Genomic DNA, 72,089 nt, shown 5'->3' with positions numbered 1-72,089 from the left:
ATATTATTTGTTAAAGAGGAAACAGGAAAAATAGTGTAAATTGACTTATATTACAGATTATGTCTCTCTATATTTGTCATTTATACTGAATAACGTAAATCGACACATGTCTTCTCTCATCTGTGAAAGGACTTATTACCTTGTCCTTTCTAGACTCACTATAAATTTTACTTATAGATAGTGAGGAAAATTTATAGGCGAGGTTTGCAAGTACAATATGCAATTATTTTGAGAGCTATATCTATTACCAAGTTGGTGATGGAGAGGATACTAATAAAGTTTCTGATTCTTTCCAATGACTTTTAAATAAATATTGAGATGTGCCTAATTAATCATGACAATGTTATTTACTTGGGCAGTTAGTTTTCAGGGTACCGGTAGGATGCATATTCTGTGAAGAAAAAATATGTTAATTTCATTTAAAATGAGGAATGTCTGGAATGGAAAATATTGTTCATGATTTCATATTAATCAGCCTAAGTATGACTTTGGAATAATGGCAGTTCAGAAGTAAAAAAAAAATGGTTTCACTAACTCCAAGCTTCTATAAGGGCTCCACAGAATTGAATTTTTTTAAAAAGAAAAATTATATGCGATGGTATACTTTAAAGCTTGCCTTTAGTTTGTTGTTATACTCATTAGTAAAATTTCTGAGAATTATCTGTATTTAGCAATTTGACATGGAACTCCAGAAATATGGGATATTTTGCAATGTGTTGGGCCAGTGTGAGGTACAGAAGTAGAGAAAAGAAAAATAATGTCAGGTCCCTAGAACCCATTATAATGTTATATATAAGTCTCCCCAGTAGACCCAATTTGAAACATGGCATTATTTTTTTTTGATCTACTACAATACTCTAAGTACTTACCTAGCACTTAGTTATTAGTAATTGAAAAGTTTTATTTCCATGATCTGTTTTGTAGGCTAAAAATTCTAACCATCCTTATTTGAATATTTGCATTTAAAAGAAATGTGAAAAAATTAGACAAGAGCATTTTTGTGTTATGTTGTACAAGACCAATGTAGAAAACATTATTATTATAGTCCACATAATCTCTTGTTAAGACTTCAACAAGCCATAGGATAATTCAATTCTGATTTATTTCACAGTCATGTGTACCCTTCTCTCCCCTATTTCAGTGGTTGATATCTAATATAAATAAGTACTTCTCAGTCTGTAAGCTAAGTTCAGCAAAACAAATTATGTGAAGGACATTTAACACATATTTACTCTAATTCTATTTGGAATTCTGAAGAACAGTAAGTTGGTTATAAAAAGTGATATATCAGTGTCTTCATGTGTCAATATAAAAGATGCTAATTGACTTATAATCATCAGAAGAAATTAGAAAAAATATGCTGCCATGATATAAATGCAAATGTATTATCAATTAGTTCAGATATAGTACTTGACATTTAAATATAGTTTATCCTAATTCAAAAATGTAATGTTCAATTATGTTTTTTAAGTTTGTTCATATAAGGAAACTGACATGCATTCAGTTGTATGGAATGAAGACAGTTTAGAATAAAGTCTTGTAAGAACTCTAAAGTAAAAACATAGCCAGCCCTCTATATCTATTTGTTCTACGTCTGGGGATTCAATCACCACAGCTTACAAATATTTTTAAATACAAAAATAGTTTCAAAAAGCCAATTTTGAATTTGCCAGCCTCAGGCAACTATTTACATTGTATTTAAATGATATACATAGCATTTCCATGGCATTAGTTATTTAAGTAATCTATAGATGATTTAAAGTATAAGAAACGATGAAAATAGGTTATATACAAATATTATGCCATTTTATAAGGGATTTGAACATGGATTTTGGTATCCACAGGTGTTTCTGGAACCAGTTCCCCTCAATACCAAGGGATGACTATGTAAACAGTGATTAACTCCAGAGAGGCTCTTTAGTTCTTCCATAAACATGGTGTCATCTGTGAATCTTTATTTTTGGGGGCTCCAAAATGACTGCAGATGGTGACTGTAGCCATGAAATTAAGACACTTGCTCCTTGGAAGAAAAGCTATGATCAACCTAGACAGCATATAAAAAGCAGAGACATTCCTTTGTCAATAAAGGTTCGTCTAGTCAAAGCTATGGTTTTTCCAGTAGTCATGTATGGATGTGAGAGTTGGATTATAAAGACAGCTGAGCACTGAAGATATGATGCTTTTGAACTGTGGTGTTGGAGAAGACTCTTGAGAATCCCTTGGACTGCAAGGAGATCCAACTAGTCCTTCTGAAAGGAGATCATACCTGAGTATTCATTGGAAGGACTGATGCTGAAGCTGAAACTCCAATATTTTGGCCACCTGAGGCAAAGAACTGACTTATTGGAAAAGACCCTGATGCTGGGAAAGATTGAAGGTGGGAGGAGAAGGGGATGACAGAGTTTGAGATGACTGGATGTCATCACTGACTTAATGGGCATGAGTTTGAGCAAGCTCCGGGAATTGGTGATGGACAAGGAAGCCTGGAATGCTGCAGTCCATGGGGTCGCAGAGTTGGACACGACCTAGTGACTCAACTGAACTGAACTGAACTCCAGAGAAGGGTTGAAGAGTCAGAATGATGTGAAGGAAAGAGGTGAGACAGTAAAAACATGAAATTCAAATTTTACAGCCTTTACAATATATTAAATATATGCCTATTTACATGTGTGCTTTTCATATAAAATGTTTGTTAGAATTATTTTAATATATTTATTTTATAGTAATAGCTAAAATGTTATTAAATGCAAATACATTTTCCATTCAAGACATCAAAATTGAGGTAATTTTAAATGCATAATTGTACTCCATCTATTTTATGGACAAAGGAGCCTGGTGAGTTACAGTCCATAGAGTTGTAAACAGTCAGATACAACTTAGTGACTAAACCACCATCCTTCCATCAATCATATATAAAGGTTATTCATATTTGGTGATATACATAGCTATATCCAACTAATAGCTCTTTTGGCTTATTCTTCTTGTATTCTACTCAATTTTCAAGTTCTATTTGAATTCTTTCAGGAAAAAAAAAGGATTCTTATTCTCCATAGTATCTCCCAACTATAACTTGAGGTCTTCAACTACCTGATGACAGGAATTTTAAGCAGCAAAAAGATTTCTTATTATCAAACTGATTTGGTGCATATCAGCAAACAGTCTTTCTTTTTTGTGAGCAAATGTTTTTTCTTCAAAGGTAGGAACAGTGCCCTAACCTCCTTTTCATCTTACACAAAGCTGGGTATTCTTGGTGTTTGTTGAATAAATACATATTTAATAATTATGGCACTAGAATTTTTTATTCAGTTGTGTCTATTTTTACTAGAGATTAGCTTATAAAATGAGCTATTTGTTTTAGGATCTTGTAAAATGATCTTACTCTGGCAGCTTTTACAGACTTTTAACAGTCATCATTTCTTTAGATAGAAAGGAGTTAGCTTTCCTCCCTGAGGATGAAAATTGAAGGAAACCCAGGGAAATCACCTTGTCCGGCAAAAGTTAGCAGTAAAAGTGCATTATAATGTGGAGAAAGCAAATGTATTCTGTGACATCTATTAACTTTGCAACAATTTTCTTCACTCTTCTGTAGTTAGTTTTATGTATAAAATAAGAATTTTTAGACATAAATTATTAAAATAAACATATTTAGAATAGTTTAAGATTTATAGGAAAGTTGAAAAGATAGATAAAATAAAATAAAGCAAAATTGTTACCAACTGTAAATATATTTTAAAATGATGAAAGAAAATATAAATGCATATTCATCTAACAACAGAGCTTATAAATAGATTAATAAAAATTTATAAAACTGAAGGAAGAAATATACAATTAAACAGTAATAGAGACTTCAATACCTGTGTGTGGCCTTCCTAAAGAAGCAGTATGGATCTTGACTTATAAATCGGTATGGATGTTAAGACTGATGTTCCCACATATATACCATGAAGGTATACACTGTTACTCACATAATAAGGCTTGCTAAGGGGAGCAAGAAATATTTACCAAGACCAGCCCAAAATGGTTTGAGAGTATAGAGAAAGAAGATTGGCTTGTTTTTAGGGTGGTTAAAGGATAGAGCAGGGGTGGAGGTTCACCTATGAGATGTACACTATTTGTCAATACCAACTGAAGGAGAACTTAAGTAAGAGAAGAAGGAAAATATAGGGATATGGTTTAAAAACTGTCAGTAGTGGAACATTAAAAAACAGAGTTAGACTCCTTATTACATTCCCACTTAATAATGGATATAAAACTGAGCAGAAGATAAACAAGGAAACAAAAGATCTGAATCAACTATATATGAAAGACATGTAAAATTCCACAAAAGAAGTGATAATACATTCTTTACAAGTTCACATGAAACATTCGCTAGAAGAGATCACATGCTAGATTGTACAAAATTCAGTAAATTTTAAATGATTTAAATCTAAGTATATATGACCAATGGAATGAAATCAGACATAACAAACAAAAAAATGGTAAAACTGTAACAAATATATGGAAATTAAAGGCTACACTCCTAAATAACCAATTGGTCAAAGAAGAAATAACAAGGGAAATTATAAATACAATGATGTGAATTAAAAAATTACATATCAAAACTCACAGGATGCAGCTAAAATAGTGCTTGGAAGAAAATGTATATAGCTTCAGATGCATATTTTATAAAAGAAGAAATATATTCAATAAAAAATCGAACGTTCCACCTAAAGGGAATAGGAAAAGGAGAGAAAACAAAACAAAGAAATAGAAAAAAGAAAATAACAAAGCTTAGAATGGAAATTAATAGAGAATAGAAAAGCCATAAATAAAATGAACAAAAGAGATACCAGGTTCTTTGCAAAGTCCAGCCAAACTGATAAACCTTTATTTAGACAAACAAAGGAAAAGTGAGGGAAAACTCCAACTGCTAAAATAAGAAAGTGGATATCACTACTGTTTTTATAAAAATAAAAAGGATTATGAGAGATCACCACAAACATCTGTGCCAAGAAATTTAGGTAACTTCAACAATGTGGATAAAATCCTAGAAACTACCAAAATTGGCTTTGGAATAAATGAAACATCTGAATAGGCCTATAACAAGGAAAGATATTCAATTACCAATTTAAAAACTTTCCCAAAAGAAAAGCCCAAACCTAGATGTCAGTTACCATGTTGAGTTCAACCAAACATTCAAAAATAAATTATTACAATTTTTCACAATTAAAATAAATAAAAAGGAAGATTATTTTGGCAATGCAATCAATGAGGCCAGTAGCACTCTGATACTAAAACCTGACCAAACATCACAAGAAAATAGAACTGCACTCCAAAATCTCTTACAAATATAGATGTGAAATTCCATATAATTTAGTCATTCAAATTCATCAATATTCAAAACAAATATATGATATTTATATGATAACCAAGTGGTATTTCTGTTAGGAATGCAAGGTTGGTTTAACTCAAGAAGTATGTCTTATCAATAGAATAAAGCACATTTTATACAAACCAATACAATATTGTAAAGTAATTAACCTCCAATTAAAATAAATAAGTTTATATTTTTTAAAAAAGAACATTTTATGATATCCAAAACATTTTCAAGATAAAACATTCAACACTTAATAAACTAGGAATAGAATGGAACCTGAAAAATGATAAAATAGCACTGAGGGAAAAAGCCACAGTTTACCTAATACTAATTGTGAAAGACTGAATGTGTCCCCATTTAGATTAAAATTAACTAATAGAGGTAATAAGATATTACTTATATTTCTTGCTTGTTAGAGGTTCCAAGAAGAGCAATTAGACAAGAATAAATTCAGCCAGGCAGGAAAAAAGGAAGTAAGACTATCTCTTTTGTGGATAGCTTAATCTTATACACAGACAATTCTAAGGAATTTACACACACATACACACACATGCACATGTACAAATCTATGAAATAAACATGTTTAGCAAAGTTATAGGATAAAATATCAACATATAATAATCTATTATATTTCTATACTGTACAATGAAAATTTCAAAAATAAATTAGGAATACAATTCCATTTATAGTGGCATTAAAGAAATAAAATTTTTAGGAATAAATTTAATGAAAAAAAGTATAAATTTGTGCTCCAAAAACTACAAAACACTGTTTAAAAATTTAAAGGAGATCTAAACAAATGAAAAGATGCCCCATTATAACTGATGTGAAGAGTTAATCAGTTCAGTTCAGTCACTCAGTCGTGTCCGACTTTTGGCGACCCCATGAATCGCAGCATGCCAGGCCTCCCTGTCCATCACCAACTCTCGGAGTTCACTCAGACTCACGTCCATTGAGTCAGTGGTGCCATCCAGCCATCTCATCCTCTGTCATCCCCTTCTCCTCCTGCCCCCAATCCCTCCCAGCATCAGGGTCTTTTCCAATGAGTCAACACTTTGCATGAGGTGGCCAAAGTACTGGAGTTTCAGCTTTAGCATCATTCCTTCCAAAGAAATCCCATGGCTCATCTCCTTCAGAATGGACTGGTTGGATCTCCTTGTAGTCCAAGGGACTCTCAAGAGTCTTCTCCAACACCACATTTCAAAAGCATCAATTCTTCGGTGCTCAGCTTTCTTCACAGTCCAACTCTCACATCCATACATGACCACAGGAAAAACCATAGCCTTGATTAGACAGACCTTAGTTGGCAAAGTAATGTCTCTGCTTTCAAATATGCTATCTAGGTTGGTCATAACTTTTCTTCTAAGGGTCAAGCGTCTTTTAATTTCATGGCTGCAGTCACCATCTGCAGTGATTTTGGAGCCCCCCAAAATAAAGTCTGACACTGTTTCCACTGTTTCTCCCTCTATTTCCCATGAAGTGATGGGACCGGATGCCATGATCTTCGTTTTCCGAATGTTGAGCTTTAAGCCAACTTTTTTACTCCCCACTTTCACTTTCATCAAGAGGCTTTTTATTGCTAAGATATTGCAGTGTGCATGTGTGTGCTTAGTCGCTCAGTCACTCCTCATATTAATTTTCAATTCATACTAATCCATATCTAATTTGCTGCTGCTTTAAAAAAATAAAATGAAAAGCTGATTCTAAGATTCATGTGGAAATACAAGGGACCCAGAATAGTCAAAATAATCTTAGGGAAGAAAAACAAAGTTGAATTGCACATATTTCCATATTTCAAAACTTACTACAAAGCTAATATAACTTATTATAGTACATATAGTGTGTACTGGCATGAGAAGAGACATACAGGTATACACAATATAATTCAGTTCAGTCGCTCAGTCATGTCTGACTCTTAGTGACCCCATCGACTGCAGCATGTCAGGGTTCCATGTCCATCACCAATTCCCAGGGCTTCAGAATGTAATTGAGAGCCCCTAAATTGTCTCATATTTAGGTTCAGCTGATAGCATATTCAAAAGCAGAGACATTACTTTGCCGATTTGTCTAGTCAAGGCTATGGTTTTTCCAGTAGTCATATATGGATATGAGAGTTGGACTGTGAAGAAGGCTAAGCGCTGAAGAATTGACGCTTTTGAAATGTGGTGTTGGAGAAGACTCTTGAGAGTCCCTTGGACTGCAAGGAGATCCAACCAGTCCATTCTGAAGGAGATCAGCCCTGGGATTTCTTTGGAAGGAATGATGCTAAAGCTGAAACTCCAGTACTTTGGCCACCTCATGCAAAGTGTTGACTCATTGGAAAAGACTCTGATGCTGGGAGGGATTGGGGGCAGGAGGAGAAGGGGACGACAGAGGATGAGATGGCTGGATGGCATTACTGACTCGATGGACGTGAGTCTGAGTGAACTCCAGGAGTTGGTGATGGACAGAGAGGCCTGGCGTGCTGTGATTCATGGGTTTGCAAAGAGTCGGACACAACTGAGCAACTGAGCTGAATTGAACTGAACTGAACTGATTTTTGACAAGGGTGCCAAGAGGATTCAAAGGTAGTAGCTTATCTTTTCAACAAACGGTGCTGGGATAACTTGACATCTACATGTAAAAGAGTGAAATTGGACCCCTTTCTCACACCAGACACAAAGAATAACTTAAAATGAATCAGAGACTTAAATGTAACAGCTAAAATTATGAAATTTTAGAAGAAAATATAAAGATAATTATTCATATCATTGGAATTAGTAAATAATTTCTTAGATAAAGAAAGCTCAAGTAACTAAGGGAAAAATAGATAAATTGGTTTAATCAAAATTTTAAGCAAGGGACACAATGAAGAGCGTAGACAAGATGCAGAGTAGAAGAAATTATCTGCAAATCATAATTGATGAGGGAATGGTATGAAGATCATATATTTTTAAAAAACCTGGTACAAATGTAAAATAAAAAGAGACAGAACTCAAATAAAAATGGGCAGAGAATCTGAATAGACATTCCTCCAAGGAAAAAAGTATACATAAGACAGTTGAATAGTTCTTCAGGAAATTAAAATTAACATCACAATGAAATAGCACTTCCTATTTACTAGGATGACTATAATCCTGAAAACAACGTGTTGGTGAGGATGTGGAGACACTGAAACCCTGAAACACTTTTGGTGAGATTCTAAAATAGTTCAGTTATTTGGAAAACAATCAATCAGTTTCTCAAAATGTTAAACATAGAGTTCCTACATGACCCAGTAACTCCACTTCTAAGTATGCGTGTATGCTAAGTCGCTTCAGCCATATCCAACTCTTTGTGACCCTGTGAACTGTAGCCCACCAGGCTTCTCTGTCTGTGAGATTCTCCAAGCAAGAATATAGGAGTGGGTGGCCATTTCCTTCTCCAGGGTATCTTCCTGACCCAGAGATGGAAGCTCTGTCTCTTGCATCTCCTGCATTGGCAGGCAGGTTCTTTATCAGTAGTGCCACCTGGGAAGCCTGTATGTACCCTGCAAAATAATGACAGATGTCCAACAAAAACTTGTGCACAAATATTTTGAGCAGTATTATTCCTAACAGTCAAAAAATGGAAAAACACAAAATTCCATCAATCAGTTCAGTTCAGTTGCTCAATCATGTCAGACTGTTGCGACTCCATGGACTGCAGCAAGCCAAGCCTCCCTGTCCATCACCAACTCCCGGAATTTACTCAAACTCTTATTCATTGAGTAGGTAATGCTATTCAGACATCTCATCCTCTGTCATTCCCTTCTCCTCCCGCCTTCAATCTTTCCCAGCATCAGGGTCTTTTCCAATGAGTCAGTTATTCACATCATGTGGACAAAGCATTGAAGTATCAGCTTCAGCATTAGTCCTTCCAATGAATATTCAGGACTGATTTCCTTTAGGATGAATTAATTGGATCTCCTTGCAGTCCAAGGGACTCTCAAGAGTCTTCTCCAACATAAAGTTCAAAATCATCAATTCTTTGGGGCTCAGTTTTCTTTATAGTTCAACTCTCACATCCATACATGACTCCTGGAAAAACAAAAGCTTTGATTAGCCAGACTGTTGTTGGCAAAGCAATGTCTCTGCTTTTTAATATGCTGTCTAGGTTGGTCATAACTTTTCTTCCAAGGAGCAAGCATCTTAATTTCGTGGCTGCAGGCACCATCTGCAGTGATTTTGGAGTCCCCCCAAATAAAGTCTGTCACTGTTTCCACAGTTTCCCCATCTATTTGCTATGAAGTGATGGGACCAGAAATAGAGGAAAATAACAGAATGGGAAAGACTAGAGATCTCTTCAAGAAAATTAGAGATACAAAGGGAAAATTTCATGAAAAAATGGGCACAATAAAGGACAGAAATGATATGGACCTAACAGAAGCAGACGATATTAAGAAGAGGTGGCAAGAATACACAGAAGAACTGTACAAAAAAGATGTTCATGACCAAGATAATCACGATGGTATGATCACTCACCTAGAGCGATACATCCTGGAATGTGAAGTGAAGTGGGCCTTAGAAAGCATCACTATGAACAAAGCTAGTGGTGGTGATGGAATTCCAGATGAACTATTTCAAATCCTGGAAGATGATGCTGTGAAAGTGCTACACTCAATATGCCAGCAAATTTGGAAAACTCAGCAGTGGCAATAGGACTGGAAAAGGTCAGTTTCATTCCAATCCCAAAGAAAGGCAATGCCAAAGAATGCTCCAACTACTGCACAACTGCACTCATCTCACATGCTAGTAAAGTAGTGCTCAAAATTCTCCAAGCCAGGCTTCAGCAGAACATGAACCGTGAACTTCCAGATATTCAAGCTGGTTTTAGAAAAGGCAGAGGAACCAGAGATCAAATTGCCATCATCCACTGGATCATCTAAAAAGCAAGAGAGCTCCAGAAATACAGATATGTATTTCTGCTTTATTGACTATGCCAAAGCCTGTAACTGTGTGGAATACAATAAACTGTGGGAAATTCTGAAAGAGATGGGAATACCAGACCACCTGACCTGCCTCTTGAGAAACCTATATGCAGGTCAGGAAGCAACAGCTAGAATTGGACATGGAACAACAGACCGGTTTCAAATAGGAAAAGGAGTATGTCAAGGATGTATATTGTCACCCTGCTTATTTAACTTCTATGCAGAGTACATCATGAGAGACGCTGGGCTGTAAGAAGCACAAGCTGGAATCAAGATTGCTCAAAGAAATATCAATAACCTCAGATATGTAGATGACACCACCCTTATGACAGAAAGTGAAGAAGAACTAAAAAGCCTCTTGATGAAAGTGAAAAGAAGAGAGTGAAGAAGTTGGCTTACAGCTCAACATTCAGAAAACGAAGATCATGGCATCCGGTCCCATCACTTCATGGGAAATAGATGGGGAAACAGTGGAAACAGTGTCAGACTTTATTTTTGGGGGCTCCAAAATCACTGCAGATGGTGATTGCAGCCATGAAATTAAAAGACGCTTACTCCTTGGAAGAAAAGTTATGACCAAGCTGGACAGCATATTCAAAAGCAAGACATTACTTTGCCAACAAATGTCCGTCTAGTCAAGGCTATGGTTTTTCCAGTAGTCATGTATGGATGTGAGAGTTGGACTGTGAAGAAAGCTGAGCACCGAAGAATTGATGCTTTTGAACTGTGGTGTTGGAGAAGACTCTTGAGGGTCCCTTGGACTGCAAGGAGATCCAACCAGGCCATTCTGAAGGAGATCAGCCCTGGGATTTCTTTGGAAGGAATGATGCTAAAGCTGAAACTCCAGTACTTTGGCCACCTCATGCAAAGAGTTGACTCACTGGAAAAGACCCTGATGTTGGGAGGGATTGAGAGCAGGAGGAGAAGGGGATGACAGAGGATGAGCTGGCTGGATGCCATCACTTACTCAATGGGCATGAGTTTGAGTGAACTCCGGGAGTTGGTGATGGACAGGGAGGGCTGGCGTGCTGCGATTCATGAGGTCGCAAAGAGTCGGAGACAACTGAGCGACTGAACTGTACTGATGGGATCAGATGCCATGATCTTAGTTTTCTGAATGTTGAGATTTAAATCAACTTTTTCACTCTCCCCTTTTATTTTCATCAAGAACCTCTTTAGTTCTTCTTCACTTTCTGCAATAAGGGTGGTGTCATCTGCATATCTGAGATTATTGATATTTCTCCCGGCAAACTTGATTCCACCTTGTGCTTTATCCAGCCCAGCATTTCTCATGAGGTACTCTGAATAGAAGTTAAATAAGCAGGGAGACAATATACAGCCTTGATGTGCTCCTTTCCGTTTTTAGAACCAGTCTGTCGTTCCATGTCCAATTCTAACTGTTGCTTTCTGACCTGTATACAAGTTTCTCAACAGGCAGGTTGGGTGGCCAGGTATTCCCCTCTCTTTCAGAATTTCCTAGAGTTTGCTGTTGCCCACACAGTCAAAGGCTTTGGCCTAGTCAATAAAGCAGAAGTAAATGTTTTTTCTGGAACTTTCTTGATTTTTTGATGATCCAACGGATGTTGGCAATTTGATCTCTGGTTCCTGTGCCTTTTATAAATCCAGCTTGAACATCTGAAAGTTCACGGTTTATGTACTGTTGAAGCCTGGCTTGGAGAATTTTGAGCATTACTTTATTAGCATGTGAGATAAGTACAATTGTGCAGTAGTTTGAGCATACTTTGGAATTGCCTTTCTCTGGGATTGGAATGAAAACTGACCTTTTCCAGTCCTATTGCCACTACTGAGTTTTCCAAATTTCTGGCATATTGAGTGTAGCACTTTCACAGCATCATCTTCCAGGATTTGAAATAGCTCAACTGGAATTCCATCACCTCCACTAGCTTTTTTGTTCATAATGATGCTTCCCATGGCCCACTTGAATTAGCATTTCAGGATGTCTGGCTCTAGGTGAATGATCACACCATCTTGATTATCTTGGTCATGAAGATCTTTTTTGTACAGTTCTTCTGTGTATTCTTGTCACCTCTTCTTAATATCTTCTGCTTCTGTTAGGTCCATATCATTTCTGTCCTTTATTGTGCTCATCTTTGCATGAAATGTTCCCTTGGTATCTCTAATTTTCTTAAAGAGATCTCTAGACTTTTCCATTCTATTGTTTTCCTCTATTTCTTTGCACTGATCACTGAGGAAGGCTTTCTTATCTCTCCTTGCTATTCTTTGGAACTCTGCATTCAAATGGGTATATCTTTTCTTTTCTCCTTTGCTTCTCTTCTATTCATAGCTATTTGTAAGACCTCCTCCAACACCATTTGCCTTTTTGCATTTTTTTTCCTTTGGGATGGTCTTTATCCCTGCCTTCTGTACAATATCACAAACCTCCCTCCATAGTTCCATAGGCACTCTATCAGATCTAATCCCTTGAATCTATTTCTCACTTCCACTGTATAAGCATAAGGGATTTGACTTAGGTCATACCTGAATGGCCAAGTGGTTTTCCCTACTTTCTTCAATTTAAATCTGAATTTGGCATTAAAGAGTTCATGGTCTGTACCACAGTCAGCTCCCAGACTTGTTATTGCTGACTGTATAGAACGTCTCTGTCTTTGGCCGCAAAGAATATAATCAATATGATTTCGGTATTGACCTCTGGTGACGTCCACGTGTAGAGTCTTCTCTTATATTGTTGGAAGAGGGTGTTTGCTATGACCAGTGTGTTCTCTTTGCAAAATTATATTAGTCTTTGCCCTGCTTCATTCTGTACTTGAAGGCCAAATTTGCCTGTTACTCCAGGTGTTTCTTGACTTCCTTCTTTTGCATTTCAGTCCCCTATAATGAAAAGGACATTTTTGGGGGGTGTTAGTTCTAGAAGGTCTTGTCAATTTCAGCTTCTTCAGCATTACTGGTTGGGGCATAGACTTGGATTACTGTGATATTGAATGGTTTGCCTTGAAAATGAACAGAGATCATTCTGTCATTTTTAAGGTTGCATCCAAGTACTGCATTTCAGACTCTTTGGTTGATTATGACGGCTACTGTATTTCTTCTAAGGGATTTTGCCCACAGTAGTAGATACAATGGTCATCTGAGTTAATTTCATCCATTCCTGTCCATTTTAGTTAGCTGATTCCTAAAATTTCGATGTTTACTCTTACTATCTCATGCTTGACCACTTCTAATTTGCCTTGATCATGGACCTAACACACAGGTTCTTATGCAATATTGCTCTTTATAGCCTCAGACTTTACTTCCATTGCCAGTCACATCCACAACTGGATCTTGTTTTTGCTGTGGCTCTGTCTCTTCATTCTTTCTGGAGTTATTTCTTACTGATCTCCAGTAGCATATTGGGCACCTACCGACCTCGGGTGTTCATCTTCCAGTGTTCTTCTATCTTTTTGCCTTTTCATACTGTTCATGGGGTTCTCAATGCAAGAATACTGAAGTGGTTTGCCATTGCCTTCCCCAGTGGACCATGTTTTGTCAGAACTCTCCACCATGACCCATTTATCTTGGGTTTTCCATCAATGGTGAATGGGTAAACAAAATGTACATTAAACTTTCTATTATCTATTCAACAGAATATTATTCTGCTTATAAAAACAAATGAAATGCTGATATATTCCACAACATGGATGGACTTTGAAAACATTAGGTCACATATAAAGAATCCTGTCACAAGAGAATTGGAAGTATGTGATTCCACTTACATGAACTGTGCCAAATAGGCAATTCTATAGAGATAGATAGTAGATTAGTATTTGCCTAGGGCTGGGTGGGTCAGAGAGAAACAGGAAGTGAACTGCTAAAGGGTACACAGAAATAACAGGAAGATTATTAAACTTAAAAAGAAAAATAGGAGCAAATCTGTATGACTTTATGTTAGGTAATTACTGCATAGATATGACACTATATTAGATATGATACTCTAGAAATGACAGAGTTTCTTTTTGGTATATTGAAGTGTTCTAAAATTGATTCTGATGGTTGTAGTCCAATTATGGATATACTATAGAGCATCAACTTGTACAATATAAATTAGCAAATTGTATGGCATGCAAAATATATCTCAAGAAGGGCATTAAAATTAACATTTTAAAAGATGACTTTATAGCATAAGCCATCAGATACATAAAATTGTACCTAGCAAATATTGGGACATGGGGACAAATGGGGCAAATAGGTAAAATATTCTGCTTATATAAGAAGTAAATGCCTGAATATGTTTAGAGCACAGTGTATTTTAAGTAAAAAATGCCAAATAAATCAGCTACATTTTCAATGTTATCATTTTTTAATATAAATTCGTTTATTTTAATTGGAGGTTAATTACTTTACAATATTGTATTGGTTTTGCAATACATCAACATGTAACCACAACAGGTATACACGTGTTCCCCATCTTGAACTCCCCTCCCTCCTCCCTCCCGGTACCATCCCTCTGGGTCGTCCCAGTGCACCAGCCCCAAGCATCAAGTATCATGCATTGAACGTGGGCTGGCGACTCGTTTCATATATGATATTATACATGTTTCAATGCCATTCTCGCAAATCATCCCACCCTCTCCCTCTCCCTCAGAGTCCAAAAGGCTGTTCTATACATCTGTGTCTCTTTTGCTGTCTCGCATACAGGGTTATCGTTACCATCTTTCTAAATTCCATATATATGTGTTAGTATACTGTATTGGTGTTTTTCTTTCTGGCTTACTTCACTCTGTATAATAGGTTCCAGTTTCATCCACCTCATTAGAACTGATTCCAATGTATTCTTTTTAATGGCTGCGTAATACTCCATTGTGTATATGTACCACTGATTTCTTATCCATTCATCTGTTGATGGACATCTAGGTTGCTCCCATGTCCTGGCTATTATAATCAGTGCTGCGATGAACACTGGGGTACATGTGTCTCTTTCAATTCTGGTTTCCTCCATGTGTATGCCCAGCAGTGGGATTACTGGGTCATAAGGCAGTTCTATTTGCAGTTTTCTAAGGAATCTCCACACTGTTCTCCATAGTGGCTGTACTACTTTGCATTCCCACCAACAGTGTAAGAGGGTTGTTTTTTTTCTTTTTTAATTCTACATCTATGATGTGGTAAGATTTATATAACTTATTCCCTTTAAATTTTTTCATTGTCTTACTGTATACTAAGCTGAGCTTTACCTATTTAGTGACGATATAAACACAGAGCTTCAGAAACTTCACTTAAGCAAGTAAATCTGATTTCATTTTTCTAGTGGTAACAATGCCTTTTGATTTACAAGTTAATCTGAACTGCTCCTATAAGAGTAACCTCTTGTGATTATGTGTGTCTACTGGGCCAGTTTTGTTAGCATACCACGTCTACCCACAGAAAATGAAGAAGAATGAATAAAAAGGGACAGAAGATTTCAAATTATCACCCATGCTGCATTGCATGCCTTCACATCTGTTTTAAAGTTAAGTGTTGTATTTTTTCCCTTTGGTTTAAGAACTCAAAGCAATTTCAAAGAGTATATGGTCGTAATTTAGTGGCAGAAATGCCTTCTACCTTTGCAAATTAAACCCTTTTGGAATATATTCTCTGTTTTGGTTATGAATCTACTCATATTATTGAAGGCATGATGCTAATCTCACAATTTTTTAATTATTTGATTCTGCTATTTTCCACAATCATTTTATACAGAACATAGTTTTCTTAAAGTTTACATAATTTGTCAATAACTGTTGAAATTCTAAATTCATTCTCTGAGAGTTTGCAAATTTATTAATCAGTTCAGTTCATTTCAGTCAGTCATGTCTGACTCTTTGTGACCCCATGGACTGCAGCATGCCAGGCCTCCCTGTCCCATCACCAGCTCCTGGAGCTTATTCAAACTCATGTCCTTTGAGTTAGTGACGCCATCCAACCATCTCATCCTCTGTCATCCCCTTCTCCTCCTGCCTTCAATCTTTCCTAGCATCAAGGTCTTTACTAATGAGTCAGTTCTTTGCAGCAGGTGGCCAAAGTATTAGAGTTTCAGCTTCAGCATGAGTCCTTCCAAAGAAATCCCAGGGCTGATCTCCTTCAGAATGGACTGGTTGGATCTTCTTGCAGTCCAAGGGACTCTCAAGAGTCTTCTCCAACACCACAGTTCAAAAGCATTAATTCTTCGGCGCTCAGCTTTCTTTATAGTCCAACTGTCACATCCATACATGACTCCTGGAAAAACCATAGCCTTGACTAGATGGACCTTTGTTGTCAGGAATACACATATTTGATATACTATCTCAAAATATTTGGACCTGTAACCTTCCTCTACCACTGTGAACCTGAATTAATACAAAAAAATTACCAAAAATCTACAAGAAGCTCTTTGTTTCAGTATATAGAATGGAGATATTATAACTCAAGGAGGTAGCTTTTTGTGAAAATCAAAATTAAGTCAGAATCTGCCTGCAATGCAGGAGTCCTAGGTTTGATCCCTGGATCGGGAAGATCCCCTTGCAGAAAGGAATGGCAACCCACTCCAGTATTCTTGCCTGCAGAATCCCATGAACAGAGGAGCCTGGTGGGCTACAGTCCATGAGCTCACAAAGAGGCAGACACGACTGAGCAACTAACACACACACACAATTTATCGGGCTTCCCTGGTGGCTCAGATGGTAAAGAATCTGCCTGCAATGCAGGAGACTCAAGTTTGATTCCTGGGTTGGGATGAATTTGGGGTCCATGTTTGGTATCTCTTAAGAGCAGAAATATTCTGAGCCTTTTAAGAACACACACATTCTTTTTCTTTTCTGGATAAGTCTACAGTATTTGCAACTGCTAATATGTCAAGTAAGTTACCAGTATTTAAATGTCTGTTTTCAGTGGAGTAATTTTCAACTAAACTGTTTGGAAAACTCTATCATCATTATATGCAAGGGGGAGTTAAACATCCCTCTGGTAGGCTATAGGATTCTTTTTAACCCTTGAAAGTGTTATGTCTAGTTTTAGGCACCCAGAGCATTACAAAAATAGTTTCTGCCAACCAAATGCCCATGTCCTCCAGCACCCCTTTTAGTTTGGCATTTTCTCATTAGGAAAAAAAAAAAAAGTTCCTCAAATTGTTAAACAAGATAATTAGAACTAGCTAGAACTGGGCTGCTAATAGGCATGGGAATTTTTCAAGGGCATCCATGTCAAAAACTTTTTTTTTTAATACAGGTCCAGGGTTTGTGAAAACTTGTACAAAGGGAAATGTTGCCACTTTGGATCCCTGAGGAGTTCAGTCCTTCCCCAACATGAATGAACTGCATTGTGCACAAGCCATCGCTCCATTTCTAAGCAAAACATTGAAGTGGTTAGTGTCAGTCTGTTTCTTCTATCTTCAGAGTTAACAACTTAAAAAAGAGAAAGAAATGAATTGCAAGCCTTTTAATGTTACACATTCAGAACTCCAGCATGGGAATTTTCTATCTAAAAGAAAAAAAAAGAAGTATGATAGTTGAAACATTATGTAAATCAGAACTTCTCAAGGGGAAAAAGAAAACATTCTACAATTATAGTAGGTCATATCAGATAATTTTTTGTTGTTAGAAGAAATACTCTGATTTTAATTGATAATTAACTCATTACTATTATTTTCTTGAAACTATTAAATAGGTGAATCAAAAAGGAATGGAAAACCTTTAAGAAACTTGTTGCTTTTACCACTGTACTCACTGGTAATAAAAGAATGATTCTGCATTTGCCAATATCTTGGTCAATCTATATGCTGATGGGTACATTTAATAGCAAAATCAATAACAACAAAAAAAGTGTCCTATAGAAACAGATTGTTGGGCAACAAAAAGTCTAGGAAAACTTCAGTAGTTTTTCTTCATCAGTGATTAGAGAGTTGAAGTGTAACTAATTCTTTTAACCATCTCAGAGAGAAGGAAAAAAATGTGTGAAATGAAATATATTCAGATTAAATCCTCGACACTGGCATTCTTTAATGACTTCACCTCATGCTATTTCCCATTACTCCTCAGCTTTAAATCCAGCCCAGAAGACTAAGACTTCAAGAGTGAGCTGCGGAAGTCCAACCTTTAACCTCAGATCTGTTTCTCACCTACGCGACGTGTCCTGTGAACCTGGACAAGTCGTTTAGCAATATAGGAAGTCTCATCTTGCCAAGTCTAATGAGCCTTTGCACTTTCTTGTCGTACAAATATTCAAAACCTGCTGTCACTGAAGCTTAGAAAATTTATCCATCTTGGCCAAAAAATCAGTTCTTTTATAGACAAAGAGAGATTCCCTAAATGAAAACTACTACTTTAGGGGTGCTGAACAAAATTTAATGAGACATAAATAAAATTAAAATGGATTTACAATTCTAATGAACACAGGAGTTATGGGTAGCCTACACATGACCAACCACAAAATATTGTACCAATGTATAAAATTAATAAAGTATAAATTATGCTATTTGTAGGCCTCAGACAAGATAAAGAATGGACATACTTGATTTTAGATTCATTTTTACCTAAGTTTCTAACAGTATGGAGGCATTTTCCAAATTTTATTACATGAGAGCAGTGACCAAAAAGAAACAATAGTTTTCATTGGTCAGAAGTAACAGAGATCAGAGTTTGGGTTTGCTAAATAATTAAAAATGTGGGGTAAGAGAAAAAGAGCCATAGATATGTAGAGAGTGCTTTCCTTGAGTCTTTGGCTGAATATTAACTTTATACTTGCAAGTTGAGACTCTGTGCAGGCTGGCAGGGAAAAGCTTAATTTATGGAAGTCAAACAGTACTTGGAATGCTTAGAGTTGTCATCAATCATATAAAGAGAGATCACTGAAAACCCAGTGAAAATATTAGTCAGTTTTGTCCAACCCTTTGTGACCCAATAGACTGTAGCCCACCAGGCTCTTCTGTCCATGGGATTCTACAGGAAAGAATACCAGAGTGGGTAGCCATTCCCTTCTCCAGGGGATCTTCCTGACCCAAAGATTGAACCTGGATCTAATGCGTTGTTCAATTAAAATCCAAGAAAAGCTTTTCCTTATCAATAGAGCAGATATAATCTTACAGTAAGAGTTACTCCAGGACATTCCTGCTGCTGCTGCTGCTGCTAAGTCGCTTCAGTCATGTCTGACTCTGTGCAACCCCATAGATGGCAGCCCACCAGGCTCCCCCATCCCTGGGATTCTCCAGGCAAGAGCACTGGAGTGGGTTGCCATTTCCTTCTCCAATGCATTAAAGTGAAAAGTGAAAGTGAAGTCACTCAGTCGTGTCCAACTCTTAGCGACCCCATGGACTGCAGCTCACCAGGCTCCTCGTCCATGGGATTTTCCAGACAGGAGTACTGGAATGGGGTGCCATTGCCTTCTCTGCCAGGACATTCCTAACAAAACCTAAAACTAGCTTCAGTGTAACAAAGCATATCTAACAGCAACTTAAGTGATTGACAGAACAGATCTGAAAGTTCTTGAACATTAAATCCAGATTCTCATATACATGGTTGAACTAAAACATTTGTAACACACACCCAGAGAAAACAGTCAGTAGAAACAGAGATGATACTCTGGCAGAAATGAGCAGAATAGTGATTTAGAGCAGCCATGTAAATATATTTAATGAGTGAGGAAAAAATGAATATAACCTGAAAAGGTATACATAATCAAAGTCCAAAGTGAAAGTGAAGAAAGATCGAAAAGGAAAATTCTTTAAATTTGACAAATAACTTGCAATTTTAGGAAGCAAATCAAATTCTGAACAATCTAAAAAAAAAAAAAAAGGACAAATCTAAACACATTGGAGCTTAAATTGCTGAAAATCAAAGAAAAAGAAAATCTTATAAGCCCCCAGTTGGAAAAAGATAAAAACATATATAGGATCACTAATAAGAATGGGTGTTGAGTTTCATCAGAACAATACAGTGAAGAAGCCAAGATAACTTTAAATTACTAAAAATAAAAAGTCACTTTTGAATTCTATGTCCAGAGAAAAATGTCACTTAAAATATAGGCAACATTAAGATATTTTCAGTATAGGAGCTGAATTTAACACCAGCAAACTAGAAATAAAAGAAATATTAAAGTAAGTTGAGCTAAGAGAATATGGTGTCTGATACTACATTGAGTTCACAAAAATGAGTGAAGAGAAAGTAACTGGTAAATAGTTTTGTAAGTACAAAAGACTGTGTTTTTTTTTCCTATAAAATTTTCTTTAAAGGATAACTGTTCAAAGCAAAATAATAGCTATGTATTGGGAATGATAAAAAGTGAAGGAGAATAAAAACAACTGAAACAAAGATGAAGATGGTAGGAAACTAAAGTATTTATTTATTATTGGAAAGGTCTCACAATTACATGTGAAGTGGTAAGTTCACATCAAGATACACTTTAGACATTGATGTTGAATATTAAAATCTTTAGCATGAGAGCTGAAGGTAAAACAGATAAAACTTAAGGATAGAAGAGAATAAAAGATTAGTACAAATAAATGGTTAATTCAAAAATAGTCAGAAAAGGGTGAAATTAGGAAAAGGGGCAGAAATAATATTTAAAACTTGTATAATGATAGACATAAACCAAAGCATATCAATAATTATATTACATAAAAAACTCAAAGTTCAACAAGAAAACAGATTCTCAAATGAAAAAACAATGAAAGACTCAACTATATGCTATTTTAATGAGACTGTTTATTTATAAAGACATAGAGTTCAAAGAAATCAATGGAAATAGTAAGAGAAAGCATGGACACCTATGTTAATATCAAATGAAGTAGACCTCAAGAGGAAAGTCTTATTAGCAAAGACAAAAAGAATATTTTATAATGATAAAGGGCAAGTTTATCAAGAAGACATCCACTGCATGCTCACTGGATGATAGGAAAAGTACATAGAAATTCAGTAAGGCTACAGAAGATGTGACTATAACCAAGAACCTAGTTGATATTTATAGACCACTAAGCACAAAAATCTGGTCCCATCACTTCATGGCAAATAGATGGGGAAACAGTAGAAACAGTGACAGACTTTATTTTGGGGGGCTCCAAAATCACTGCAGATGGTGACTGCAGCCATGAAATTAAAAGACACTTGCTCCTTGGAAGAAACGTTATAACCAACCTAGACAGCATATTAAAAAGCAGAGACATTACTTTGCCAACAAAGGTCCATCTAGTCAAAGTTATGGTTTTTCCATTCGTCATGTATGGATGTGAGAGTTGGACTATAAAGAAAACTGAGTGCTGAAGAATTGATGCTTTTGAACTGTGGTGTTGGAGAAGACTCTTGAGAGCCCCTTAGACAGCTAGGAGATCCAACCAGTCCATCCTAAAGGAAATCAGTCCTCAGTATTCATTGGAAGGAGTGATGCTGAAGCTGAAACTCCAATACTTTGGCCACCTCATGTGAACTGACTCACGTGAACTGACTCATTGGAAAAGACCCTGATGCTGGGAAAGATTGAAGGTGGGAGGAGAAGGGGATGACAGAGGATGAAATGGTTGGATGGCATCACTAACTCAAAGGACATGAGTTGTAGTAAACTCCAGGAGTTGGTGATGGACAGGAAGGCATGGTGTGCTGCAGTCCATGGGGTCACAAAGAATCGGATATGACTGAGTGACTGAACTGACTGAAACTTCATGTGCACACACACACACACACACACACACACACACAATGTCTAAAAGGCATTCTGCAAAGGCACATAGAGCATCCAAAACAATAGACTGTATTTTGAACCACAGAACAAGTCTTAATACATATCAGACATTGAAATCATAGTATATACTCTGTCAGAATTAAAATAGGCAACAAAACAGAGATATGGAAAATCTCAAAACATTGGGAAATTCAATAACACTTGTGGTGACAATAAGAGCAAATAAAATAAGAACATATTTAGAACTGAAGAGGATCTATGGGATACCACTATAGCAGTGTTTAGAGGGTGACTATAGCTTCAGTTTGGAGAAGGCAATGGCAACCCACTCCAGTACTCTTGCCTGGAAAATCCCATGGATGGAGGAGCCTGGTAGGCTGCAGTCCATGGTGTCACTAAGAGTCGGGCACAACTGAGCGACTTCACTTTCACTTTTCACTTTAATGCATTGGAGAAGGAAATGGCAACCCACTCCAGTGCTCTTGCCTGGAGAATCCCAGGGACGGGGAGCCTGGTGGGCTGCCGTCTATGGAGTCTCACAGAGTCAGACACGACTGAAGCGACTTAGCAGTAGCATAGCTTCAGTTGTGTATATTAGAGAAGGAAGACAGAAGAGAGTTATTCAAACGTTAATTATTTAAAAAGCTGGTAAAAATGAATTAACTATTAAAGTTTAACTCAGAACAAAAGCAAACCATAAAGGTTAAAAGAAACAAGAAAGAAAATAGAAACAGACAAATAGAGAATAATCATTACTGGCATGGAAATATTATCCCCAAAATAAAAAATAAACAACCTTAATAAGCACATAACTAGACTAAGGAAAAAAAGAGAAAAACACAGCATCAGAAAAGGAGGAGGTGGCATTGAAACAGAAACTGTAAATGTGAACAACCCAATCCCCCAAAATTTGACAACTCACATAAAGATGCATTCATTGAAAATTCAAATTAACAGATGCAAAAAAATACATGAATAATTCTGCATTTGTTAAAATATTGAACTTTTATTTAATTTTTAAATTAATAGTCTTCCCATGAAGAAATCTTCATGTGCAGATGGCTTCCCTGTTGAATTCTAGATAACACTGTTAGAAGAAATATTATCAGTCTTAAACAAACAGAAAACAGTGGAGAAGGGAACTCATTCTAACTGATTTTATGAGGTCACCGTAACCTTGATAGGAAAACCAGACAAGGACATAAGAAGTAAATAAAACTCCAAACTAATAATGGCAGATGCAACTAACAAAATATTAGCAAATTCAATCCAACAATATACAAAAAGAAATATATAATATTATAAGACCAAGTTGGTTTATCCCTGAATAGTTTATGCTTTCCTTTAATATTTGAACATCAATTTAATTCACCACACTAACAGGATAAAGGAAAAAAATAGGATTAAATCAATAAATGCAGAAAAAGCATTGGCAAAATTTAATGCACATTTGTGAGGGAAAAAAAAAATCTTATAGCAAAGTAGCAACAACAATGTTGGGTGAGAGAGGAGGGAAAACTTTTTCAGCCAGATAAGGACACCTGTGAAAATGCTACTGGGAACCGCATACATAATATTAAAAGAGTAATGATTTCCTTCTAATATGTCAGGAGTAAGATAAGATTGGCTACCCCAACCCTGCATTTCAATATTATCCTAGAAGTCCTACCCAGGGCAATAATGCAAGGAAAATCGAGAAAAAGTATAAAGATGGACATGAAGATGTAAAATGTCCTTTATAATGTTCTTAGACAGAATAAAGACATTTCAAGTATCTATTAGAACTCATAAATAAATTAATTACTACAGAGTACAATGGAAACAATAAAATATCAGTTCCATTCATATAAACTGATGATAAACAATGGACAAATTAAATTTAAAATGCCATTTAAAATAGCATCTGAAGTCATAAATTGTAGGATTAGGTTTTATGTAAGATTACTATACAAAAAACTACAAAAGACTGGAGACATTTTTTGAAGACTTTAAATATTGATGAGATATACAATGTTAATAGAATGAAGACACACACAGTGTTATTAATATGTCAGTGCAGTTTCTAACAAAATTCCATGAAGAATTCCTGAAATTTAAAACCTGATTCTAAAATTCATACAAAATGCAATGAAATTATAATAGCCAAAACAATCTTGAAAAAGAAGAAAAGTAGACTACTTACACGATCTTCTATTCAAGATTAGTCATAAACTTACAGTAAGCAAGATAATTGGTATCAGCCCAAGAACAGACAAATAGACCAATAGAACTAGGTAGTAAATCCAAAAATAGACACATACTTCTCTGATCTAAAGTATTAAATATTGAGACACAATTGGAACATAACATTGTGTAAGCTTAAGGTGTAAACTTGTTGATTTCATAAGCTTTTATATATTGCAAAATGATTACCACTGATACGCTAGCTTACATTTTCATCAAGTCATATAATGGATCTTTGTGTGAGGATGGAACTTAGGATCTCCTACAATGCTGTTTTGGTGATGCCACCTCTATGGCCAACTGACCTTTGAAAAAGGTGACAAAGTAACTCAATGGGGAAAGAGTCTTCTTCAAAAAGTAGTGCTGGAAAACTTGACATTTGTATGAAAAAAATTTACTTCAATCTATCATCACAATAGATACAAAAAGTAACTCAAAAATTACTATAGATCTTTATGTAAATGCTAAAAGTATTAAACTTCTAGAAGAAAACAAATGAGAGACTCTTTATTGACATTGAGTCAGACAAAGATTTGTTTTATATAGCAAAAACTATAAAAGAAAATATTGATTAAGAGTACATTTCTACCAAGTTTTAAATGATTTGCTGTCTAGAAGAATATAGTTAAAAACCAAAAGGCAAAACAATCTGGATAAGTTTTTTGATAATCACATATCTAATAAAGGGCTTGTATCCAGAGTATAAGGAACTCTTATAACTCAATAACAAAAAGATTTAAATGGTGATCATTAAATTGGTAAGAGATTTGAAGACTTCTACATTTAAATAGCCAATAACCATTGTTTATGAACAATGGCAGCATCATTAGCCATCATAGAAATGCAAGTTAAAACTATAATGTGTTTTCATTATCCACACTTGTCCACTACAATCCTAAAATTAGGAAGACTGACAATATGATGTGTTGGTCAGGATGTAAGGACTTAGAAAGTTTAGACATAGCTGGCAGAAATGCAAAATTGTGCAGTCAACTGGGAAATCAGTATGATAGTATCTTATAAAGTTAATATATCTGACTTTGATTTGCATAGTGTGTATGACTATAAACATGACCATGAAATTGGAATGGGGCAAAAAAATCTTACTAATCAAAGATGAATCGTAATTGTGACTTTTTAAGATTCTGTGAACTATCACAAACTCGCTTTCAGTTATATATGTCTAGAGAGATTAAAAAATCTTATAAGGCTAATATTTTGTAGACTAAAATACTGAAAACAGGATTAAAAAGTTATTTCTTCGTAAAAAAAAAATTCAAGGGTAATTTGAACAGTGCTTGCTTCTTATTTTACAATTCACACTGTGGAATGAACATTTTGTTTTTTCCCCTCCCTATGCCTTGGCAAGCTGTCATACTTCTTTTTTAGTTGGGACCAACTTCCAACATTTCATCCTTTGCAATTTCAGTGTCATATGAAGGCTTTCTGCATCAGTCACTTCCTCTGGGACACTCTCGCCCATTTCGTCGCAGCACTATGTCATTTATGTCGGTAAGTTTGCTGTCACTAAGTTCCTGTGACTACAGATCTCAAATCTTTTGAATGGCAGCAACAGTGTGAAGTATCCAAAGCAGCTGCTTCTCCTACCATGTCACTTATATTTCATTTGAACTTCACTTTCAGCTTTACGACTTTTTCTTTCTTGGCTGCCCTTTCATCTTCACTGGTCATTTCTCACTTTCAATTATCCGTTTCTGTAAAATACACCATGACTATCATGGAGGACAAGACACAACACAATGGCAAACTTGCTGTCTGGGTATGTACAGATGCACAGATTTTGAAAGAAATGGTGTAACTGATTACTAATAAGGCTCATCTGGTATTTATACGATGATTAGTACATTAAAGAGGTACCAGCGAAGTTTGTGTTTCATGCAGTTATCACAATTAATATAAAACTGCAACTGAAATTAGAACTATGTTGTTGGGGGAATGGTTTGAATTAACTAAAACATGATGTCTTTGTTAATTTAGTTGGCTATAACAAAAATACTATAGAGTGGGAAGATTAAAAAACAAATATTTGTTTCTAACAGATCTGGGGGCTAGGAAGTTCACAGTCAAGGAACGGGTAGATTCAGTGCCTGATGTGGGCCCACTTCCTGGTTGATAAACAGCCCTCTTCTCACTGTGTCCTAACATGATGGAAAGAAGGCTGGCTAACTCTCTGGTCTCCTCTTATAAGAGTATAAATGCCACTTAAGAGGGCTCTAGCTCCATGACTTAACTACTTCCTAAAGGCTCTGATCCAAATAGCATCGTACTGGGGCTAGGTTTCAACATATCAATTCAGGGGAAGTGTGCAGGCACAAATTTCAGTACACCACACACGGTAAAAAAAAATGGGTGCATATCAGAATCCTAGAGTGACGACTGTCTGCGTGTACTTATCAACTGACTGAGATTTTCCACTTCAATGTGTTTTCCCAAGAGAAATGAAAATGCAAATCCACTTAGATTTGTGTACATATGTCATCACAGCAGCACTTTATTCATAATAGATAAAAAGTGCCAGTAACCCAAATGTTCATCAGCTCCTGCATAAACATGCAAATCATTGCATATCCATACTATACAACACTACTCAGCAATAAAATGTAACAAAATATTACTATATGCAACAATATAAGTGGATTTTAAAATATTAAAATGCCTCAAAAAGGTACAACACAGACACTATATATTATATGGTCCCACTGATAAGAAGTTATAAAAACAAATATAGTAACAGAAAACTTATCAATAGTTCCTTGGAATGAGGGGAAGTTATCAAATGCAAAAAAAGCACAAAGAATATTTAAGATGAAGGAATTTTCTTACATCTTCAATGTGAATGTGTTTACATATAATTACTCAAATTCAAACTGTATACTTTGAATATAGTGAATTTTACTGCATATAAACTATACTTCAATAAAAAGTGCTTTAAAAAATAAAAAACTAGAGTAAAGTGATTTTTGTCTGAAACTCAAAAGGTAAGAGGATTTGTCACTAGGAGAACTGCACTAAAACAAATGTTAAAGTCTTTCAGTTTGAGGGACTAAAATCACAGATGGGAATTTGAGTTTATACAAAGAAAAGAAAGGCAAAGGAAATGGTAAATATAATTAGCTTTCTCAAATCAGTTTTATTTTTTCAGAGATAATTGACTATTTACAAAACCAGTGTATTTTCAAGTTATACACACACACACAAACATACTCACACGCTGGTGAAATATGTTACAACATAACAGACAAGGAGAAATGGAGGTACACAGCTGTTAAGTTTCTGTCATATGAAATGGCATACTATTACTTTGGTGTAGACTACAATAAGTCAAAGATACATAGTTTGACATATTTTATTTTAATTTTATTTTCAGAAAATTTAGATTTAAGAGTTGTAAAAATAATAACCAACCAACTTTCACCTAGATTACTAAAAGAGCATTTACATTACCTTTATTTTCTTCCTTTTCTCTCTCCTCCCTTCCCCCTCTATCTAACTACACACACAAAAACAACTCTGTGTACAACACAGAGATGTGATACCCCTGCACATATAACATTTTATTCCAATGTGTACTTCTCAAAACTAAGGACTTTTCTTACATAATAGAACAAGAGCATTGAATTTTTAAATAATATCTAATCTACAAACTTGAGATTTTATCAGTTATTCCAGTAATTTTTATAGCAAAAGTAAATTCAAACAATGTTTACATTCAGTTGTCATTTCTCTTTAGTAAGATATATATATATGAACCTAGCACAGTCTCTACAATATGGAAAAATACCAGATGTAAAGTAAATGAGAGTGGAGATAAAATTAAAAACTAAAATTACCTGAAAAATCCAAAAGGACACTGAGAAAAAGGGGTGAGGGAAGGAAGAGAGAACAAATGGAACAAATAGAAAATAATTAGGTAGATAGTGGATTTAAATCTTGTTGTATTGATAATTATATTAAATATAAATGGTCTAAACATGGAAATTAAAAAGCAGAAATTCTCAGAATGGGTAAAAAAGAAAAAGACCCAACAATATGCTTGAAAGAAATCTTCACATATATATAGGGACAAAATAAAAGGAATAGGATGCCAAACAATTTCATTATGCAAACACAAAGTATTAAACACTGAAGTGTTCACTTTAATATCAGACAATGTAGACTTCAGGACATAAATAAGTGATGAAGGATATTTCATAATGTAAACGGATCAATTCATCATCAAGGGATAACCATTCTAAATGTATATGAACCTAATAACAGAGCTTTAAAATGCATGAAGCAATAACTGTCAGAACTTAAAGAAGGAATCCACAATTACAGTTAAAGTGTTAGTCGCTCAGTCGGACTCTTTGTGACCCCACAGACTCTAGTCCACCAGATCCCTCTGTCCATGGGATTTCCCAGGCAAGAATATTGGAGTGGGCTGCTTTTCCCTTCTCCAGGGGATCTTCCCAACCCAGGAATTGAACCCAGGTCTCCCACATTGCAGGGAGAAGAAGTCCTGACATTCTCATTAATAGAAGACCAAAAATAAAGAATGAAATAGAAGAATTGCATAACACCATTGACCAATTTTGACACTTATTGAACACTTGCCCAAACATCTGTAAAAGATACATGTACAGCAATCAATCACCAAGGTAGACCAGATGGGTCCTAAAACCAGGTCACCATAAATATAAAAAGACAGGAGTTAGAGAATACTCTCTGACATTATCAGTGCTAAATTAGAGGTCAATAAAAAAGTTATTTGGAAAATCCTCAAGTATGCATATAATGTTAAATGATATTCAACAATGGGTCAAAAATAATTCAACTGAGAAATGAAATTCTTTTCCACAAATAATGCTGTAGTAACCATATTGCCACATGTAAAAGAAATGAACCTCAATCCTTACTTCACAAGATACACAGAAGTTATTGTAAATGGATCACAGACTTAAACATAGAATTTAAAGAGCTAAATTTGTAGAGCTTTTAGAAGGAGACACAAGAGATACTAGGCAATAATTTAGTAGACAGAGTGGGGAAAAAACCCAATAATTTACAAATTTTTTCAACTATACTATATAGAAATTATAAACTTCTTCTTCAGAAAAATGAGATAAATAAAATATACATTTACATGGTTAAAACAAGATTTGATATTACTACACTACCTCAAGTTGGCTTCCCTGGTGGCTAATACTGTAAAGAATCCGCCTGACAATGCAGGAGACCCAGGTTTGATCCTTGGGTCAGAAAGATCCCCTGGAGAAGTGAATGGCAACCCAATCTTGTTCTTGTCTGCAGAATTCCATGGATGGAGGAGCCCTGCAGGCTACCATCCATGGAGTCACAAGGAGCTGGACACTACTGAGTGACTTTCACTTTCACTTCATAATGATCAGTTAAGAAAGCCACAGAATGAAAGAACAAAATTCCAAAATGTATTTCTAACCAAAGACTTATAACCAGATTATATAAATTCAAAGACCATAATTCTTAACAATGAAAAGACTAACAAGCCAATTTTAAAAAGAAATGTCAAAAGACTAGAAAAGAAAATTCCACAAGAGAAAATATGTGAAAGGCAAATGAGCACATGGAACAATTATTGACATCATGAGTCTTCATGGAACTGCAAGTTCATACCACAATGACACACCACTGTATCTTTAGTATAATGGTATACTGAAGAAACTGATGACATCAAAGCTTGGCAAGGAGCTGAAGTAACTGAGACTCTTAAAACATGTCTGCAAGCATGTAAAATAATAAAGCCAAACTGGAAAACATTTTGCACTTTCTAAGTCAAACACACCCAAAAAAGATGTCCTTTTTATTATAGGGGACTGGAATGCAAAAGTAGGAAGTCAAAAAACACCTGGAGTAACAGGCAAATTTGGCCTTCACATACAGAATGAAGCAGGGCAAAGGCTAATAGAGTTCTGCTAAGAGAACGCACTGGTCATAGCAAACACCCTCTTCCAACAAAACAAGGGAACACTCTACACATGGACATCACCAGATGGTCAACACCGAAATCAGATTGATTATATTCTTTGCAGCCAAAGATGGAGAAGCTCTATACAGTCAGCAAAAACAATACTGGGAGCTGACTAAGGGACTAGGCCTGATAGACAGAGTGCCTGATGAACTATGGATGTAGGTTCATCACATTGTACAGGAGACAGGAATCAAGACCATCCCCAAGAAAAGAAATGCAAAAAAGCAAAATGGCTGTCTGAGGAGGCCTTACAGATAGCTGTGAAAAGAAGAGAAGCCAAAGCAAAGGAGAAAAGGAAAGATATAAGCATCTGAATGCAGAGTTCCAAAGACTAGCAAGGAGAGATAAGAAAGCCTTCCTCAGTGATCAATGCAAAGAAATAGAGGAAAATAATAGAATGGGAAAGACTAGAGATCTCTTCAAGAAAATTAGAGATACCAAGGGAACATTTCATGCAAAGATGGGCTCGATAAAGGACAGAAATGGTATGGACCTAACAGAAGCGGAAGATATTAAGAAGAGGTGGCAAGAATACACAGAAGAACTGTACAAAAAAAGATCTTCATGGCCCAGATAATCATGATGGTGTGATCACTCACCTAGAGCTAGACATCCTGGAATGTGAAGTCAAGTGGGCCTTAGAAAGCATCACTACGAACAAAGCTAGTGGAGGTGATGGAATTCCAGATGAACTATTTCAAATCCTGAAAGATGATTCTGTGAAAGCGCTGCACTCAATATGCCAGCAAATTTGGAAAACTCAGCAGTGGCCACAGGACTGGAAAAGGTCAGTTTTCATTCCAATTCCGAAGAAAGGCAATGCCAAAGAATGCTCAAATTACCACACAATTGCATTCATCTCACACACTAATAAAGTCCAAGCCAGGCTTCAGCAATACGTGAATATTGTGTAATGAAGCCTTCATAAAAACCCAAAAGGTCAGGTTCTGAGGGCTTCCAGGTTGGTGAACATTTGGAGATTGGGGAAGAGTGATGCCCTCAAAGGGTGCATGATAGCTCCAAACACTTTCCCCATAACTTGCCCTATGCATCTCTTCCACCTGGTGGTTCCTGAGTTACTTCCTTAGTTTAGTAAACTGGTTATCTAGTAAGTAAAATGTTTGAGTTCTGTCAGCTACCGAAGCAAATCAATCAAACCCAAGGAGGGGCTTGTCAGACTCTCTGATTTATAGCCTGTAGGTGAGAAGTATGAGTAACCACTTAGACATAAGACTGGCATCTGAAACCTCAAGTGGCTCCAGTATACATGAGGTTGGTCAGAAGCACAGATCTGACCAGAAACCTTGGCTTGCGACTGGTGTCTGAAGTCAGGAGTTGAGGGTAGACTCGTAGAACTGACATCTGTGGGACCTAATGCCATTTCTAGCAGACAGTCAGAATTGAGTTAAATTGTAGAAGACCCAGCTGGTGTCCCAGCATTGTTTGGTACTGGGGGTGAGGGTGGGTGGGTGTGTGGGGTGGATCCTACGCTCTAGTGGAATTGGGTCCAGGAACTCAAAATAGCCTTAAACCATTTATTGCTGTTCCTCAGTTTAGATTTTCTGTTTCAGCAGATATGAGTGAAGCCCAGTAATTTACATTTCTATGGAGATCCTGGTGACACTGATGCTGCTCATCTGAGGAAAACAATTTGAGAATGAATGATGTAGTTCATATGGGTCAGGCTTCCAGTGTGGACAATATGGTGGGAAAGTGGCTAGTGGCTCTGGAGTTGGGATAAATATATAACCAGCTAAGAGGATGAACCCTCCTACACTGTTTATGGGAATGTAAATTGGTACACTCACTATGGATAACAGTATGGAGGTTCCGTAAGAAACTAGAGTTACCATAAGATTCAGCAATCCCACTCCTGGGCATATATCCAGACATAGCTCTAATTCAAACAGATGCACACATCCCTATGTTCACAACACCACTACTCACAGTAGTCAAGACATGGAAACAACCTAAGTGTCCATCGACCAGATGAGTGGCTGAAGAAGACATGGCATATGTGATGTATACACACACACGTACACAATAGAACACAACTTATCCATAAAGAAGAATGAAATAACACCATTTGCAGCAATATGGATGGATCCAGGGCTTCCCCAGTGGCTCAGATGGTAAAGAATTTGCCTGCAATGTGGGAGACCTGGGTTTGATCCCTGAGTTGGAAAGATCCCCTGGAGGAGGGCTTGGCAACCCACTCCAGTATTCTTGCCTGGAAAATTGCCATGGACAAAGGAACCTGGCAGCCTATAGTCCATAGGGTCACCAAGAGTCTGACATAACTGAGCAACTAGGCACAGGGCACACAGATTGTCATACTAAGTGAAGTAAGTCAGAAAGAGAAAGACAACTCTTCATATGGTGTCACATATGTGTAAAACCTAAAATATGACACAAAAGAACTCTTCTAGGAAACAGAAATAAATTCACAGACATAGAGAAGAGACTTGTGGTTGCCAAGGAGGAGAGGTGTAGGGTAGGGATGGATTGAGAATTGGGGATTAGCAGATGCAAACTATTATTATAATTTATAAATAGTAATATTCTACTGTATAGCAGAGAGAACTATATTCAATATCCTGTGATAAGCCATAATGGAAAAGAATATGAAAAAAAATGTATAACTGAATTATACTATACAGTAGAAATTAGCACATCATAAATTAACTATGCTTCAATAAGATAAATTGAATAAAAGAAGATATTCAGCAAAAGTTGACATACACTTGACCCTTGAACAAGAAGTGTTACAACTGTGTGGATCCACTTATACAAGGACTTTTTTTTTCCCAGTAATTGTGTACATGACCCTGGGTTGGCTAAATACATGGATACAGAACTACAAATTTGAAGGGAAAATGAAAGCTACCAACTCTTTGCGACCCCATGGACTATACAGTCATGGAATTCTCCAGGCCGGAATACTGGAGTGGGTATCCTTTCCCCTCTCCAGGGGATCTTCCCAACCCAGGGATCAAACCCAGGTCTCCCGCATTGCAGGTGGATTCTTTACCAGCGGAGCCACCAGGGAAGCACAAGAATACTGGAGTGGGTTCCTTATCCCTTCTCCAGTGGATCTTCCCAACCCAGGAATGGAACAAGGGTCTCCCACATTGCAGGTGGACTCTTTACCAACTGAGCTATCAGGGAAGCCCATGAATTTGAAGGGCCTACTATAAAATTACACTCTGATTTCTGACTTCTCAACGGTCAGTGCCCCTAGCACCCTGGTTGCTCAAGGTCAACTGTATGAACACAAGCAGACACATGTGAACATTACAATATCTATTGATCAATTAACAACCACTTTTGCCCTATCAATAAATCTGTGAACAAATTTATCTGTTCTAGAGTAACTGCTCTACTTCTATAGAAATAAACTCTTTCAGCCATGAATAAGTAGAATCTACATATATGTTATTGGCTAGAAGGATGGCCTCTTAATATCTCAGTGTTGTTTAAGGTAAGCTAAGACTGTCCTAAAGAGATAAATATTGTCCAAAAAAATTCTTGATGACTCAAGGATAAGATAAGGAAGAAAATCACATAAAAACACTGCATAATGCACACGTGTAGTTTTCGAATACCTGTTATGTTTGCAGAAATTTACATATACGAATTCATTTAATCTTTCTAACAGTCTCAGAGTAGATATACTGAAATTATTATTATTTTTTCATTTTACAGTTTGCTAAATGTACAAAAGGAAAAAAGTTCTCTATAGAAGAGAATAGAGTATCGCATTGGTATAAATTATCTTGTTCAATGTATTCTGTGAAATTAGTTTACAAAATGTATTTTTAATATGCCACTGAAAGCTAAACTGAATTACTTCCACCTTTTCCTTTAATGGTTGAGTAGCTACATTTAAAATGTTTTGAAGTTGTTTTACTATAAGTGGCTCCGCCAATAATTTGTTCATTTGTATTATGAACTTTTTAATCTTTTTTTTTCCTATTTTGAGGGAGAACAGTTAATAATAAAATATACTTGATGCTTATTCCTTAATTAATAGGTTCCAAGCACCATGTAAAAGAGTCTCCCAGTTATTCTTTCTAAAATTACCTTTTTCTTTCCTTCCTTCCTTCTGTATTTATCATTTTTATTACATGCTTCCTTCCAATGTAAGCATCTCATAGTAACAGAATGAATGGAGATAAATATTTTAATGCATTAATTGTCAGGTACTTTTCAAATTGCTGATGATACATCCATAGAAAGAGAAACAAACTAAAATTGCACTTTTAGTGAGGATACCTTCTCACTTCATCCTATCAACAGTTCTATGAGATAGTATTATAATTTCTCCCATTACAGGTAAGAAAATTAAGACTTGAACAAAACATGTTACCTGCCCAAAGTCACAAAGTATAAAAATAAAGTGGGGATTCAAACACAGTTCTAATAATTCCCTAACACTGCTAGTAGGGCAAAATGATTCATAGGCTTGTCACAAAATCATCCATGGAACTGTTAGTATTGTCAACATTTCTTTTCCATCAAGTTCAAAGAAATTCAGTTGTAAGAGAGGCATTTACTGTAGTTACATTTTCATCATACCCAACACAAGTTAATATTCTGAATAAAATTACTACCATGAATTAACTTTATGTCTGCAGAAAATGGGATGTATGTAATTACTGATTTCAATTCACAATAAAATAAGCAAATTATCTTCACCAACATAAATGTACCATAAATTGTTTTGAGGCATAATGAAGAAATGAATTTCTAAAAGAAATACAGACCAAATCTGCCAAATCATTGTAAATGATAGCCCCTTTAAAATTAGGGCATCTAATTGCAATTGGAAAATGTTACACTTTTAATGGTGACATTATTATTTGGTTAGACCAATAATCCTCTTTGCTGGTGTTCCATTTCTGGAGTATTGACAAATTTTATACATTTTAATATCAAAACATCATCAAATTTATATATAGAATGATTTACTGTTTTCAAGATCAGATTTGTCATAATGAATTGCCTTCCATAAGTGTGTAACATAATGACATTTTAATTGAGAGAAGGTGCTTTGGCAAATAAAAAGGAAAGCTATTTTTCTTTGTGTATTTCTAAGTTTGTTCATTTTCAGCTGAGGGTACTTTCAAATCAAAAGATTGTTCTAACATATGGCTACTTTCATTTAATCTTAATGAGCAAAAATAACCTTTACTATGTGACATTTTAAATCAAATAGAATAATCAGCCTAATTTCAGCATAGTATTTTACAACAATTATCTATTACATTTTGCATAAGAACGCAACATCTGCATCGCAAAATGTCACAGATAATAAAGATGGTGATCATTTTATTGTAAAATTCTTATGTTATCTAACAGAATCATTTATGTTATAGAGCCAATTCTATTGTTCTGGCTGTGTGACTTCCCTAGCAGAAGGAAAACAAATATATATCTCTATCTCTATCTACTTAGTAAGCATTGTATTAAAAACCCATTTAATTCTTTGAGGGGCAGTATTTTTTTTATAGATACACATATCAAAACATTTTCAAATATTTTAATAAATATAAATGTATATCAATATAATGCATATTAACTTATAAAGTGTGACCACTTTGATAAAAGTCAAAATATTATTTCAAGTTATTGTCCTTAAATGGAACAATATAGAAATAGTGCAAAAGCAAGATACTTTGAAAATAGTAAATATGCATACCATTGGGAAAATGGTTGTTGATAACATAATCATTTCACAACAAGGAAATTAAATAAAAATATTTCTAGAAATCAATTTTATTTTTAAAGGCAAAAGATACTGGAGACATTTACATATATGTTTATTTCTTTTTTAAAAATTTGGATTATCTGGATACTGATACAAAGAAGTGGTCTCTTTTCTCCATTATTATAGCAATTATTAAGCATGTACATTTCATTTTTCATGGTAACTTCTTTCTTTGGAAGAGAGGGCCTGAGTTTACCAATGAACTAAATTTTATTTCCCAAACCAGTATTTCACTTGAAATTCTCCCTTTTGATTCCCACATTATGGATATTTCTAAGCTTAGGAAAACTTGCCTAATAAAAATTTTATTTTTAGCCACTTATTTGTTATTTTCAGCCTTCAAAGCCTTCAAAACTACTACAAGGTCTAGAAGAAAGACAAGATTAAGGGAAGTAACATTTAGCAATAAGAGAAGTTACTGAAACAAATTATTTGAGCTTAATTTTATTTATCTGTGCCACTAGGTCAGAAATAATACCTACCTCCAGTGGAATATCTTGAGGACTAGAAGGTAGTTATGCAACTGTTATGCTGGTGGTTACTTCTCCAAGAAAGTTTCTGAGATCATGACTCATAATTCAAGATAGTTTTGTGGAAGCAAGAGACTGATGATCTCAAGGCAAAGTGTCAGATTCTAGCTCTACTGTGGCTTAAACCTCATTCATAATATTATTAATTATATTATAATTAATATTAATATTAATCATATATGGTAACATATTAATTATAATGTTATAATTGACTTAGTTTCATGTTGTTTGGTACTGTGTATTTGGTAAGAGTCCAAATAGCAAACACTTAACTGAAAATTTAAGGAACAAATCATTGTGTACAGACTATAACAATTTTGTGGTTTGATAAAAATAATTTGTTGAATTAATATCTTTTAAGCAAATATGTCTGTGAGATACTATGCTGGACACCATAAAATTGACAAATAAACAAGAGATTCTTCTGAACCTCTTTGTTTCTGAATATTGGTTACCAATTTTCTTTCTGGATGAAGCACAAGCTGGAATTAAGATTGCCAGGAGAAACATCAATAACCTCAGATACGCAGATGATACCACCCTTATGGCAGAAAATGAAGAGGAACTAAAGAGCTGCAGATGAAAGTGAGAGAGGAGAGTGACAAAGATGGCTTAAAACTCAACATGCAGAAGATCATGGCATCTAAGATCATGGCATCTGGTCCCATCACTCCATGGCAAACAGATGGGGAAGCAATGGAAGCGGTGATAGACTATTTTCTTGGGCTCAAAAATCACTGCAGATGGTGACTGCAGCCATGGAATTAAAAGATGTTTGTTCCTTGGGAAGAAAAGCTATGACCAACCTAGACAGCATATTAAAAAGCAGAGACATTATTTGCCAACAAAGATCTGTCTAGGCAAAGCTATGGTTTTTCCAGTGGTCATGTATGGATGTGAGAGTCAGACTATAAAGAAAGCTGAGTGCTGAAGAATTGATGCTTTTGAACTGTGGTGTTGAAGACTCTTGAGAGTCCCTTGGACTGTGAGGAGATCAAACCAGGCCATCCTAAATGAAATCAGTATTCACTGGAAGGGCTGATGCTGAAGCTGAAACTCCAATTCTCTGGCCTCCTCTTGTGAAGAAATGACTCACTGGAAAAGACCCAGATGCTGAGAAAGATTGAAGGCGGGAGGAGAAGGGGATGACAGAGGATGAAATGGTTGGATAGCATCACCGACTGGATGGACATGAGTTTGAGCAAGCTCCAGGAGATGGTGATGGACAGGGAATCGTGGTGTGTTGCAGTCCATGGGGTTGAAAAGAGCTGGACATGATTGAGTGACTGAACTGAACTGAATTTTCTTTCACTTTGAAAGATATTTCAAACAAGCAAGTGACACAGACATAGCATGCCTTATTTCTGCCAACAAAAATGTACATTGCAACTTTGTAAGCCATAAAGAAGCTGGCTTTAAAGCATACTATAAATAACCTTAAAATTCATTGACAACCGCATTCTATACATGCTTTGTAACAGATTTCGCTATTGGACTTCTCTGCAGGAGGCATCTTGGGCTGTGTCTTGATCAAAGTCTTGATAAATCTATGGAAGCCACATGCATGTTGATTTTAAATCAACAATAGGGCCAAGATACAAAATGCTTTCAGCAAACTCTAATGAAGAATGAAAGTAGCAGGAATATATCTTTAACAGATAAAGTTCAAGTCTCATGTTATCTGAGGATCCCTCCTCCTTATGGTACATGAACTTTATGGAAAGCTTCCTTTACAACATTGCTGTGGGGCCCTAAATGGGAAACCTTAAAAAGAAGGGCTAGCTTTGCGGTTTAGAGCTAAGATGGCGCCTGGCAGAAGAGATGAGGGTGCGGCTTAAGTTGTTTGTCAAAATTTTTGATTGGCTCTCTTGATTTCCGTGCACGTGGACAGCGCGTGATCACCATAGACCCCCGTCATGATGTGAGCACGTGGTAATCTGACCTTTAACTTAATTGGTAGAACTATGGAAAGTCCCTCACAAAACCCCCCTGCTTGCCTATATAAATCAGGAGCTTACGACAATAAAGCGGAACTGCTTAGACAGAACCCCTGTCGCGTCTGATTGTCTCTCGCTCAAGGGGCTGGGTTGGCGAACAGCAGGCTCACTTTTCCTCGGGACCCCTCAGCTCTGCTGAGGGAAGTTCCACTGCCTCTCTCTTTCTGCAGAGTGGCCCCCGCACATTGCCTTGTATGAAGTCTAGAACTTTGGCTTAACTCACACTTGGTTTAGAGGGATTTTGAATCAATTGCAGCATTCAGAGAACACATACGCCTGTCATCTTCTGAACTCCAAAATTCACTCACAGTTCCAATATACAAAAAAAAAAAGAAAGAAAGGAAAAACAGTGATGAACCCAATTCCAAATATTATTTTCAATAGACAGCCTCTGTAATTCTGTTTTTAATTACTTAAGCTCTCTAACTTCCCGACTAGAAAATCGAGAATTAGATAGCTAACCTTTAAAGCTTTTCTCAGCATTGCAGAAGATAATGACCTTAGTTCTGCAACTATATATGTATGCATGAGTGCATGCTCAGTCACTTCAGTCATGCCCAACTCTTTGTGACCCTGTGGACTGTAGCCCACCAGGCTCCTTGACATGGGATTCTCCAGGCAAGAAACCTGAAGTGTGTAACCATGTCCTCTTCCAGGGGATCTTCCCAACCCAGGAATCAAACCTGCATCTCCTGCATTGCAAGCGTATTCTTTACCACTGAGCCACCAAGGAAGCTGATATATATTTATACATATGACTCGTTTTTGGCATCTCCTATGGCTTATATACAACTTGCTTATCTTACTTGGTATAAAGAGAAACAAAATCAATAAGAAAGAAGTTCCTAAAGTACTACAAATAATAAAGCCAGAATCAGAACATAAATGTGACGTCCAAAGCTACACTCTATTTAGAAATAAATAAAAATCTGCATTCATTCTGAAGAAAATGAATACAGGAAAACCATCTTTTTTCAATGCCTCTTGTGAAGTGACAGTTCTTCAAATACTTGTCTTTTTCTTAGTGCTTCTTTTTAAGAGCTAATAGTTCTACTTTGTGAAGAAATAATCATGGCTCACTCTAAACATTTTTGTTTGCTTTTTTTAAACAATTACAGCTGTCCAATCATTCTGTGGACATCTTATAATGGGAAAAGTTCCCCATCATGGGCTGCTTCCAAGGAACAGACTTTTATAGCTTATTTTACAAAGGAAAAGAAAAAGGCTATTTCTTCTGAAAACATACCAGTGACTTTTTGACAGATGACATTGAGGAGCTGCAAAGAAAGCTTTCTGTCATATGTTTTCTTTACAAATAGAAACTTCACTGTTGTGTTTCTCCCACAGCCCTACATTAGAGATCTCTGAACAGCTGAGTGGTGGGAAAAGATCACACCATACATACATACAGGCAGATACACACAGCTAAAAGAAGTCTGAGAAATGATAAAGCCTCTGTGTTAGAAACTAACAAGGAGATGCTCAAATTGATACTAGCCAGTGTCATGGGCTTCCCTGGTGGCTCAGACAATAAAGAATCCACCTGCAATGCAAGAGACCTGGGTTCGATCCCTGGATTGAGACGATCCCCTGGAGAAGGAAATGACAACCCACTCCCGTGTTCTTGCCTGGAGAATTCCACGAATGGAGGAGACTGGTGGGCTACAGTCCATGGGATCACAAAGAGTTGGACACGAGCAACTAAGCACGCACACAGTGTTGTGGTAGAAACTGGAATTCATGCCATTTTCTAAGAGGAAAAGTGGGAAAAGGAACAGCTAGTAATATTTTAATCTGTGTTATGTGCTAGAGACTGTGCTGTCTTTTATTCACATTTTCTATTCAAATTCTTCAAAAGCTTTGAAAATAGGTATTATATTCTTAGACAAATAAATACATAGAAATAGACCTTAGAAAACTTAAATGCTCAAAGCTAAGGCATAATAGCACCAGAATTCATGCCTAAGTATATCTGACTTCAAAGCTCATGCTGTTTCTCAAATATCAGCCCTCCTCCATCCCATCCTCTGGTCTTGACACCTAGAGGCCTTAGATTTGTCATTTGTTAATATCCTGTGTCTCAGCGGTTTCATTTCAATTCTGCTCTCTCACCTTAATTTTGAAAGATCTTTTTGGATTTGGGAAGAAGCTTGGACTTCACCATGCCTAATTTTTTTTCTGTACCCTTCTTATTTAGTTGTGTGAATCTAGAAAGTAACCAATATGTGGTTTACTTTCATATTTGTGATCTTTGCAATTAACTTAATTCTACTTAGCCTTAACTAAAGTATCAGGGAAGAACAATCCCCTGCCATCGCTTTGTTAAAGGATAATTTTGCAGACTCTGTGGGGTTTCTGATGACTGGAAAATTATTTTATAAAGAAAAAAATAGGCATTCACCACGATTGACATGAACAGTATGCTTTTCGCCCCCACACAAGAGAAAGAGCCGCTGGCGCAATAAGCTGAGACAAATAGTCAGGGGGATACTGAGGAAAAATATATAACACACGCGTGTCCAGAAGAGTGGGTTCTCAATATGAATCCAAATCTAGAAGGATTAACTAATTTTTTTCCCCTGTTTATAAAATTATAAAGTGAGAATTTGGTAAATCTTAATATATTTTTCTTAATATTCTTAGAGATTATGAGGTAAACACATTTGACTTTAAGGTCAGGCTTATGTTTTTGTCTTTCCTATCAGCTGGGTTTCAGTGATCGTTGTAAGCTAAGGAGTAAGTCTTGTCTCTAGAGAAACAAGGCTACCCCTGAAATTTACCTGTAACACGGCTGAACTGTAACAGTGGTGGGAAAATATCTGCACTTTGTTTCTTCTTTAATTTTAACATAAATGTAAAACACACACACAAAAACTATAATTACACAAAAAAGTGTTCATATTTTCTATAAAATTAGAACTTTTATATTTGTGGACAATTTTAAAGAAATGTGGCAAGTCATCAAGACAGTATGGTACTGGCACAAAGACAGAAATATAGATGAATGGAACAAAATAGAAAGCCCAGAGATAAATCCATGCATCTATGGACACCTTATCTTTGACAAAGGAGGCAAGAATATACAATGGAGAAAAGACAATCTCTTTAACAAGTGGTGCTGGGAAAACTGGTCAACTACTTGCAAAAGAATGAAACTAGAACACTTTCTAACACCATACACAAAAATAAACTCAAAATGGATTTAAGATCTAAACTTAAGACCAGAAACTATAAAGCTCCTAGAGGAGAACATAGGCAAAACACTCTCTGACATAAATCACAGCAGGATCCTCTATGACCCACCTCCCAGAATATAGGAAATAAAAGCAAAAATAAACAAATGGGACCTAATTAAAATTAAAAGCTTCTACACAACAAAGAAAACTATAAGCAAGGTGAAAAGACAGCCTTCAGAATGGGAGAAAATAATAGCAAATGAAGCAACTGAAAAAGAAATAATTTCAAAAATATATGAGCAACTCTTGCAGCTCAATTCCAGAAAAATAAATGACCCAATCAAAAAATGGGCCAAAGAACTAAATAGACATTTCTCCAAAGAAGACATACAGATGGCTAACAAACACATGAAAAGATGCTCAACATCACTCATTATCATTATCAGAGAAATTCAAATCAAAACCACAATGAGGTACCATCTCACGCCAGTCAGAATGGCTGCTATCCAAAAGTCTACAAGCCATAAACGCTGGAGAGGGTGTGGAGAAAAGGGAACCCTCTTACACTGTTGGTGGGAATGCAAAGTAGTACAGTCACTGTGGAGAACAGTGTGGAGATTCCTTAAAAAACAGGAATTAGAACTGCCATATGACCCAGCAATCCCACTGCTGGGCATACACACCAAGGAAACCAGAATTGAAAGAGACACACGTACCCCAGTGTTCATCGCAGCACTGATTATAATAGCCAGGACATGGAAGCAACCTAGATGTCCATCAGTAGATGAATGGATAAGAAATCAGTGGTACATATACACAATGGAGTCTTACACAGCCATTAAAAAGAATTCATTTTTGAATCAGTTCTAATGAGGTGGATGAAACAGGAGCCGATTATACAGAGTGAAATAAGCCAGAAAGAAAAACACCAATACAGTAAACTAATGAATACATATGGAATTTAGAAAGATGGTAACAATAACCCTGTATGCAAGACAGGAAAAGAGACACAGATGTATAGAACAGTCTTTTGGACTCTGTGGGAGAGGGCGAGGGTAGGATGATTTGGGAGAATGGAATTGAAACATGTATAATACCATATAGTAACGAATTGCCAGTCCAGGTTCGACGCATAAGACAGGATGCTTGGGGCTGGTGCACTGGGATGACCCAGAGGGATGGTATGGGGAGGGAGGTGGGAGGGGGATTCAGGATGGGGAACACATGTACACCCATGGTAGATTCATGCTGATTATGGCAAAACCAATACAATATTGTAAAGTAATTAGCCTCCAATTAAAATAAATAAATTTATATTTAAAAAAAAGAAATGTGGTAGTCCTTTCTCTCCTTTGCTCTTCATGTCTAAGATGTCAGTAAATTTCCGTTTGCTACATGCCATAATTTCACTAAAGTGTCATGCCAATCTTTTTTGTTGACTTGTAATATGATAATAAAAGGAATGATACAAAAATGATGATCACTTAGTCTTCTAAAATTTTAAGATGTTAAAATCTTTTTTAGACTTTTGGCATTGTAAAACACCAACTGTAGACTTAATAGTTTGCTGATTCTGTTAACATAAAGGAATAAGTGTACATAATTGTCCTCTTCTTTCAACTAGAATATTATATAAGGTTAATGGAAACATGTCCACCCAGTATATAGCAATACTGTTCAAAGCTGTCTATAAAATTCTTTTTGTTGTTTACTCACTAAGCCACGTCTGACCCTTTGCAACACCATGGACTGCAGCATGCCTGGCTTTCCTGTCCTTCACCATCTCCCGGTTTTGCTTAAACTCATGTCCATTGAGTCTATGTTGCCATCCAATCATCTCATGTTTTGTCGTTCCCCTCGTCTCCTGTCAATCTTTCCCACCATTGGTGGATTTTCCAATGAGCTGGCTCTTCACATCAGGTAGCGAAAGTATTGGTGCTTCAGCCTCCACAAAATTCTCTTATTTAGTCACAACAATAGAAAATCCAAACTTGGTTGTGAATGGGTGTTCTCATATATTCACCATCTTCCAAGATACTTACCCTTTCCTTTTTGTGGTGATGGATCGTGCCAAGGTTTGAGTGAATAACAAAAAGGGTGATCTCAGCCTCTTCCACACACTAGAGATGAGAGTCAGACACTCTTGAAGCAAAAACCACACTCTAGAGCCAAATGTTAAGACGAGTCATGATAGACACTTCAGGTAGGGGAGAGTCTAAGGTGTTTCTCTCTCCACCCTCTCTGCCAACATGCAGGACAAAAATCACTTTCAACTTTGTCAAAGGGAAATCCTTATGTACAGAATGACTGATTGCCTAAGACAGACAGGGGAAAAGGAACAGGTCCTGGGAAAGGAGGGCAGAGAAGGGAGGGGTGGGGAGAAGAAGAGACAAGAGTTAAGATGATGATCTAAGAGTGACCTGATACAGTGGTCCTAAAAGATAAGGAAAGAGCTTTGGTGTACTACCCTTAAAGGGTTTCAGAATTAAATGGGGTGCCAGTCTAATATTGCTAAAGTTCATGACATTTTACGGAGTGCCAGTTTCATTGATTTCACCTTTATATTTTACAAATATTAGTTTTTAAATTGAATCCTCTCAACGACTTTATGCAATAGATACTCTTATAAATCCAATTTCAAAGATAAGGAAAATGATATTCAGAGTGGATAAGTGAGCTGTTGAATGCCATATTTCTAGTAAGATATGACAGGATTCACACAGCCAGGTTCAGCTAAATCTAGACATGTACTTCTGTTTCACCACACAGGATAGAGAATTTAACAAGTCTGCCTTCAGTATGTGAGACAGAGAGAGAGAGAAAGAGTCACTGAAAGAGACAGAGACGCACAGAGAGACAGAAAGACATATATGCTTAGCCTTGGAACAAAATCCTGCATATGCTATAAGGAGACACAATGGGGAGGGTCACTTGATTCACAAAGGTCTGAATGTCACCTGGGGGTGGGAATTGCTCTTAAAGTTATCATCCATATGTGGTTGTTCAGTCACTAAGTCACATCTGACTCTTGGTGACCCCATGAACTAACCCGCCAGGCTCCTCTGTCCATGGGATTTTCCAAGCAAGAATCCTGGAGTGGGTTGCCATTTCCTTCTCCAGGGGATCTTTCTAGAGCAGGAATTGAACTTGCATCTCCTACATCTCTAGAGCAGGTGAATTCTTTACCGCTGAGCCACCAAGAAATTCTATCATCCATGTAGCTAAGGCCAAATATCTTTAGATATTTGGATGGGATAGGAAAAACTTGCTCTAGTTTCCTCTATTCTATATAGGTAAGAGAAAAATACCGTTATGCATTTAAACAGAGAGCAAAGGGATACATACTGGTAAGTAAGGCAGAAAAAGAATGTTATGTGGCTTTGCCACTTTTCCGGTGAAAAGCTCAAAAGCATCAAAACATACTCTACCCTTTTAAGAGGGAGTAATATTAAAAGCTTTGAGAGAGGTATCTTTTTGTTGTTGTTATTGTTCCTCAAAGTGTGGTCTTAAGTGTCTGGTGGAAGTGTCTGTTTCTGAAGCAGCTATTAAAGTCTTTAGGAAAAAATGTACTGCTGACCTTTGCAACATTTGCTTAAGACTTCTAAGTCACTTCCATCTTCTGGGATTAAAGACACTAAAATATTTTGTGGGTTTATCATCATATTAACATTAATGACTATTATCCAATTCCTAGTTAGAATAAATAAGGATGGTGCCCAGTGTCCTCTGTTGATCTTGTTTCCTTAACAACATATTTTACAGGAAAAAATAAGGAAACTTTTTTTCATACTTCAAAAAATAGGTCTAAAAAAGAGGTAGTTTGTGAGTGACAGATGGTAGTATAAAACACCATAATCAGAGAAAATGTATTATTTAAGGAAAGTAAATTCCTTCAGTTTCTGGTAGCCGCTCTAATCATCTGAATAAAATAACAGTATGCAAATGCTTGCTCTGGAGTTTGACAAGGCTGTCACTTTCCCTTATTGGACACAGTACTTTATCACAATGCAGTGGAAAGAAAGGAGGAAATGAGGTGGAAAATATTATTATAGGATTTTTAGTGTACTTTGATAGCACCTAGAGACAGCTGTTAAAACTACTGTATTTAAGAGCAAATGTGGGTAATGAACTATAAAGTGAAATATGTAGGGCAGGGAAATATTTCTGGCAATATATATGCTCTAATGTAAATTTTACTTCTGTATTCGATGTTAAAGAGTAGGCTGAGGCTATGTGGAGACATTGATCAGACAGTCAACACTGCCACTTTGTTTACAAAACAGAGTTTGAGAATTACGTTACGAAGAGTTGGATGACTGCCTTGTGTTATGTAACACAGACTTTGTAATCCATTTCCTCCCTCCTTTCCACCTTCTCTCCTTTGCTCCTTCCCTCTGTCTCATACTTTCCCTCTTTGCATTGGCTGCCAGGAAGCATGGAGTCCAATATACTGAGTGTATGACTCAGCTCTGCCTCTCAATACAATTGCCACTTTTCTATTAATATTAACAATATCAGTCTATTTTTCTTGGACTCTCTGCATATCATTTGCACTGGCATAAAGGTAATTTTATTATGAGAGTGAAAGGGTTAGTTGCTCAATTGTGTCTGACTCTTTGCAACTGCATGGACTGTAGCCCACCAGACTCTTCTGTCCATGGGATTCTCCAGGCAAGAATACTAGAGTAGGTTGCTATTCCCTTCTCCAGGGGATCTTCCTAAGCCAGGGATCCAACCCAGGTCTCCTGCATTTCCAGTGGATTCTTTACCATCTGAGCCATGGCTGACTGCAAGATGTCAATATCTGTCTATTTTCCTCTGAATTTCTGCATACCATTTACACTGGCATGAAATTGATTTTATTATAATCCATTTCAAATACCTTGTAGAGAAGCAGATTGTTAATTCTAAACAAACATGAAACAGATACAAAAGTTAAATAATTAATTTCAAAGAAAATTCAACAGATACAGCAGGGTGGTGATCTGATTCTTCTTTCTCGTCCTATTCTCTTGGGTGACTAACATAGAAAGAGGGTGGTACCAAAAGGGAAAAATGTGTTATGTGATGTTGGAAATCATTGTTAACAATGTTTTGGGGTGAATACATGAGTAGCAACATAAGTTGTATTGATTATTATTGCACAGTTTGCTCTGCGAAAGCTTTGTTATTATATTTCTGGCACTGTCGAGGGAAAACAGAATTCTTTTATTACAAAAATATGCTTATCATTTGGCTATGTGTTTATCTCTCTAGACAATATTTTGAAGGTTTTGTGAAATAAGTATTTAATACCACAAAGAAAAGACCACTCACTGAATTGGAAATGATTATTGTGGTATATAAAATATTCTCTTTTGATGTGAGATTTACTATAGATGGCCAATTCTGGAGTTTCCTCTCTTGTTTTGTTTTGAGAAATTTTAACTATTTTTCTTTTTGGGGGGTTGAAATATTTGTTGGAAGTGGGTAGGGGGCAATAATGATTTTACCAAAGGGTTCGTAAAATCTTAAAAGATGATATGGTAGGATGAAAACAACATGACAATGTTTATTCTTAAGCCAGCAGAGATTTTTTTTCAATCAGGTTAGATCACCTATGAAAGATAAAAGTGTGTCATAGGAGTCACTGTAGAGATTCTGCTACATGGAGAAAAGATGATGAGAGACAAAATATCCTCCCTATTATCAAACTCTGAGCTTCTTGGCCAACCAGTTGGCAAGCTTTCTTTCCTTAGAGAATGTGGAAGGTGGGGAATATAAAATACCTTCAACCTGAACTCAGAATAGAAATTGACCCAACAAGATTTAAGCGCTTTGTGGTCTAAATGAGAAGAATCTGGAAAGAAGCGATATTTCAAAATCAGAAGTGTGTACCTGTCTTGCAAGAGTCAGAGGCTTGAATGCTCCTCTGAGGTAGGCTGTCACTTGTTCTTGGGAAGCTGTTTGAATTGTCCTTTAAAGGGAATAAATGTGGCGGCAGTCAGCTCCTCTGAGGGATGCTCTTATCTCTATCAAGCTCATCTGTCCTCTGTTGCCAGCAAAAAACGTGTGTGCATGCACACGCATGGTGTATGTAAATATCCCGAGAGTCTTTTTGTTTGTTTTTATTTCATGATAAATATAAATGCATTTATTATCAAGCACACATATAAATATGTATATGACCCAATCTTAGAGTACCATATACTTTATCATTCAAACCCAGATAGGTTTGAGGGAGGAACGGGACATTATTAACGATTACGCTGGAGCAGCAGTCATAGGCTGGGACTGACTTGGTTGTTTAGCTACTCTAACTTTGATTTGTTATCTCTAAGCTTTCATTTGTGATATGGCCAATCATCATTATCACATGAAGTTGAAGGTTTGAATGAAGCAAATGTCAAGATTCAGTTCAGTTCAGTTCAGTCGCTCAGTCGTGTCCGACTCTTTGCGACCCCATGAATCGCAGTACGCCATGCCTCCCTGTTCATCACCATCTCCCGGGGTTCACTCAGACTCACGTCCATCGAGTTAGTGATGCCATCCAGCCATCTCATCCTCGGTCGTCCCCTTCTCCTCCTGCCCCCAATCCCTCCCAGCATCAGAGTCTTTTCCAATGAGTCAACTCTTCTCATGAGGTGGCCAAAGTACTGGAGTTTCAGCTTCAGCATCATTCCTTCCAAAGAAATCCCAGGGTTGATCTCCTTCAGAATGGACTGGTTGGATCTCCTTACAGAGGCAAAATTTTGTCACCCTTTTAGCTGATGGAATCCAAAAAATATGACTGGACATTGGACTGGCCTAGGATGTAGCCCAAGCCGTCATGCCTGAGGCTTTCCTAGAGCCTCATATCTTGTCCATATAACGAGCAAGGACTTCTTTAAACTGGTGCTCTTAAAATTAATATGCACATGTGAACACAATGAGTGTTCTGCCATACACAATGAAGTCAGAAAGAGAAAAGAAAATATTGTATATTGATACATAGATAAGGAAGCTAGAAACATGGTACTGATGAATCTACTTGCAGGGCAAGAATAGAGACTCAGATGTAGAGCATGGGCTTGTGGACACAGATGGGAAGAAGAGGGTGGGATGAATAGGAGAGTAGCATGGACATACTTATACCATGTGTGCAAAACAGACAGTGGGAAGTTGCTGCCTAGCACAGGGAGCTCCACTCCACGCTCTGCGATGACTTAGGGGGATGGGATGGGGGTGGCAGAGAGGCTCAAGAGGAAGCGGTTATGTGTATATTTAGAACTGAGTCTATATAGTAGAAACTAACACAACATTGTAAAGCATTGCCCTTCAATAGAAAAATTTAAAAAATTTAGAGACTAATATGTACATGAATCACCTAGGAATCTTGTGAAATGTTAAAATACAGATTCTGATTCTTGTGGTAGGGCTTGAGATTCTGCATTTTTGATAAGCTCCCAGGTTGGGCTGACTCTGCAGATCCCATATTGAACAGGAAATCCCTAAACTATTATAGTTAACTCACAAATTTTGTACATTTCCAGTTTTTTTCATCCAGAGCTCATTTCATCCTACAACTTAACAAGATGTTACTAGATTCAGCAATGAGAGCCCATGTTAGATACACAGTAGGCTAATTAAAGCATGGCTATCGTTGATAGACAAGTGTTTCAGAGGGGCTTCTGTCGTCCACCTCTGGAGTAAAAAAGTCTCCAAGGAATGAGATTTGAAATGCCATGCTTTGTCTATGGGCTGGTTTTTTTTTTTTTTTTTTTAATTTTAAAATCTTTAATTCTTACATGCATTCCCAAACATGAACCCCCCTCCCACCTCCCTCCCCATAACATCTCTATGGGCTGGTTTAAATCTTACTTCTTCCTGGAAATAATTTGACTGTGTTCTTGTTTCTTTGATCCCTTCTTCTCAAGTGATAATGTGTTTGCTCTTTCCTCAGAATTCCTCTTCCTCTGTTTGAAGACAGTAACTTTCATCCATACCTTCATTCTCAGTTCTGAGGTTTCAGGACCACCTACTTGCTTCTCATTCAAAAAACTTAGGACAAGAATTCAGACACCTCAGTATTTTGATTGGTCCCCTCAGATGATTAGTTTTGCCACAGGGAAAGAAGTTAAGAACATAGGGAAGCTGGGGAGGCCAGGGTGACAGGAGATAATACTGTTTTTTGTTGTGAGTGAAGGGGCTGCCAATTAACCACCTCCTTGTTAAGGGACACTACCCGCAGACAACCTTTGCATGTATGACAAAACTATGTTTGTGACTTTGTGCCACGGTGGTAATGTAGGCTATGCAGGTCTCTCAAGGTATCCCCCAACTACCCTCTCCTCATGCATAGAAAAATGTGCATACCATTTGATGTATCTATTTGCTTCTTTAAAAAAAGGGAAATACACATACACAAGTTCACATAGATTGCTAAATATGATGCATACAGCCAGTGGCAGGAAATTTATTAAAATTCTTATTTAGCAAATAGTTAGTTCGCTGTAAAAAGAAGTAACTAGGCTATGGTTTTTCCAGTGGTCATACATGGATGTAAGAGTTGGACTGTGAAGAAAGCTGAGCACCGAAGAATTGATGCTTTTGAACTGTGGTGTTGGAGAAGACTCTTGAGAGTCCCTTGGACTGCAAGGAGATCCAACCAGCCCATCCTAAAGGAGATCAGTCCTGGGTGTTCATTGGAAGGAATGATGCTAAAGCTGAAACTCCATTACTTTGGCCACGTCATGCGAAGAGTTGACTCATTGGAAAAGACTCTGATGCTGGGAGGGATTGAGGGCAGGAGGAGAAGGGGACAACGGAGGATGAGATGGTTGGATGGCATCACCGATTTGATGGACATGAGTTTGGGTGAACTCTGGAAGTTGGTGATGGACAGGGATGCCTGGTGTACTGTGATTCATGGGGTCACAAAGAGTCGGACACGACTGAGTAAATGAACTGAACTGAAAGTATTTTCATTCCAGATAATTCAAAATAGTATCACAACAAAATGAAAGATGAAATAATGGAGTCAAGGGATTTTAAAGATCTGGTTGATACAGAGAAGCAGAAATATTATATGATACTAATCAGCTTTTTTACAAAACAGAAACAGACTCACAAGTTTAGAGAACTAACTTATGGTTGCCAGGGGTGGGGAGAATGCAGGAGGGTAGTAAAGAATAGTTAGGAAGTTTGGGATGGACATGTACATGCTGCTATATTGAAAATGAATAACCAACAAGGACCTTTTGTATATCATAGGGAAAACTGCTCAAGGTTATGTGACAGCCTGGATGGGAGAGGAGTTTGAGGGAGAATGGATACATGTATATGTATAACTAAGCCCCTTTGCTGTCCATCTGAAACTATCACAGTACTGTTAATTGGCTATATTCTAATATAAAATTAAAAGTTTAAAATAAATAAAGATTTGGCTGATGTACCTCTCTCATGTCATTTCTAGTTTACTGTCTGTCAGAATTTCAACAGAGGACGAGTCTAGACTGCCCATCAAATCTTTACTGAGTGATCATCAAAATGCTTAACTCCCCAATGTCCCTGTCTGCACACTTTTAACAGTGTACTATGTATCTCCTGGTCTTTCAGCTTGGGTATGTTTATGAAGCTTTTCGAGGACTGAAAATTCTAGTTTGCATTCACTGTGTTTTCTTTGCACACCTGGTCATCCTTGCTCACATATAGGAGCCATGAGTAGTAGCTTCAATAGATTTCCATTTTGTATATATTTTTATCTTTGTTTAAATATGTTTTTAATATATCTTTGTGTAACCCATCCTAATAAAAATGAAAAAGAGTTCACATCAATCAATTTGTCCCTACTAATCAAATCTGCCATTGCAAAACACTATCATTTCTGAGGCAGAAATAGACTATTAAAAAAAAAAAACATGAAATGAATAGAAAATTGTCATTCATTATGTAAAATTAAGCAAAGCTTAATAATTAATCTCATTTCCTTGTGAAACAGTTTTTTTCTGCATGTCTCACTTGAATTAATGAAATAAGTAAAAAGGAGACAAAAAGACTAATATTCACTGCACGCCTAAGTGCTCGGGATGGTGAAGTATCCGGTGCTGAATATTTTTATTATGGTAATTGATTATTATGATTGGAGATTAGAAGACATTTTCCAATAATAGCTTTCATTTATTGAAGACCCCCCATCTACCCACAAACTAGGCATCTGCATGAATCATTTAAAATACTCTTAGCTGGGTTTTATTATTCCCACTTGATCAATGATGGACCTTAAGCTCAGAGAGGTTAAGTAGCTTCTCTACATCTAACAGCTTGTTAGTGCCAGGCTTTGAGTCAGATCGCTCCTCATTTGAATTATAATTTCATGTCCTATCTATGACATTTATATTTTTCTTAAGAAATATATGTCCTGAATGCACCCAGCTCTTTTAGGTTATTTATATATATCTGCACATGGAAGATTTATGAAATCAGACAACTTAGAGGAAAAAATCTTCACTTCCCATAAACAATTTTTCTTCCACCTTAGGCCTATTTGTATATGTATATATACAAATATCTATTTGCATTTTGCTCAAATTGCTCTTTCTCTTTCACAGTTATCCTTTACATTGAGCATATGTTTCATAATCACAGGTGGTTTGGAATTAATAACTATATTTATTACCATCATTTCTATCTTTATTTTTGTAATAATTTAAGGCCACTTCTTATGAGTACTGATACTTTCAATATTACCATTACCATTGTACTTCTAAGAGGGAGTGTCTACTATTGAGATCACCGACTCCAAAATTAGCATAAAAGTAACACAAGAGGTTACAAAACAACCCGGCACACAAGGTTTAGATGACCTTTGTCAAATGCTCAGGTCACCTCTAAGGGTAAATACCAAGGTGAGTTAGTGTTACTTTAGAGAGTGACTTGGTTCAAGTCTATAAATTCATGTACTGAAAATTCATATGTAGAGATGTTTCAAGATACATCCTGATTTCCCTGGTGGCTCAGGTGATAATGAATCTGCTGCAATACAGGAGATCCAGGTTCTTTCCCTGGGTCAGGAAGATCCCCTTGAGGAGGAAATGGCAACCCACTCCAGTATTCTTGCCTGGAGAATCTCGTGGACAGAGGAGCTGGTGGACTATAGTTCATAGGGTTGCAAAGAGTTGGACACAACTCAGCGACTAACACTTTCACTTTCCAAGATACATGATCATTGTTATTAGTTTGTGTACATGTATTTATATGTGATATGCATGTGTTTTATTTCTACCTTCTCATCTTTTAACTTTTTATTTTATATTAGATTATTGTCTATTAACAATGTTGTGATAGTTTTAAGTGGATAGCAAAGGGATTCAGTCATACATGTATTCATTCTCCCCCAAAGTCCCCACCATTCCAGGCTGCCCCATAATGTTGAGCAGAGTTCTTTGTGCTATACAGTAGGTCCTATTGGTTACCCATTTTAAATACAGCAGTGTGTACATGTCCATCCCAAACTCCCTAACTATCCCTCCACTCATCCTTCCCCTCTTTGGTCTTCTCAGCTTCACTTTCCTTCTTTTGTCCCAGGGGTGGCGACTGAGGCCAGGGGGGGTGGACGGGAGGAGCAACCCCAGGCCCAAGGAGTGGTGGCTGTGGGGGCACAGGAGGGCCTAGAGGAGCCATCCCACACTGAAGGTCAGGAAGGGCGGCGGGAGGAGATACCCCTCATCCAAGGTTAGGAGCAGTGGCTGTGCTTTGCTGGCACAGCTGTGAAGAGCTACCCCACACCCAAGGTAAGAGAAACCCAAGTAAGATGGTAGGTGTTGCAAGAGGCCATCAGAGGGCAGACACACTAAAACCATATTCACAGAAAACTAGTCATTCTAATCACACTAGGACCACAGCCTTGTCTAACTCAATGAAACTAAGGCATGCCCACGGGGCAACCCAAGACGGGCGGGTCACAGTGGAGAGAGCTGACAGAATGTGGTCCACTGGAGAAGGGAATGGCAAACCACTTCAGTATTCTTGCCTTGAGAACCCCATTAACAGTGTGAAAAGGCAAAATGGTAGGATATTGAAAGAGGTACTCACCAGGTCAGTAAGTGCCCAATATGCTACTGGAGGTCAGTGGAGAAATAACTCCAGAAAGAATGAAGGGATGGAGCCAAAGCAAAAACAATACCCAGCTGTGGATGTGACTGGTGATAGAAGCAAGGTCCGATGCTGTAAAGAGCAATATTGCATAGGAACCTGGAATGTCAGGTCCATGAATCAAGGCAAATTGGAAGTGGTCAAACAAGAGATGGCAGGAGTGAACGTCAACATTATAGGAATCAGCAAACTAAAAAGGACTGGAATGGGTGAGTTAAACTCAGATGACCATTATATCTACTACTGTGGGCAGGAATCCCTCAGAAGAAATGGAGTAGCCATCATGGAAAACAAAAGAGTCCGAAATGCGGTACTTGGATGCAGTCTCAAAAATGACAGAATGATCTCTGTTCGTTTCCAAGGCAAACCATTCAATAACACAGTAATCCAAGTCTATGCCCCAACCAGTAATGCTGAAGAAGCTGAAGTTGAACGGTTCTATGAAGACCTACAAGACCTTTTAAAGATGTCATTTTCATTACAGGGGACTGAAATGCAAAACTAGGAAGTCAAGAAACACCTGGAGTAACAGGCAGATTTGGCCTTGGAATGTAGAATAAAGCAAGGCAAAAACTAATAGAGTTTTGCCAAGAAAATGTACTGGTCATAGCAAACACCTTCTTCCAACAACACAAGAGAAGACTCTACACATGGACATCAACAGATGGTCAACACCTAAATCAGATAGATTATATTCTTTGCAGCATAAGATGGAGAAGCTCTATACAGTCAACAAAAACAAGACCAGGAGCTGACTGTGGCTCAGATCATGAACTGCTTATTACCAAATTCAGATTAAAATTGAAGAAAGCAGGGAAAACGGCTAGACCATTCAGGTATGACCTAAATCAAACCCCTTATGATTATACAGTGGAAGTGAGAAATAGATTTAAGGGCCTAGATCTGATAGAGTGCCTGAAGAACTATGGAATGAGGTTCGTGACAATGTACAGGAGACAGGGATCAAAACCATCCCCATGGAAAAGAAATGCAAAAAAGCAAAATGGCTATCTGGGGAATCCTTACAAATAGCTGTGAAAGGAAGAGAAGCCAAAAGCCAAGGAGAAAAGGAAAGATATAAGCATCTGAATGCAGAGTTCCAAAGAATAGCAAGAAGAGATAAGAAAGCCTTCTTCAGTGATCAATGCAAAGAAATAGAGGAAAAGAACGGAATGGGAAAGACTAGAGATCTCTTCAAGAAAATTAGAGATACCAAGGGAACATTTCATGCAAAGAGGGGCTCGATAAAGGACAGAAATGGTATGGATCTAACAGAAGCAGAAGATATTAAGAAGAGGTGGCAAGAATACACAGAAGAACTGTACAAAAAAGATCTTCACGACCCGGATAATCACGATGGTGTGATCACTAATCTAGAGCCAGACATCCTGGAATGTGAAGTCAAGTGGGCCTTAGAAAGCATCACTACGAACAAAGCTAGTGGAGGTGATGGAATTCCAGTACAGCTATTTCAAATCCTGAAAGATGATTCTGTGAAAGTGCTGCCCTCAATATGCCAACAAGTTTGGAAAACTCAGTAGTGGCCACAGGACTAGAAAAGGTCAGTTTTCATTCCAATCTCAAAGAAAGGCAAAACCAAAGAATACTCAAACTACCGCACAATTGCACTCATCTCACATGCTAGTAAAGTAATGCTCAATATTCTCCAAGCCAGGCTTCAGCAATATGTGAACCGTGAACTCCCTGATGTTCAAGCTGGTTTTAGAAAAGGCAGAGGAACCAGAGACCAAATTGCCAACATCTGCTGGATCATGGAAAAAGCAAGAGAGTTCCAGAAAAACATCTATTTCTGCTTTATTGTCTATGCCAAAGCCTTTGACTGTGTAGATCACAATAAACTGTGGAAAATTCTGAAAGAGATGGGAATACCAGACCACCTGACCTGCCTCTTGAGAAATCTGTATGCAGGTCAGGAAGCAACAGTTAGAACTGGACATGGAACAACAGACTGGTTCCAAATAGGAAAAGGAGTACATCAAGGCTGTATATTGTCACCCTGCTTATTTAACTTCTATGCAGAGTACATCATGAGAAACGCTGGACTGGAAGAAGTATAAGCTGGAATCAAGATTGTTGGGAGAAATATCAATAACCTCAGATATGCAGATGACACCACCCTTATGGCAGAAAGTGAAGAGGAGCTAAAAAGCATCTTGATGAAAGTGAAAGAGGAGAGCGAAAAAGTTGGCTTAAAGCTCAACATTCAGAAAACGAAGATCATGGCATCCGGTCCCATCACTTCATGGGAAATAAATGGGGAAACAGTAGAAACAGTGTCAGACTTTATTTCTGGGGGCTCCAAAATCACTGCAGATGGTGATTGCAGCCATGAAACTAAAAGACGCTTACTCCTTGGAAGAAAAGTTCTGACCAACCTAGATAGTATATTCAAAAGCAGAGACATTACTTTGCTGACTAAGGTCCATCTAGTCAAGGCTATGGTTTTTCCTGTGGTCATGTATGGATGTGAGAGTTGGACTGTGAAGAAGGCTGAGCACCAAAGAACTGATGCTTTTGAACTGTGGTGTTGGAGAAGACTCTTGAGAGTCCCTTGGACTGCAAGGAGATCCAATCAGTCCATTCTGAAGGATATCAGCCCTGGGATTTCTTTGGAAGGAATGATCCTAAAGCTGAAACTCCAGTACTTTGGCCACCTCATGCGAAAAGTTGACTCATTGGAAAAGACTGTGATGCTGGGAGGGATTGGGGGCAGGAGGAGAAGGGGACGACAGAGGATGAGATGGCTGGATGGCATTACTGACTCGATGGACGTGAGTCTGAGTGAACTCCGGGAGTTGGTGATGGACAGGGAGGCCTGGCGTACTGCGATTCTGGGGTCACAAAGAGTCAGACACGACTGAGCAACTGAACTGAACTGAACTGATTTTCTTCTTTATATCCTAAAAGCAATGCCTCAGGTTTAGCCTACTTGACTGACTCACCATTGACTTAATCAGTCATTTTGAAACTTTCATCCAGCACTCACCAGCACAATATGGAAATATTTATCACCAATGTCAGTATATTCATTTGTAAATAATTTACAAAAAACTTCTGCACTAAAATATTTAATGTTTTATAAAACATGCAGAAAATAAAATATTTTAAAAGATGATAAATATGTAAGTTCTAATATTTTCTTTCCACAAGCCAATAAAGTACATTATTCAAGTCACTTTGGCTCGTAAGTTAATATTTAATTTTTGAACCATAGTTCTCAAGATCTAAAGAGAAATATATGATTCCAAGATACTGCCTTAGCCTTCAGTTCAGTTCAGTTCAGTTGCTCAGTCGTGTCCGACTCTTTGTGACCCCATGGACTGCAGCTTATCAGTCTTCCCTGTCCAGCACCACTTCTGGAGCCTACTCAAACTCATATCCATTGAGTCAGTGATGCCATCCAACCATCTCATCCTGTGTCATCCCCTCTCCTCCCACCTTCAATCTTTCCCAGCATCAGCATCTTTTCAAATGAGCCAGCTCTTCTCATCAGGTGGCCAAAGTATGGGAGTTTCAGCTTCAACATCAGTCCTTCCAATGAATATTCAGGACTGATTTCTTTTAGGAAGGACTGGTTGGATCTCCTTGCTGTGCAAGGGACTCTCAAGAGTCTTCTTCAACACCACAGTTAGCCCTAAGCCTTATTATTCATCTTTTGCCATCTCAGATAAATACGTTTTCCTTTACATGGGCTTTGCCATGGCTTGGAGGGTAAGGGGACACCCCCTGGGTGACCCTAAGAATCAATAACCTTTTCAGTAATAGGACACTTGACAAAGATCTCTTAGAACATTTTCAGATATAAAAATCTTTTCCATGGTTTGATTAAATATGTGTGCATGCTCAGTTGCTTCAGTCATATTGACTTTTTGAGACGCCATGGACTGTAGCCCGCTGGGCTCCTCTAACCATGGGATTCCCTGGGCAAGAATACTTGAGTGTGAGCCATTTCCTACTCCAGGGCATCTTCCTGACCCAGGGATTGAACCCACATCTCCTGTGTCTCCTGCATTGGCAGGCAGATTCTTTACCACTGAACCACTTGGGAAGCCCTTGATCAAACAGCCCGGACCTAAAATAAGTCTTGTAAATAGAGTGTACATTTGTGTTTTCTCTCTTCTGCCAACAACCTTGAGCAATTTCTACATCCAGTAACACCTACGCAATTTAGTATTAATGCAAGACTTCTGGGAAGGTAGGAAATGATCTTAACGTGTAATCTTTGGGAAAAAAGTGGTTTCTTTACACTTTTCTACCAAATGAAAAACATGATTAATTGAATATCAGAAAATTTCAAAAGAATATCTATTTACCATTCTTTAAAAAATCATTTACATGCATTAGCTGTCTATAAATGGCATAAAATAGGTAAACTTATAACCATAGATGCCTTAAGTGCTTTTATGTTCTACATAAAGTGCCATTAGTCTGAAAACAGAACAAACTTTAAGAACAAGGTGCTTCAAAAAAAACATCTTCCTTTGTGGTAAGTGCCAACAAAGAACACATTTTACATTAATTGGTTGTCTCAGTCCAGACCATCTGTCTGTCCAAACGTAATGAATCCTGGCATTCTTATTGGTATGTACGGAATAGCTCAAATTGGGTCTGAAATAAACCCACTTCGAAGTCTTGTTATAGGATCAGTTTGTGAGTTGTGGAACAAATGTTAAGATTCTTCTAATCAGAGTCCCTCCCGGTGAAAAATTTAAGTTCAGTTGCCTATAGCTGGAGGATGGGCTTCACATGGACGCATTTTGCATTTGCGTGCTAGAATCACACATTGTTCTTTCACTATACAACTCATGCATGTGTAGGCGCCATTACTGGTGACTGTCTAGCATTTGAAACGTGGCATTAAAATTCACAAGTGTCTTTATACTGAGTGTTTCATTGGTTCCTGACAACCTACAACCATTTTGTAGATGAGAAAATTTATATTTCAAGGCAGTGCATGACTTAAACTGTGATTGTTTCTCCTATGATACTCTCCTCTTTCATTCTGTTGACACTAGATATTCTGGTCATCTCCTGCAGCCAAACTCCTACCTACCTTGAATCTCTGTAACTTATGAAAGAGGAAGGGAGAGAAGAAGTTATCCCATAATCCTACCAGGCACTTCAACCTCATCTGAAATATTTCAACTTCCCCTCTATCTCAGACCACCATAAGTCCCACTATAAACTCTTACTGTGTTAGTTGCTCAGTCGTGTCTGACTCTTTGCAACCCTGTGGACTGTAGCCCACCAAGCCCACCAGGCTTCTCTGTCCATGGAATTTTTTAGGCATGAATAATGGAGTGGGTTGTCATTTCCTTCTGCAGGGGATCTTCTGACTCAGGGATTAAACTCAGGACTTCTGCATTGCAGGCAGATTCTTTACCATCTGAGCCACTTTTTTAATAATTATAATTAAAATGATATATATGCAAGAATGATCCCCCAATAGAAAGAAAACTTCAGGAAAATAGAGACATTGTCTATTTTGCTGACCAAATACAGTAGTAATATTCAATTTCAAGTAATGATTGAGCAGTTAATTACCTGGCTCTGTGCAAGCAGCAAAACCCTGTCATCATGAATTGGAAAATATGACACTTCCTCTCACTTAGCAGCTCTTTTCAAGGTGCAAGCAAAATGGAAACTGTAAAAGAACTAACTTCAACACTGCTGCCTATTATGGAACTAGTGAAAAGCTTTTGGAATTAGTCAGGCCTGGGATTGTAGCTCATCCCTACACTAGGGGATAACATTAGACCAGTAACTCTGCAGTCATTTTATAGTTATTCATATAGCCATGTATTCAGTTCAGTTCAGTCACTCAGTCATGTCTGAATTAAACACTATCTATTTAGATTCTTTAAGAATTTTTCAACTTGTTGTAAGTAAAGTACATGGATTCAGAATTCCTGGTGGTCCAGTGGTTAAGAATCCACCTGCCAATGCAGGGGACACAGGTTCGATCCCCAATCCAGGAAGATTTCACATGCTATGGGGTAATGAGGGGGGCACATTGCAACTGCTGAAGCCCACATGCTCTAGAGCCCTACTCTGCAACAAGGGAAGCCAGTGTAATGAGAAACCTGTGCACTACAGCTGGAGAGTAGCCCATGCAACTAGAGAAAGCCTGCACACAGCTACGAAGACCCAGCACAGACAAAATAGATAAACAAATACAATTTAAAAAATAAGTAAATGCATTTGTACAATCATTAGATAGATGACATTTTTTTCTCTCTTCTGGAGATATATATGTATCCCCAACAAGACAGGTGATCATGAGGTAGAAGGTAAAATGTTGAGCTTGTGAATGGCAATCATTGATAAGGTTAGCAGCCTCCCCAAATGAGGTTTTAAAGAAATGTCAAAAAATTCATGGCTGTTTGGTTGCCAGGAGGGAGGATGGAGGTTGCCAGGTGGGGAAAGGATGGAGGAGGAATTTAGGATTACCAGATGCAAACTGCTGCATAGAGAAAGGATAACAATAAGACCCTACTGTATAGCACAGGGGACTATATTCAATATTCTGTGGTAAACCATAATGGAAAAGAATATGAAAAAGAATGCATATATACATGTATAATTCAATTGCTTTGCTGTACAGTAGAAATTAACACATCATTTTAAATTCACTGTACTTCAATAAAAAGTTTTAAAAATTCATGGCTGTTTTAATAACAGTAATAAATCATTGCAGTGGGAAAAAGTGTGGATTACTTCACCACAATCCCCAAAACAACAGGAAAAATTCTATCCAACATGTCAAAGTATAAAGGAGAGGACCAAAGAGGCTAAGTCTGGAGACTTTCCAATGGTTTGGCCAGACTACTTCCACTCAATAGTTATTCAGTTGTTCTAAATTCTTTGCTGCTACTATTACTGTTACCACCTTTTTTCAGAAAAACCAGGACTGGTAGGGGGATGTTGGCCTTTGACAGAGGGCAGTGATTATAAACAGTGAAACCCTCCCTCTGCCACATGCCAAATGCTGAATTCTATTCTGTGATTTAACGGGAACAAAAGAGACCTGGGCACTGTTTTCATAGAATTTAGTCTCAAGGATTAAAGGTAGTAAATTGCATATTATGATCTAATCAATGCCTATAAGAAATCCTATCAATGAGGTTCTGATTGTGCATGATATGATAAACAGACTTAGTCTGGAAGCTCAGAGTATTTAAGAAGTAACTACAGGAGGGAGGGAGGCTCAAGAAGGAAGGGATATATGTATACATGTAGCTGACTCACTTCTTGTACATTAGAAACCAACACAACATTGTACAGCAATTTTACTCCAATAAAAAAATGAGAAAAAAGAAGCAACTAGAATAAATAAGAGTTATATAGGTGAAAACTGGAGAGCAATAGAGGCATCCTAGATTGTGGGGACAGCATAGGCAACAGTTTTGAAACTGGAGGGGACACAGCAAAGAGCATGTAAAGCCTTAGACATGGTGCAGTCATCTCACATATACTACCTCATTTAACCCTCACCTTTTCCCATAAGGTAGGCATTGTTCTTTCCTCTGGTGCCAAATAAGGTGACAAACACTTAGCGAGAATGAGTGACTTGCTCAAGGTCACGCAGTTTACTGAACTCGTATTTAAATTCAGATCTCCTGTTTCTGAGGGTGATGGCTCAAACTCAATGGAAATACAAGAGTTTACTAACAAACGAGCATAGGAAGCTTCCTGAGTTAGTCTGGCTTGCAAATTTGATGAAAAGATAGAATTTAAGCATCCAGATAAATCAAGTTATTCTATATCCCCAAAGTTCAAAATAACTCCCAAGAAGCTTTTGTTCATTATTCGTTTGTGGAATGAAAATTAGGTATTAGAAATCAGCCAGCATTCTACACTTTCCTTGCAAGTAAAGGCTAACTTTGAAATGATTTAAGAAGGCTGACAGATGCTTCAAGATTTTCAACCTGCTTTTAGTAGAGAAAAACAGACACCATATTCTATTTATTGCACTTCTACATGTAAATCTTACTCTAAATTTGACTACAAGAAAACTACCTTTGAATATAGAGCTATTTATTCCAAAATGTCATGCTGGCACATACGGTTTTTTCAAGCAGTCTTTTCCTCTACACAAAAAAGAGCAATGATGAAGTGAACTAGATTCATAGTGACAATTTTCATGATTTTTATATACCTTTTACGTGATAATCCCTGGTGGCTCAGTGGTTAAGAATCCTTCTGCCAAAGCAGGAGACATAGGTTTGATCCCTGGGTCAGGAAGATCCCCTGGAGAACATGGCAACACATATCAGTATTCTTGCCTGGATAATCCTATGGACAGAGGAGCCTGGTGGGCTACATCCCATGGGGTTGCAAAGAATCTGACACAACTCAGTGACTAAACAGCAATAGCAACATGTTTTTCATGTCTTCTGGTGGTTGACAATTGCTCAGAAGATATATCTCAGAAAAAGTTTCAGCTGTCACAGCTATATGAGTTGTCTATTGGACAACAAAGCTTGAGATGGTTGGATGGCATCACTGAGTCAATGGACATGAACTTGGGCAAACTCTGGGAGATGATGAGGGACAGGGAGGCCTGGCGTGCTGCAATCCATGTGGATGCAGAGAGTCAGACATGACTTGGCAACTGAACAACAGCAACAACAAAGCCTTAAAAAGAAAGGCAGAAAAAATTATAGGAACATTTACTTCTCAAAATAATAGTGACTTTCCCAGGTGTACCAAAGAGACTAATGGCCTTGAGTCTCACTGGACTGACAACTCCATTTGTAACAATCTATCATGGACAGTGTGTGCCTCTTTAAATTCTCAAGAATATTTCCAAATCTTCAGGAACCAGAAATTGAATATGACAGACTATATCCTGTGTTGCTTTGTGCTTCCTTACAGTCATGTCCAATCATGTTTCGGACAGTCTTGCAGCTTGGGAAAGTCGCATGAAGGCTTGCCTTTGTTATCAGATGTTATAGCCCCTGAATAGGGGACAGTTGCAGGGCCTACACATTGCATTGCTCATGTTGGGCTCCCACCTCGCTGATTCTTCTGGAAATGTGGTTACAAATCAGTTATAAAACATCTTGGCAAATATTTTCAAGTCATAGTCACCCCTTTCCAAAGTTTATGGAGATGTCAACCATGATTACTAACATTCTGTTTAAAGCATAAATCCTCATTGGACTTAAAAAATAGTTTTTAATTGATAGTGTTGCACATACTAAGGGAATTTTTAAAACTCTTCATACATACAAAGAACAGTTTTACATTTTTTGCCTTTTCTATTTTTTTTTTTTTTTTTCAAATTAGCTGTCTCTTTCTTCCCATGTGAAACTGTCTAACTCTCTCTGTTAAGATTCTTCGGAGAAAGGCAACAGAAACAGAATTGAGCTGGTCGAATCTTTTTGAGGAACTAACTGAAAGGACACTTGGAACATCATGGAATTAAATGTAAAGCTGAACACCTGGATTTTGGGAGGAGAAGAATCATGGCGTATTGAAAGATACTACTAGCAGGTACTTGGGTACAATCTTTTGTATCATTAACATTTGCTGTGTATCATAATACTAAGAATGTATCCCAAAGATTGTTATAATCAGTTTCCCAAAGGAGAAATGAGGTGTTGTTACCAAAAAAGGGGACAAGGGAAGCAAATGCTCATAACCATTGTTTTGAATTTTTTGGTTTCGTTTCAGTTGTTTTCTTTGTTTGCTCTCATGCTGATATACCTGTATTTCTTTCTTTTTTTTAACTTGCTACAGAAAACTACTCAAATGGCCATCAGTAATAACGTGAATGCAACATGTTATATTCACAAAAATAAGTGAAGCTAATTCATAGTGTTAAAAGCCAGGGTTTTGGTAACCTTTGAGGTAAGGACTAGAAAGAAAAATGAAGAGGCTCTAGAGACACTGGTCATGCTCTTTCTTGAACTGAGTGCTGGTTTCAAAGACAGTGTTGAGTTTGTGAAAATTCACTGAGCTATGAAAAAAAAAGGATCACTGAGCTGTAAACTGTAAACTTATGTACGCTATTTAGTATGTACACTGCCTAAGCCAAAATGAAAAGTAAATAATACTGATCCTGCCTTTTAAGAAAATGATGTGTTAACCACAGATTTTTTTTTTTTTTTAATCTTAAGCAACATAATTAATGGAATGTAGAGAACATGGAGAATAAAAGTCAAAGGGCACAAAATGGCTGAGCCAAGGTTATAGATAATTTCTTCCTCTAGTAAAATAATTTTCCTCATCAGCTATTGATCTTTTAATGCCCATTCCTCTCCTTTCTTGATGGTTATGCACCATGGAATGAATCTCAAAACCTCTCATATTTTCCATCCCCAATCATGCATTTCCAAAGGAAAAAAAAAATTAAAAGCACAAATTCTACAGCAAAACAACTTTATCCATTTGCCTACCCCCAGTACCTTAAACAGTGCCTAGCATTCAGCATGTGCTCATACTATATGTGTTGATTACATTTTTTTTTAAATTAGAGAAACATTTGTCAAAGTCTTATGGGACTGCTATGGGAGACTCAACCAAATGTCAAACTGAAGTTTTTCTTTCTTTAAATGTCATCAACTCAAGGAAATTCTGTTTGAATAGGTCCAAGGTCAGAAGAGCTTCTTAAAAAAGATGAAAACTATTATTCAGTTTTCTCAAAGAAATTTTAATTTTAAAGCCATCAACGATTTCCCAAGATTAATTATCTTTCTCAAGAGAGATAATGACGAAAGTAAATTATTGAGAAAGTTTACAAAGCGAAAAGTGTATGATTTTCCAATTATGGCCTTATGCAGGCTTTTTTTTTTTTTTTTTGGATATTTCTTTAATGCTAAATTGTATTTAATGTAATTTAGTTCTTTCTCCTGACACTCTAAAAGTCTATCAAATGCTTTTGTCACTCCTTTTGACTTTGCTTTTGCTTTTGGATTGCTTATTTCTGATTAATAGAAGCTTGAAAGTCTCTTGTTTGGAAGTCAATCAGAATGTAGCTGTTTAATAATGGTACAGTGAACAGTTGACACTCTGCTGGGCTAACATCTTTTCAACAAAATGATTACGTCTACTGCACATCAATCATTTGACATAACCAAAATAAAGCTGGCTTCATAGAACAATATCTCATGCTAAATACCTTCCCTTGAAACTTCACATCTTTGCTCCACACTTATATGTTGATAAATGATGTTCCTTCACCTTGATGCTCTTTCTCTGAGCAGGAGGCTCATTGTCCTATGACAGCATCCTATTGCATTCACTACATTACCGAGATGTTTAAGGCAGTTTTCAAAAAGAGTCTTCTCTGTCTCAGTATATTGCCAGTTAAATCAATAACCACTGCGAGATGGCCTAAAGTTTAGAAAGGCTGGGTAACAAGACACCTGTTTCTTACTTTTTGTCATCTTTATAGCCAAGAGCAAAATCACAGGTTAATCATGTTGCTTGCCTGTCTTAGCCAGTTTCACAGATCTCAGATGAACAGGAACTCAGCCTGAGCCTCCATCTTCAGCGATTTCTTCTGTCTGTGAAGTAATAAGAATGATGTTTATTTCTTGAAGAGTTTTATAAGATAGTTACAATCAACCATTGGAAATGGAACAGGCTTTGTATGGAGGCTTCCAGTTTTTCAGTTACCATACTACTTCTTTGTAAGTCAGTTATCTTCTAAATGAGTCTGATATCTTCTAAATGAGTTAAAGGTCTTTTCTCAAGTAAATTCTGTATTTGTTCACTCTTGTTTTAAGAAAATGCTACCTCCAAAATCTGCAGCTTTAGATAAGAAGTATTTATTATTGTTCAGGAGTCTATGAGTCATCAGGGTTGATTTGGGCCAGGTTCAGTCATGTGTCAGGAGAAGGAAATGGCAACCCACTCTAGTATTCTTGCCTAGAGAATCCCATGGACAGAGCCTGGTGGGCTGCTGTCCACAGGGTTGCACAGAGTTGGACATGACTGAAGTGACTTAGCATTCATGCATGCATTGGAGAAGGCAATGGTAACCCACTCCAGTGTTCTTGCCTGGTGAATCCCAGGGACAGAGGAGTCTGGTGGGCTGCCATCTACGGGGTCGCACAGAGTTGGACACGGCTGGAGTGACTTAGCAGCAGCAGCAGCAGTCATGTGTCAATACTCAGTGACAGGTCTGCTGGGAATTGACTGGTCTAGAATGGCTTCACTCAGAGGCCTGTTGATTAGATAGCAGTCAGCTAGGTCAATGGGGTGACCCAGGCAGCTTATCTCTCATCACCCTACACACTAGCTTCTGCTTATTTACTTGGCAATGGTTTTGTTCCCAGGGAATAAATGGAAGCACACATCAAAATATTGCATCTGACCCACTGTGTTGGCCAGAACAAGTCACAAACTCAGCACAGAATCAAAGGATGGGAAATACAAGCCATCTCTTCATGGGAGGAGATTCAAAGTCATGTTCCATAAGCCATGGATATGAGGAAAGGAGAAAAAAATATAGCCAATTTTGTAATCAATCTATGGTAAATTCAGGAGTACCCAAATAGTCAAATATATTTGCATGAATTTTTCAAATTATTACCCACTTTAAAATTTCAACTAAAATTTTTTTGAAACCAGTCCAATGAAATTATTTCATTTATATAAACATGGTCTTTAATTTCATTGATGGACTTTTAAAAATTATTGGATACATGTTCGGTGGAAAATAACATTTATGAATTTGAACATTTCATCATAAAGTTATGTGTTGATGGCGCCCTTTCAAATTCATATAAAACTATTTTTAACAGCACTGTCAGTATTAGATGTTTTAGAACCTTAAGTAAGCTGAATCTGAGAATAGAAATGACAATAATATATACTCTATGTCAAGTAAATCTTCCTTGGTGTAAAATCTGAAATGTTCACACATCACATAAGGCAAAATGAATGCCATATATGTTCAATTTAATATCTAGGCACTTTTGATTTGCTATAATACAGCAAATGAGCATATTATAGTCAGATCTTTATAGCAATCTCATAAGGGAACAGTTTAAAAGAATATGATTATTACCAAGGAATTTATAAAAATTAAGCAAAATACATGCTTAAAGCTATTTGGTTTATAAAAGTATTAAATAGTATATGTAAAGAACTATTACAATATCTAATATCCATCACTCAATACATAGTAGTATTTTTGTTCACAGTTTAGCATAATATTCATTACTTTTCATAGGTTAGCATGTATTTTTGAATGAGTTCTGTGAACAACATACATATATCACTGTGGCATAATTCTGGCATTTATTTTAAACCAGTAAATATGCTCATACTCTACTGGCTATAATAGCCTGACATTTTATAATTTAGTGGCTTTTATTCTCACTTGTGAAGGCTGCATTATTTTCTGTCAATTTATCCTTTAGCGGGAAGTTGTTTTCAAATACAAAATATACTATTACATTAATAGATGGAAAAATGGTTGCATACTTTTCTTTCAAATGTTAATTTAGTACTAAACAGACAAACAAGAAAACATGAGAAATAATGTTAACCCAAGTTTCCAATAATTTGCAAGTGAAGATACAGGAAGCCAGTTCATCGTAAGGAATGTAGAATTAAAGAATTGTTTAATTAAATGCTTAAAACTTAATTATTGCTTTCTGTATTTCAGTCAACTTTAAACTTTAAGCTGGTCTATAAAGACTTCAAGCATGAGTAGGGAATTTTCACAGTTCAATACCATGAGTAGCAATTCTAGGAAATGTATGATAAATGTTTTTTTCTTACTTCATTCTGTCCTCTGAAATCAGATCATCAGCAAACAACAAAAGAAACTTTCAGCAGGGAGATAGAACCTTTCTGCAGACAAGAAAGACAAATTCAGGATATCATCATATCCGTAACAATCACAAACCTTTTTTGGTTACCCAAAACCAAACATTGAGGTTATATAGAAAAGAAAATATATCTAGAGAAACACCACCAGTGTGTGTATGTGTGGGTGTGTTTTAGTAAAGCTAGCTCGAAGGCCTTTAGCTATATTAACTTTAAAATTATTGTGATGATTATATTTATATGATAATTACAAAGTGTTTCAGAGAGTATGTGGCCAAGCATGTGCATAAAACATAGGAAATCATGTTATCATTATTGAAATCATTATAATCACCATTATTATCTTTAAAATATTTGTACTAAGATTTCTCTGATGTTCAGTTTCTAACGAAATACTGTGAAAAGTATTTTAATTTGTCTGTTTTATCCACAGCAAAATTTTACTCCTAACTATACAAATGTTTTCATTGAAGCTGACATACGAAGAGTTTCATGAGTACATTATAATCATAAACTAGTCCGTGAAGATTCAAAACTATATCACACCTTCAGCTAATGCTTTCCGTGTGGTCAGCTATTTCCAAAGTGGTATCACAAATTTCTGAGCTTGACACAGAGGTGTCAAGAGAGGTGTCACAGAGGTGAAGTTTTCTTCAAAGCAAACAACAATACTGTATTCTCTGCCTCTTTCACAGAGACATTTACTTTAGCACTCAAGAGTTCTATAAAGACCCAAAACCAAAAAGTCATGAAGCCCCTATTCAGTCTATTGTGAGCATCCCTCCTGAGCATCACAGATATCCTTTCTCTGGGATAAAAAATAGGACACCCATGTTCTGCCCTCCATCCTTTATGAGGTGACCACTGGTGTGTTCCTAGGTATAAGGCTCTTTAAGAGAAGAAACTATACTGATTGAATTTGCTTTTGCACAGCCTGTACAAGGAAACAGAGCTAAAAAAGAGCCTTAATCAATATTGACTAAAGATGATAATTTGAGAGGTGAAGGAAAATCTATGAGGATTTCTTTGGAAAAGCCTGAACCATCAGAAACAAGATAACAACTTAGAGCTTAATCTGTTGTAACAAATTTATAACAAAATAACTTTTTAAAGTACTCCACTATTTGTCAGCATATTTTTTTAATACCACAGCAAACTGGGCACTTGGATTGTGGATTAAATTATTAAGACACTCATCTGATCTGGAGGAACACTCTTACAGGAGAACAGTCTATATTAGTGTTTTCTAGGATGCCTATATTTTAATGTATTCAAGAAGTATAAGAAGAAGTGATTTAAGTTGGGGAGAGAGGAGGGAGAGTGGTCCAGGATGGGGAACATGTGTATACCTGTGGCGGATTCATGTTGATGTATAGCAAAACCAATACAATATTGTAAAATAATTAACCTCCAATTAAAATAAATAAATTTATATTAAAAAATATTTGAATGAAGACATAAGCCCAAGTCTGCACATAAATTCAGTTCAGTTCAGTCACATTTGTATCCGATTCTTTACCACCCCATGAATTGCAGCAACGCCATGCCTCCCTGTCCATCACCAACTCCTGGAGTTCACTCAAACTCACGTTCATCGAGTCCGTGATGCCATCCAGCCATCTCATCCTCTGTCGTCCCCTTCTCCTCCTGCCCCCAATCCCTCCCAGCATCAGAGTCTTTTCCAATGAGTCAACTCTTTGCATGAGGTGGCCAAAGTACTGGAGTTTCAGCTTTAGCATCATTCCTTCCAAAGAACACCCAGGACTGATCTCCTTTAGAATGGACTGGTTTGATCTCCTTGCAGTCCTAGGGACTCTCAAGAGTCTTCTCCAACACCACAGTTCAAAAGCATCAATTCTTCGGCGCTCATCTTTCTTCATAGTCCGCTCAATGCAATTACTTATGGTCTACTCATCTGCTGTAAAAATGCATGAATCCACAAGAATATACACATAGATAAATATTCCCATTTTTTAAATTGTGTTAAGAACACAATGAGATTTATATTCACATGTTTAAGTATATAGTACAGTAATGTTAAGTATAGGAACATTATTGTAAAATGGATCTCTAGAACTTATTCATCTTACAGAACTAAAACATTTTTTTAACTTATGATTTCTTTGAAATCAAGGACAACACATTCACACAAATAACCAAATATTTATCAATAAGCATTTTCAAGGAAATGATTAAAAATCTATGAATATTGCATATTCAAAACAACAAGGTATTAACTAGATTGCATGGGGCTTCAATCGTTGAAGCACAGCCCTATATATATTTTTTCAGTGCTTCTCTAATGGGCTCATTGACTATCACACCTAAAGCAGTCTGCACTGCTAAGGTACATGTTCACAATATAATTCAACAAAGATCACACTCTCTTTTTGTGTGATATCTTTTTAATATGTTCTCTTTTTAGAGAGATTTTAAATAAAATTTCTTTTAGCAATATCTTGGTAAGGCTGGGAGTGTGGAGTAATTTGAATCCTCTCAGAAATGAGGTCCATGGACCATTACTACACACTTTGCAAAGTACAATTTACTTTCCTCTGGCTCAGACGGTAAAGAATCTGCCTGCAAAGTGGAAGACCTGGGTTTGATCGCTGGGTTGGGAAAATCACCCGGAGAAGGAAATGGCAACCCACTCCAGTATTTTTGCCTGAAGAATCCCATGGACAGAGAAGCCTGGTGGGCTACAGTCCATGGGGTTGCAAAGAGTCAGACATGACTGAGCAACTTAGCACAGCACAACCAACAGTGCCTAGTTATATACATATAGCAGCTTCACTAACTAAAAATGCCATATGCTCTTCCACATCCTCTTTTCTGAATGATCATTTTTTCTGAATCCAAATTTATAAAACACCATGAAAAAACAATTAAGATGTTGTCTGTCTTGTGAAATCAGGCTCGTTTTTCTATGTTTACTGAAGAGCTTTACATCACATGATGTGTGTACTGTCTGAAATCATACATAGGATTTATCGCCACTCCTAAATTCAATTTAGATAGTTTCTAAAATAATTTCCATATCTTTAATGAGTTTTGTAAATCACCTCTGAGAACACACAGACTAATACTCTTTGTGATGCTACTAGAAGAGCGATACTCATAAAAAGAAGCTATGCTAATGAGGGAACTGTAGTGGAATATTCTTTTCACTCTATGTGTTCCACTATTTTAATCAAGTGACAGAGAGTCTCCATACTTGTTGGGCAATACAACAGGAACACCTGAAGAAAAATGAAGACTGTGACAGTTAACAGATTATAAAATATTATGTATGTTAACATGAGCAATATTTTCAGGGCTGAAAACAAATCCTCAATGCTGGAAGAGAAAAGGTTTGTATTGTTATTCACAGCAGTGAAGCACATAATTATAACAGACCCTGAAATCCAGTCAACATAATCACTGTCTCTTGGTTGTCTAGGGTTAAAAAAATAAGAAAGAGAAAAAAAAAAAACTACAATGACATTAGAAAACATTTTTGTTCAGAGAGTTATTAATCAGAAAAAATGTCCTCCACGGAAAGAAAGAAAAAAAAAAGTTCCTACTAAACTGAAATAATTTTTCTATTAATTATCCCCATTGAGACTTCCTCAGTGACACAAAAAAATGTACATCATCACTTGCCAGATAATTATAATGTCCCCAAGAATGAGACATTAGGAGCTTTAGTCTATATGTGTTCTGGTTTCAAGGCATCAGAACTATTTTGAAAAGAGTTTTCACTTGGTCTTTAAGAAATGATAAAAGATACAGATATTAAAGAAGTAAGTGTAATGATCTCAGAAAAAAAAAAACTTCCAAAGAATGAATAGTCTTATGATATAACATACTTGAGTTTAGATTTGCCCATACTACTTGCTATGTGACATCACATCAAACTGAATAGCAAATAATTCTTTAGACACTCACAGACAGGCTCTGCTCTCTGGAAGGAAAATACTGAGCATATTTATGCCACATTTCTTAAGATATTGATTTCCTTTTCTTACCTTCTTCAAATAGATAGATTTAAGTTTGGAATCTGAAAAGATCTTAAATGTATTCAGTACATAAACACTATCAAAAAACTTTAGGATTAATGAGAACTGGAAAATTAGACTCCTAAAACTTATAAACTCCAAATTAAAATGTTGATGCAAAGAATCAGTGAGGGGGTTATACTGAAATATTAAACGTGTGAATATGCAGGTAAACTACAAGAAGACTCAATATTCTATGTGTGCACAAACAGAAATTAGGATGAAGCAAGTATCAAAAAGTTCTTTAGGGCTGTTTTGAAACAGACACCTCAGTAAATTTATTATTTTTATTAATCTACATTATTAATATATTTTGGTTGTAGTTTAGTCACACTTCTCTGGTTGCTAGGTCAGTAAAGAATCTGCCTGCAATCCAGGAGACCTGGGTTCAATCCCTAGGTCAGGAAGATCCCCTGGAGAAGGAAGTGGCAACACACTACAGTTTTCTCACCTGGAGAATCCTATGGACAGAGGAGCCTGGCAGGCTACAGTTCATGGGGTCGCAAGAGTTGGAC

Source organism: Budorcas taxicolor, chromosome 18 (assembly GCF_023091745.1).
Source record: "Budorcas taxicolor isolate Tak-1 chromosome 18, Takin1.1, whole genome shotgun sequence".
In the NCBI taxonomy this organism is placed as follows: domain Eukaryota; kingdom Metazoa; phylum Chordata; class Mammalia; order Artiodactyla; family Bovidae; genus Budorcas; species Budorcas taxicolor.
This window is presented reverse-complemented; position numbering follows the sequence as displayed.